Below are 72,089 nucleotides of genomic sequence, written 5' to 3' on the forward strand. Positions count from 1 at the left end.
TATAATATAGGGGAAAGGACCAAGTAGTCGTGCACCCTAACTTCACGCTTCTCAAAATCCTACTTGAAAATTTCGAATCACTCTGATTTTTTTACAGCAGCTTACTTGGCAAGTCCCCTGCTTATAACTAAGGTTTCAGGGCCACATCATCAAATATGATGCCACATCAGCATGCTTTTTGCCAAGGTGTCCAAAACAGCCCCCCAAAAAAGTGAGACCAATAGGCGTGCAAAAGAGACCCCAATAGTTGTGCAGCCGATGTGGCATCACCTGATTGGTTACTTTTTACAATATTAGTACATTTCTTAACAACTATTGGTACATTTCCTAACAACTGTTGGTACATTTCCTAACAAAAATTGATATTTTTTGTTTCAAACAATAGGTTTTATTTGTTCAATTTTTGGAACAAAAGGTATCAACAACCCTCACAACAATTGGAACATGCTCAACTACTGGGTCCTTTCCCCTATATACTGTATTTCCCAAACTGCTTGTGTGTAAAATAATACAACTGAACTTCTCAACACAATATCTTCAAATCCCACACAAAGACTAGGGTAACACAACATCAAAGGGCTTGAAAAAACATGAGACAAGTACACATAACCCTCTTGAAATAAAATATAACGTGTGAAAAATTCAAAAAAACCCTTAACTAGGGTAGAGGAAATCTTTTAAAACACGACACCCTAGGGTTTGAAAAAATTTGCCACCTTTTTCTCAACATGAATCAAGCATAACAGGACTTTGAATCCAGCGACCTGGGTTCGACTCCCGGTAGGACCTTAGTTTATTTTGCTCCGTGCTTGGACATTCACAGTCATGACTTGCCGATTGCGTTTGAAAAGATTACAAAATATTTATTTCTTTCTGTGATATGAGTTTGCATCTCATTAGTTTTGAAAGAAAATAAAAAAAATCTTCCATATGTTGATGGAACAATGTTTGAACAAACATGATATTCTATTTGTCAGGAACAATCATCAAGACAAAATAAGAAAATAAGAAATGGCGCCGCCCAGACTTGAACTGGAGACCTTCAGTGTGTTAGACTGACGTGATAACCAACTACACCACGACACCTACTGAATTTAGCTTCCTTTTAAATAATTGTCAAATAATTTTAATATACATTTTCTTCAAAAGACTTCGATGGTGTTCAAAAATATCATGTAATTTCATTTTCTGGTTTCTTTTTTCAAAATATTTAATAAATAATGTTTAAAACAAATTTGGATATTTTTTGTCCTTTTTTTATTATCTATATCTCTCAACGATGCAAAATACGGGCATGTTCATGTGCTTTAAAAAATAATAGATGTATGTTTCTAGATTTTTTAAAGGCTAACCAATGATCTATTTGATTTCATGCTTTGATATCATATAAGATTGGGCTATGAGGCCACCTATGAATGCAAATGAGTGAAAGAAAAACATAAATAGAAAGTAAAAATTGATAGAATTTAAACTAAAAATTTTATTCATTAGGAATGCAAAACATATAAGTATGAGCAATAACAATGAAATTAATGAGTGGGTATTTATAAGATATACTACCCAAGAAACTAAAAACATAACCAATGTGTAATAAAGTAAAAAGGTCCCTAAGTAAACTTACCTAAATGCAAAGAAAACAAGTATGAGTGATTACAATGTAATACATGGGTGCGTATATATAGGATATACCATCCAGGAGGTTTAAACCACAACTAATGGGAGATAAAGTGAAAAAGTCCCTAAGTAAACTCAACTAAGTGTGAAAAGACCTAAGTGGAGAACTAGCTAGGAAATATAACCTATTTGCATTAACACTTTGTTAACCAAACTTCACCTTGGAAGTGATGGAAATCCTAATGCCTCAACATGGTGATGTGTGTTTTCTTTAGTGGGCCTTAGCCTATTTGTGCAAACAATGGTTCTTTTCCTAATGCTCATGGAATGGCCTTTTCTTAAGGCAATATATTCTAATGTTATTAGGTCATTACTTCAACACTTTTGGTTGATTTTTATTTTTCTTGTGCATGACTTCACCAACATTATTGATGTATTGTGTGACGCTCTAGTATAGCTCTATTCATGGGTCTTACCTTGATTTCAAAATAATTTAAACCTTTTGCTTGCCATTTGTAGTTATAGGACATTCAACACATTGTGTTGAGTGGTTTATATGCTTGAAAACTTATGCTATAGCTCCCAAGATGGTGCATGTAGATAGTTGAGTATATTTTAGCATGATGACAACCTAAAAAATATCTTCATGTTTTTGGTGGCTTCAATGGTTGTGGTTGAGCTACCTGCAAATATTTTAGGCTATGTCATATGCACCTTATATCTAATTTCTTCTTCTTCTTATGCTATGTCATATCATAATAACTTGGTTACCTCTTGTTTGGGTTTGAAGAAGTTGAGAAAATACAACTTCAGAGATCCCAAGAGCATCTGCAAGAAAAATACATGTCACAAGAGAAGAATTGAGGCAAAAACACAATAATGGCTCTGAAAAAAAGATTATCATTCAGAGAGGGAATAGAATAAAAAAGTACAATACAATCCTTATAAAAGGAGAATATGCAACCCTGAAGATGTGCAACCCTAAAGAAACCCTAAAGGGATAAAGTGTATTTAATAGCAAAAAAATGCATGAACCAAAAAATGCAAATATATGATGAAAGCAAATTTGGGTCCTGCCAACAAAGCCTGATTAGGTACCCAATCACAACCAAATCTCTATGAACCTGAGAAATAGAGAAAACCACGTGGGAAAAAACTCTACTCCAAAAAGAGATGGAAAATCATGCTAAAACAAACATGAAGGAAGGAAGGCCTCAATGAGACCCCCCGAGGACAACTTTGTTCACCCCAAGCATATAGCGCAACTGAAGGTAGCATGAAGATGCGAAAGGTTTAGTGAAGATGTCAGCAACCTGATCCTCTATAGGAATGTACTCGAAGATGAGTCCTGAATCAACTGTATGATGAAGTGCATGTGAAGCTAAATGTGTTTAGTCCTCTGGTGCTCCACTGGGTTGCGGGAAATGTGAATGGCACTCTTATTGTCACACCAAAGAATAGTGGGACTATCAGGAGGGAACCCAAACTTAGTCATCAACTGTCAAAGCCATAAAACCTCCTGACTAGCTAACACCGCTGCTCGATACTCAGCCTCTGTAGATGATAAAGCAAAAGCAAACTACTTCTTGCAAGACCATGTGATAGGGCCAGAACCAAGGCAAAAAAACAAAGCCAGAAGTAGACTTCTGATCATGAGCATCGCCAACCCAATCTGAGTCAGTGAAGCCAACAATGTGAGGGGATCCTGAAGTATAGTGAATGCCAAACTATATAGTGCACCGAATGTACCTCAAAATATGTTTGCCAACTTGCCAATGGCTCTCATGAAGATCATGGGAGAACCTAGAGACAAGACCAACCACAAAAGGAAATATTTAGAAGAGTATGTGTCAGGTACAACAAATTGCCAACCATTTTCTTGTATAAGGTAGGATCAACGGAAGGTGTAGAACAAGTGGCATACAAACAACACCCAACTGAAATGGTTTGGGTGCAGGCTTGCAAGCAAGCATGTCAAATCTGTAAAACATATCAAGAGCATACTTCTGCTGAAGTATGGAAATCCCACCGGAAGATTGAACAACCCGTAGGCCCAAAAAATAGTGCAGAAGGCCAAGATTTGTCATCTCCAACTGCTCCATCAAGGCTCTCTAAATATCCTGAATCAAGGAGGATGAGCTACCGATAATGATAAGATCATCAACATATAGTACAAGGATAACTATATCATCCCCCTGATGTTGAATATATACTGTGGGATCAAAATGACAACGTGTGAAGAGTGTGGAGAGAAAGAAAGAGTCCATCTTATCATACCAGGCCTGAGGAGCCTATTTGAGACCATATAATGAACGCTGAAGTTTGCAAACCAAAGAGAAATCTTGCACAAATCCTGGAGGCTGCTCCATATAGATCTCTTCATGAAGGTCTCCATGCAAGAAGGCACTCTTCACATCCATCTGAAAAACTATCCATCCCTATGAAGCGGCAAGCGAAAGTACAAAACAAATAGAATTCATCTTGGCGACATGAGCAAAGGTCTTGGAGTAATCAATACCCTCCACCTAAGAAAACCCCTTCACAACAAGATGTGCCTTATACTTATTAATAAAACCATTTGCAACATACTTGGTACGGTACACCCACTTGCATCGAACCACTTTTCGTCCTTTCGGAAGAGTACAAAGATCCCAAGTATGATTCTTCATCAAAGAAGAATACTCCTCATCCATGGCCCTATCCCACACTGGGTGACCCGTCGCCTCTGAAAATTTCTAAGGATCATCCGAAATGACATGACTCAGAAGAATAGAACCAGATGTCTATGTATGAGTACGACGAGAATCTAAAGGATCACCTGCCATAGAACCAACAACATCAACTGTAAATTGGGCCCACTTGGGCAAAGGATGAGTTGTGGGTGGTGGTGGTGGTGGTGGTGGAGATGGCAGACCATCATCGGCGTCATCCTCAAAGAATAAGGAATCCTCAAAAGATGAAGAGGGAGAAGGAAGTGAGGAAGAAGCTGGTGATGGAGAATCCATCTGAGGAAGGCACTCATCAAACTAGACATCCTACCTAAACAGGACCTCTTGGGAATCAGGATCAAACAACCTGTATGCCTTAACATCCTCATAGTAGCCAACATATATGAGTGGTCGGCTCTTCCTTTGAGCATTTGGAATAAATGCCCAAGCCTCACTACCAAAATACTCAGAATGATGAAATATCAGGCTTGACATGGGACCAAGCCTCCTCAAGAGTCATCTGGCACAATGCCCTATGAGGCATCCGATTCTGAATATAAGTGGTACAATTAACTGCCTCAGCCCAAAAAGAAGGCTTCATAGAACATGACTGAAGCATACAATTGGCCATCTCTCGTAGTGTTTTGTTCTTTCTCTTAGCAACACCATTCTGCTGAGGAGTGTGAGGAACTGATAACTAATGCTGCAAACCATGCTCTGTGTAGAAATATGTAAAAGCCTAATTCACATATTCTCTCCCATTATCTATGTGTATCCTCCAGATAGAAAGACCAGACTCTTTCTCTACAAATGTCTTAAAGACTTGAAATGAATCAAAGACATCAGACTTGTACTTAAGAAAGTACACCCATGTACGTCTGGAGAAGTCATCAATGAATGTGAGCACATACTTGGACCCTAAAAAAGATGGAGTCGAAAATGACATAAGATCACTGTGTATCAAATCCAAGGGTGCCTTAGCACATGTGGTTCTACCTGTAGGAAAATGATCCCGATGATGTTTTCCAAGTGCACAACCTTGACATACACCATCAGTATAGCATATCTGTGGAAGCCCAATCACAAGTGCCTGTGTGCTCATATACTATAAGTATCTGTAATTGACATGGCCAAACGCTCATGCCAAAGTCTGCTCACTGAATCTGCATGTGCTACAAGAGAAACACCTGAACCATCTAGACTCTCAAAACCATCAAACCTGTATAACCGAGAATCAGGATCAACACTGCCAGTAGCCACAACCAAATTAGGATCATGGAGATCTCTAATAACCACGCCATGTGGTGAGAACTCAACTATTTTACCATAGCTAGAATGACAAATCTGATAAATAGAGAGGAGGTTTGTCGAAATGTCAAGGAACGAGAATAACATCCTGAATACAACCACTTGTCAATGGAACAATACCTGATCTTGAACTTGAAAGTTGTGCTAAGTCACCAACTGCAATCTGTAAAGTATCATTGTGAGCAAGTGAGGTAACAAGTTGTTGTGACTGTGTCATGTGGTGAGAAGCCCCTGAATCAATAATCTAATTGAATACAAAAGTAATAGATCATGCATAAAGAGCATGTCCTTTTCCTGTAGAAGAGGAAGAAGGAGGTTGAGGAGAAGAAATATGATGTTGTTGCATGGCTTCCTCCAAAGCCTCTAAATGTTTCCAACATCGAGAAAGTGGATGTCCTTCCTTGCCACATAAACTGCAAAGTTCATCTGATTTCTTCTTAGTCTTGGAGGAAGACTCACCAGACTTAGAAGATTTCTCCTGTTTGGGATAGGACTTCGGTTTAATCAGACTTAGGTGGTGGCTTGGAGGAACTCTCACTGCCAGTTGAATCCTTCTTAGGCTTCAGTTTCTGCTTCTTGTTCTCTTTAGATGTTTGAGAAACCATTGCTTTGTTCTTTGATCCTATGAGAGTGTCCAACTAAGATAGGTGAGCCTGCTCACGAGTCAAGCGATCACAGAACACATCAACTTCACCATTTCATTCAAAAAGTGGATTGCCATAAGTTTCATTCATTTCAACTTAAAACAATAGTTTATGAATAAGTTGAAGATTATCCTTTCTTCTAGGATCAAAACTATCCTCTTCCAATATTTCTTTATTTGATTTCTTTGAGAAATATTTCAAGTTACAGAATTCATTTATGTTGATTGATCCCTTAATTTCATCATTCCCTCTTTTGCACTCTTGTCCTTTGAAGTGCCTACTTGTCACATCTTTATTTTCTGTTTGTGAGATATTATGTACATCTATTAGCTTATCCTCTTCTTTATATTGTTTTAGGGTTTCATAAACTCTAGATGTTCTTCTATCCTTTTTACTATCTTTTGTATTTCATCTCTCCATACCTTCAATGTTACATTTCCTTGTCTAACTACATCAAAGTGATTGGATTGGATACAATAAGTGACTTTTGGTTTACTTGTATTGGATATTTTTTGTTTCTCAACCCTTGACTTGGTAGTCGATGCCATGTACTCAATAGGCTGTAAAAGAGAATCAAGGATGCCATTTTTTTGTTTCTAAAATCACTGGAGAAGTTATCTTCAACACATGATCTAAGTTTAACCTCATTATTTATACTTGTCAAATTCCCTATACTTTCTTCCTTTGGAGTAACTACCTTCAAGGCTTTTAATGACACTTGTTGCAAAAATCTTGATCCTATATTGCATTCATGCTTTTCAACTTGTCTCATTAGGTCAAGGTGATGACATTTACGTTATTTAGGTGAGTGCTTCACCCTTATCTCTATGTAGTCTTCTAGAGACATATCACAATGGAATCCCAACTTAATCCAATCTTGTCGAATTTGATTTCGTAGATAGATTGTGGGCTCATTGATTTCTTGGTGTCCTTCCTTAGATGGAAGTGTTGGTGGTACTAACTTTGAATCTGTTGTAGGCATGTGTTTAGTTGGAGTTTAATTGAATTGAATTTTATTGTTGTCTCTTTTGTTGCCATTATTGTATACTAGTATTAGCCTTCTCAACAATTGATTTAATTTTTCTCGAGTGTTGTTGCATTGCAACATAGTTTGTATCAATCTTCAAATGATCTTCATCTTTTGCTCATCTGGAATGTTCTTCTCATAGGCTGGCAAGATTATAATCTTTGATACCACTTGTAATGTCCTAGGTTATGTTATTATTTATGAAGTAGGAACATTCAAATTATAAGAACCAAATGCAATAGACTTCTTTCCTTAATTTCACTATTAATACTTATAAATAATAATAATCAATACAAGATTGAATTGATACACAATGATTTCCACTTGATATGAAGTCAATCTCTCTGCAATTTCTGAATTAAAAATTAGTTGTATGCAAATGATCTTGATCAATGTATGTGTGCACTAAGTATAGTATTCCTTATGCTATTTATAGAGAGATTATCTTCGCTTTTCTTGATATGTTCAATAATGTGTATGCAATGATCCTCCTTATGAAGATAGCTATAAAGCTAAGTAAACTGCTATCTCAAATATCCCAATGAAAATATGCAGATGTAAGTATTGGCATCACCTTGCCATGATACTATGTTGTTCTTGGTGTTTAACTATATGCTTGCAACAATAGAAATAGTATTCACTGCAACAAAATATGATATGCTATTGTGAATTTTGGCAATGAATACTTGCAATTACAATGGGTTTGTTTCAGATATTAATCTGATTGGTGTAAGCACCTGATTATGGGCCTTTAGCCTTTCTCACTTCGAGCTCTTCCAAACTAGAATAATAAATAATATAAAATATAATTAATAATGTTGGGAATGATTGTGAAGGCCTTCTTATATCTTATTTTTTGGAATGATAAATTTTGTTGCCAAAAGATATGCATGTCTTATGTTCATTCATTTACTAATCATACCACTTCATTACCATTTTGGTTATCAATTAGACTTGCACTCTTAACCAATCTTATCTTATGATAATCGCATATGTTATCTTGTCTTATTCAATTTGTCTTGGTTATAATCACTATTGTTGCTTGTGATTACAATCACTATCTTTGTTTGACTCCATTAACACTTCTAGGTGTGACAATGTATCCATTATGTTGTCTTGTTCACATTAATTTCTTAATCGCTGATTAAGGGAATCGTGGTTCCCAAAAGACTTATTTGAATTGTTCCTTCATCAGATTAATCTGAAACGATTGAATTCTTACTATTATTACGTTGATGTTTGTGATCATCTTATGAGAATACTTAATTGTTTAGTGCTTGACTATCGATCAAATCTTCTTATTGCTCAAGTCAATAGCATGTATTCAAGTAGGATTGGTATCAGATGCATGTTGATCTTTTTTAAAATTGTTTTATTATCTTTTTATCTCTCATTGACACCAAGGAAAATCGTCTTATTTATAAGACTTCACGATTTTCCTTACTTCTAGAAAACTACCTTCTAATTATCTGATGGTGCAAAAGGTTTGCGATTCCTTGACTACATAAGGGTTTATTGCTATTATATTGTAATTGCAAATATGGGGACGTCACAATAGACCAAGTAGATCCTGAGAGGGATTGGAAATGATTGATGATAAACTCAAAAGGGATCGAAAGAAGTTGCAAGAAAAAATAAATCACGTAGATCAATTGACTCAGTTCATAAGAGGGTTTATCCAACTAGGGCAGACACCAGAGGAGTTACCACCACACCCAATATTGATGTCCAAAGAAGAGGTGGATATCATAGCTCAACAATAAAACACAAAGATATAGTGTTAGATGAATGGGTGCAAAGTGTTCCAAATGAAGTAAATAAAACTCTTTAGAAGGTAGTGTCAAGATATCTATCATCAATGCAAATGTTAAATAAGGTGGGCCAACTGCAAAAAAAAAAAAATGTAGAGATTCATTGGAACAAATTGAAATATAATTGTGGAGAATATTAGAAATGGAGCAAATGCCATTGAGTGTTCTAATAAGTAATGGCATATTATCAAAAGATCAACTCTCCAAGGTCATTGTGTGGAAAATATGAGAAGAATGATATATAGGTTGCTTGGATGAGTGGATGAAGACAATAAAGAGAATATTACATACCTTGAAAGATGCAAAGGAATAGGATAAGATAATTATCCAAGAACTTAAGGAGGGTCTTATTGAAGATGCCATTTAGGATAATGATGAAGGGGTAGTGAAAGGGTTTGAAATATGTCGAAACAATCAAATGGTTGATCCATTGTTAGGGATAAGTCCTCAATTCCTAAAAGGTTTGATGCAAATGAAACATGTAGCTCAAGGGTATGAACATGTCACAGAGAAAAGAGACAAAGAGAGTATAGATATGGAATACTTATACAAGGCTCAAATGGTCAGCTAGTCTTTGGAGGAGCAAGTTGAAAAGGAAGAAATATTGAAAGTTGTATTTTTCTTCGATAAGTTTGCTATATAGTAACAAGTGTGCAATATCAACAGATTCATAGTAGCATCACAACAATCAAATAGTTAAATTATCAACAAATTATAAATGACCACACTCGAGAATAGTAAAAGACTAGCGAAAGATCCTGAAGATTAAGACACGTGAAAGTTTCATTGACCGAGTCAATTTCATCTTTTCTATTGTATCTAGAAAGTTTCTATTGCTAGCTATCAAATTTGTCATTTATGATTTTATTAAACCTAATGTCTATAAAAGGCGATCAAGGTGTCATTTTAAAACAAATAAGAAATTGTAGAACTTTTGTTGAGCTAAGAAAAGCTTGTTGTTTTCTAAAGTCAATTATCTTGATTTCTTTTTAGTAGAAGAATTCAGTTTGTATTTTCTTTGCAAAATACAAAGCTTTGAAAGGTTTAAAGGTCATCAATAGCAAGACAACTTGATAATGTACTTTTGCTAATTTTGTGAATGCATAGCTTCGCGCATACAATTATTGGTGTGTTATGTTATTTCACTTGTTTATTGAATCTTTACTTGAAAAGGTAGCAAAAATCTGCATGAAATTGTGAGTTATCTCTGGTGAAGTGTGGATTCATTACCTTTCTATTTTGCATTTTCAGAAATTACATGCTTTAGAATTTGCAAAAGTTAGAAATAGATTTCTCTTGTCCCTTTATCTTTTGTAATTTCTTTAACAATTCATCCAAGCTCATTACATTTGAGATGTATAAGTGAAATAGTCTAAACTCACAAGTCAGTTTATTTGCATTATTCACTAGGAAGAAATACATCAGTGTCCTTTGTGAAACAGTAACAAACAATGGACCTAGAGTGAAACTAGTAGGTTAAGACCCAACCATCTTGAGCCTTGGAATTATATTTTTGATTTTCCAAGAAAGATAGGTTCCATTGTTAAGAATTCTATCTAGTTTGAAGTGTAACTACAATCTACATCAATAGAATTGTCAAACATCTTCAATTGTCTGACTTCCATTATGCTAAAATGAGACCAAACATCAAAGATTTGTGTTTTGTTTCATTATTGATGCAACTAAATTGAAAGTGGAAAGATTCTTGAGTATCTTCTTCCCTTTGGGAGAAACATGAGAAAAATACTTTCTCCTAAACCATTGGTGCATCTAAAACCATTAAAATGTAAATTCTAGAGTTGTGAACATTTATAGGTGCTAACAACTAATACTTTACATATATTTCTCTAAAGATAGGTATGCTAGTTTTAGAATATAACAATATACTTAAATTATATAAAATTTAAATAAATGACCTCCGCATTCTAATAATTTACACTCTCTCTCTCTCTCTCTCTCTCTCTCTCTCTCTCTCTCTCTCTCTCATGTGTGTGTGCAAGAGTTCTAGTTTAAATAGTTTGTTAGGCTTGGCCAATGTTTTAGCTTGAGTATTCTTATCGATCTAGAAAGAGTTGTTGAAGATGACATGAGTGTTTTTTTATTATCACTTGGTAGAGGGGTTGTTTCATATAACAAAGGTGACAATGTGTTGGGTATGTTTACAACCACAGAGATTTGGAGATTTCCATCCCTTTCTCTATGGGTAATATTAGTTTGAATTCTATCTATTTGACCAATGTTGCCCCTTGGATCACCACTATCAATGACAACACACTAAACATGGAATGATTGTAATGTCTTTTTGGTCATGGTAGACAAACATAGGTTCACGACCCTTTAAAAATTCATTTCGGACTAAATATGACTTCTCTTTTTACTCCTTAAAACCAACATTTGATAGGCGGCCAAAATAAAAACAAACATAAAAAACTAATGCATGTGCAATGAATATGACTTCTATGGTTTTGTATTCTTCTTATCAATTCTCAACCATTAATTTAATAAATTAGCTCAATTTCTCTACTTAAAAAATACCTTCTATAATAATAAATAAATAAAAAATGACAAAACTATATTATACAATTTAAGTTATAAAAATGTGAAAATTAAATGACCATCTCCCATAACTTATAATGTCATAAAGAAGATGTGTTTCGTTTGGTATCATGAAGAAAGCAAAATACAACCAATGATTCCATTAAATATTTGATCTTATAAACACAATCAAAATAAAATTCTCAATCATTAATTTATCCAATTGTTTCGATTTATACTAGAAAGAATACCTTGTAACAATTATAAAATTATCCAATTGTTTCAATTTATACTAGAAAGAATACCTTGTAACAATTATTAAAATAAAAAATAATAGAATTGTATTATAAATTTAACTAAGAAAAATGTGAAAACTAAATAACTATTCTCCCTTATATGAAGAGGATGTATCTTTTCATAGAAAACAACCGATGCAACCAATGAATCCATAAAATATTTGAACTCGTAAATATTATTAAAATCAATTTATGAACTCGTATACAGCATTAAAAAATCAAATTATTTCATTTGCAAGCCTAAAATACAAATGGCGCCGCCCAGACTTGAACTGGAGACCTTCAGTGTGTTAGACTGACGTGATAACCAACTACACCACGGCACCTGATGGATACATAAAACAATTTCCATGATTCCTTTTCTTTTCTTTAACATTTCCAATTTATTTGTTTCCCTTTCCGTTGCCGACGTTGGTACCGGAATTTCAGTTTGACATATAAATCAGAAAATATTTGACATTCCAGAAAAGTCAGAGTCAAATTTCTGTCAAAACGGTTTGATGATGGTCAAGAATCCAGTTTGGTGTGCACTCTAAAATTTATAACTTGATATTCCATATCTATCATATTTTCATTTGAAAATAATATTGTTGATTTAAAATGCAATAAACATTGAAATGGACCAAAAATTTCTATTGTCTAATGTCTAAATAAATATTGTGATTTGTAAGAAAATAAACATTGTTTGTGTTGATTAGTTATTTGTTTATGGCATTTGTTGATTTTAATAGATCTATATTCAATTATATTTGATTCTACATACATACAATATTTCGTTATCAAATAAATCAATAAATATTTTTTCTTTAACCTACATAATTAGTGGATGAGCTAGAAATCATTATTCATGTTCATATTTTTGCTTTCTTTTTCAATACCGTCAAATGATATTATAGCTCAGGTTGAAAGGTCTTATAGAAGATTGAAGATCATATTGAAATCCATTTTATCATTCCACTTGTTATAGACAATAGAAAATCTTGTGTGTTTGTGAACAAAAGAAATCCAATTGCATGATCATTTCTAGCAAATTAAAATTTATTAGTTAAAAATAGACAATGCATTCAATGTTTGTAGGTCTGTCCAATCACTCCAAATTTTGAATTGGATGTGAGGTTTGTAAGGAAATCTTGCTACAATTTATACAACATATTAATGTGATAGAATTATTTAAATTATTTTCCTACCTTAATAAATCTTAAAATAAAAATATAATTAAAACTATGTGATATTTAGGATTAGATGACTCTTGTACCAGTTTTATTTTCCACCACATGAAATGATGAACAATTTATACAAAGTATTTATGTGAAGAAAACCTTTCACGCCAATACCATCTTAAGTGCAACTTAGGGAGAATGCACATGAATGCAAACAATGGAAGATGTGAAATAGGCCCTAGCTACTAAGCCATATTAGGTACCCATGTGCAAATGCAATGCAATCTCTCACAAATAAAGAAAAGGAGACAACCCAGTGGGATAAAACTCCTCCCCAAAGGAGAGGTGAAAACAAAATTCTCCAGACACTCCTCCCTCAATATATAGTATCTTGTAATTACGGTTGGTGCTCGACAATAAATGTTGAAGATGATTCGATCTCACAAACAATGTTCCTCCCCTTAGGCAAAAACAAAACCAAGATGGTATGTAGGATGTCTTCCCATTTTCGAAAGGACTATGAGAATAGATATATGAAGTGTGATTTCTCTGAACTACTCAAATGTCACCATGATGATATCGAAAGATGTCAAAATCAAATCATGAATTCTAGGTCACACTGATGAAGATGAGAATCTAGAATATCCTAGAAACAAATGTAGAGCACAATCCAAAGACAAGGAAATATCTTGTAAAGATAAAGAGACCTCCCCAAAATACTAGTCAAACGTATCCATGCTCATGTTAAACTAGGAAGAATGATCATATAGAGAATGAATAAGAGCATTTAGAGTGTTCTCGCAAAACTCTGAAACAAGATCATCTCCATTAAAAAGAAGATGAATGTGATTAATGACATCTCCCAATTATAAAAATATAGGACTTAAAAAAAAAATCTAAAATTTCTATGAAGTGATCATCCCATGTAGCCATATCTAGAAGACAACGTGAGTCCTATTTCAATAAATCACAACAAGCCAAAATTATGGCAACATAAGTGTCATTAAAAGAGATAGTAGATGAAGGAGATGAAATATAAACACATGTATTTAGAACCTTAAAAGATGAAAGAAATACAAGATTGAAATGATCATACTAATTTTCTCAAAGGTGTCCATACTAGATACATGATAGTGTGTACATTAGCCAAAGGAATAATAGGAGAAAAATAATAGAAGGTGCAGATTCAATATTTGGTGATCAAACTCCCTAAATGCAACAATATCCATGGTATGTAAATTCTGGGTTATGATAAAATCTGATCTAAACTCAACACTCTTTCCTGCTCCACCATGTATGATTTTATAGATAGAAAAGGTTATTGGTTGACAAAGAAGGAACACAAGGAACATTACTGAAGGCTTTATCTTCCATGTCATTAGATTGTTTCCCACAAACATGCATATATGTGTTGTTAGCCATCAACATATGTGGTGATGAATACAACTCAAATAAATAGAGTATAATCTATGATGAAGCCATATGATGGGAGACTCCAAAATCAAGTATCCACCTCTTCGAATCAAAATCTCTAAACCACAACAAGCGCTTGTTTCTTATGTCCCTCTAGCTTTGATGAAGAAGTATAACATGAAAACTTTGAGATATTTGAAGACAAATTGATTTGATTCTTCTTAAGAAGATGCTTCAACTCATCAATTTTTGTTTTGAATAAGATTGGTGATCATTATGGTCCGAGATTTCCTACAATTAAAAAGAAGATGAATGTGATTAATGGCATCTCCCAATTATAAAAATATAGAACTGAAAAAAAAAATCAAAAATTTCTATGAAGTGATCATCCCATGTAGCCATATCTAGAAGACAACGTGAGTCCTATTTCAATAAATCACAAGAAGCCAAAATTATGGCAACATAAGTGTCATTAGAAGAGATAGTAGATGAAGGAGATGAAATATAAACACATGTATTTAGAACCTTAAAAGATGAAAGAAATACAAGATTGAAATGATCATACTAATTTTCTCAAAGGTGTCCATACTAGATACATGATAGTGTGTACATTAGCCAAAGGAATAACAGGAGAAAAATAATAGAAGGTGCAGATTCAATATTTGGTGATCAAACTCCCTAAATGCAACAATATCCATGGTATGTAAATTCTGGATTATGATAAAATCTGATCTAAACTCAACACTCTTTCCTGCTCCACCATGTGTGATTTTATAGATAGAAAAGGTTATTGGTTGACAATGAAGGAACACAAGGAACATTACTGAAGGCTTTATCATCCATGTCATTAGATTGTTTCCCACAAACATGCATATATGTGTTGTTAGCCATCAACATATGTGGTGATGAATACAACTCAAATAAATAGAGTATAATCTATGATGAAGCCATATGATGGGAGACTCCAAAATCAAGTATCCACCTCTTCGAATCAAAATCTCTAAACCACAACAAGCGCTTGTTTCTTATGTCCCTCTAGCTTTGATGAAGAAGTATAACATGAAACCTTTGAGATATTTGAAGACAAATTGATTTGATTCTTCTTAAGAAGATGCTTCAACTCATCAATTTTTGTTTTGAATAAGATTGGTGATCATCATGGTCCGAGATTTCTTACAAGTAAAAAGAAGATGAATGTGATTAATGACATCTCCCAATTATAAAAATATAGGACTTAAAAAAAAAATCAAAAATTTCTATGAAGTGGTCATCGCATGTAGCCATATCTAGAAGACAACGTGAGTCCTATTTCAGTAAATCACAAGAAGCCAAAATTATGGCAGCATAAGTGTCATTAAAAGAGATAGTAGATGAAGGAGATGAAATATAAACACGTGTATTTAGAACCTTAAAAGATGAAAGAAATACAAGATTGAAATGATCATACTAATTTTCTCAAAGGTGTCCATACTAGATACATGATAGTGTGTACATTAGACAAAGGAATAATAGGAGAAAAATAATAGAAGGTGCAGATTCAATATTTGGTGATCAAACTCCCTAAATGCAACAATATCCATGGTATGTAAATTCTGGATTATGATAAAATCTGATCTAATTTCAACACTCTTTCCTGCTCCACCATGTGTGATTTTATAGATAGAAAAGGTTATTGGTTGACAATGAAGGAACACAAGGAACATTACTGAAGGCTTTATCTTCCATGTCATTAGATTGTTTCCCACAAACATGCATATATGTGTTGTTAGCCATCAACATATGTGGTGATGAATACAACTCAAATAAATAGAGTATAATCTATGATGAAGCCATATGATGGGAGACTCCAAAATCAAGTATCCACCTCTTCGAATCAAAATCTCTAAACCACAACAAGCGCTTGTTTCTTATGTCCCTCTAGCTTTGATGAAGAAGTATAACATGAAACATTTGAGATATTTGAAGACAAATTGATTTGATTCTTCTTAAGAAGATGCTTCAACTCATCAATTTTTGTTTTGAATAAGATTGGTGATCATCATGGTCCCAGATTTCTTACAACTAAAAAGAAGATGAATGTGATTAATGACATCTCCAAATTATAAAAATATAGGACTTAAAAAAAAAATCTAAAATTTCTATGAAGTGGTCATCCCATGTAGCCATATCTAGAAGACAACATGAGTCCTATTTCAATAAATCACAAGAAGCCAAAATTATGGCAGCATAAGTGTCATTAAAAGAGATAGTAGATGAAGGAGATGAAATATAAACACGTGTATTTAGAACCTTAAAAGATGAAAGAAATACAAGATTGAAATGATCATACTAATTTTCTCAAAGGTGTCCATACTAGATACATGATAGTGTGTACATTAGCCAAAGGAATAATAGGAGAAAAATAATAGAAGGTGCAGATTCAATATTTGGTGATCAAACTCCCTAAATGCAACAATATCCATGGTATGTAAATTTTGGATTATGATAAAATCTGATCTAAACTCAACACTCTTTCCTGCTCCACCATGTGTGATTTTATAGATAGAAAAGGTTATTGGTTGACAATGAAGGAACACAAGGAACATTACTGAAGGCTTTATCATCCATGTCATTAGATTGTTTCCCACAAACATGCATATATGTGTTGTTAGCCATCAACATATGTGGTGATGAATACAACTCAAATAAACAGAGTATAATCTATGATGAAGCCATATGATGGGAGACTCCAAAATCAAGTATCCACCTCTTCGAATCAAAATCTCTAAACCACAACAAGCGCTTGTTTCTTATGTCCCTCTAGCTTTGATGAAGAAGTATAACATGAAACCTTTGAGATATTTGAAGACAAATTGATTTGATTCTTCTTAAGAAGATGCTTCAACTCATCAATTTTTGTTTTGAATAAGATTGGTGATCATCATGGTCCGAGATTTCTTACAACTAAAAAGAAAATGAATGTGATTAATGACATCTCCCAATTATAAAAATATAGGACTTAAAAAAAAAATCTAAAATTTCTATGAAGTGATCATCCCATGTAGCCATATCTAGAAGACAACGTGAGTCCTATTTCAATAAATCACAACAAGCCAAAATTATGGCAACATAAGTGTCATTAAAAGAGATAGTAGATGAAGGAGATGAAATATAAACACATGTATTTAGAACCTTAAAAGATGAAAGAAATACAAGATTGAAATGATCATACTAATTTTCTCAAAGGTGTCCATACTAGATACATGATAGTGTGTACATTAGCCAAAGGAATAATAGGAGAAAAATAATAGAAGGTGCAGATTCAATATTTGGTGATCAAACTCCCTAAATGCAACAATATCCATGGTATGTAAATTCTGGATTATGATAAAATCTGATCTAAACTCAACACTCTTTCCTGCTCCACCATGTGTGATTTTATAGATAGAAAAGGTTATTGGTTGACAATGAAGGAACACAAGGAACATTACTGAAGGCTTTATCATCCATGTCATTAGATTGTTTCCCACAAACATGCATATATGTGTTGTTAGCCATCAACATATGTGGTGATGAATACAACTCAAATAAATAGAGTATAATCTATGATGAAGCCATATGATGGGAGACTCCAAAATCAAGTATCCACCTCTTCGAATAAAATCTCTAAACCACAACAAGTGCTTGTTTCTTATGTCCCTCTAGCTTTGATGAAGAAGTATAACATGAAACCTTTGAGATATTTGAAGACAAATTGATTTGATTCTTCTTAAGAAGATGCTTCAACTCATCAATTTTTGTTTTGAATAAGATTGGTGATCATTATGGTCCGAGATTTCTTACAATTTACGTGGATTTAGGCTTCTCCTTCTTATATGATTTCTCTTGAGAGGGAAAGGATTTAGATTCTTTATGTATATGGGAGACTCCAAAATCAAGTATTCACCTCTTCGAATCAAAATCTCTAAACCACAACAAGCGCTTGTTTCTTATGTCCCTCTAGCTTTGATGAAGAAGTATAACATGAAACCTTTGAGATATTTGAAGACAAATTGATTTGATTCTTCTTAAGAAGATGCTTCAACTCATCAATTTTTGTTTTGAATAAGATTGGTGATCATTATGGTCCGAGATTTCTTACAATTTACGTGGATTTAGGCTTCTCCTTCTTATATGATTTCTCTTGAGAGGGAAAGGATTTAGATTCTTTATGTAGTTTAATATTTTTCTTCTTTTATTTCTATCAGGTGTAGTAGAATAAATATTATCCCACGACTTATATGAAGAGAAAACTCCTTTCATTAAGAGGGTGTGTTTTTTCTAATACAATAAAGAAAGTCGAATACAACTGATGCAACCAATAACTTGAATTAAAATATTTGAACTCATAAACATAGGAAAAAGCTAATAAATTTGAATAGTTATCAAATACAAGTTTCAATCCAAAATGATATCTGTCGTCACTTAGACTTGAACTATATGCAATCCAAAATCTAACTACAAGTGAGGAAAGAGCTAATAAATTTGAACTATTTAATAAAATAAGCTAATAATAAAATTAATAATCTTGACCTTTGGGTCAATGCCTCTAGTTAAGAGAAAAATTCAAGATTTGATAATGAATAAATAATTATGAAGGATTCCTAGAACCAAATAGTGGTAAGAATAGATTTAATCGATAAAATAGTAAATAAATGACAATAGACTATTATAGTAAAGAAAATACAAAATAATAATAGTGCATAGGTTGTGATAATGTTGATAAAAGAAAATTGTTATATAGAATATGTTTGTTTGTAGAGAGATGGTTACAAAATGAGAATACAAATGAAAGTATTTTCAAGGAATATACTACAATTGCAGAAAACAAAGAACTGATTACACCCTCACACTAGATATTGATTGGAGGATGAACCCATAAATGAAATAAATACATGAATTCAATAACAATAAATATTTATCTAAATTGACACTAACAAGATCATCATGCTGAAGTTATAGTAGGATGAATGTTGAAATCATAGTGACAATTGTAAAATCATCATGATGGCTTTACAACCATTATGTGTTGTCAACCAACAATTTTGACTTGGTTGGAAAACCAAAGCAACAAGCATAGAAAAATCACACAACCTTCGGCCTTCGATCAATATTAATGCACATGGAAGAGTCAAGGCTAGATAGAAGACATAATAAGAAAGATCGTAAGACTCTAGTGACAAGATATGCCATAAGAATCAATGTTAGCCAACAAGTTTTATGTCATAGTTGTTTAGGATGAGCATTTAACTATCATAAAACACAAAATTGTTGGTCCATATATTTTTGGGTACTCATGTGTCTTGGTTTCTAAATTGAACATTGAGATAAACATTCAATAAATATTTATTTTGCATGTGATTGGTATGTCTTTTTATAGGATTTACTATTATCATTGATATCATATATGCTTTATAGATGTTACATGTTGACATGAAGTATTTCTCTAAATATACCCTTCATACATATATATAGTTATGATGATAATTTTTGGTAAATAGTTGCTCCTTTTGATATATATTATCTATATAAATTTATGTTATTGTCTAAATACATTCATAATGTAATCACATTAGTTAAGTTTTTTTATATCTATCTACTATTTAAGACTGCCTTTTTTAAAATGATCATTCTTCCAATTAAAATTTATCATAAATAATAATCAATATTAATAAATTTAATGATCTTAATAATTTTACCATCAAATTACTAATTTAAGTATTATTAAATAACCAATAAACATAAATATACAAAATTAACAATTTAAAATATTATTTCTTTGTTACAGATGAGCGGAGGCCATGATCTCAGCATCATATGATATTCTGTCTGTGAAATATTACTTTGAATAATAAATAAGAAATGTAGTTTCCATCAATCCGTTGTCGTCTAGTCCGGTTAGGATATCTGGCTTTCACCCAGACGACCCGGGTTCAAATCCCGGCAACGGAAATTTTACAGTTTTGCTAAATTCGAGTCTTCCTTTGCTAAATTGATCGGCGGAGTATGTCTGAGCACTCATCCTTTGCAACAAAAATCACAAGTTTTGCTTGAAGTTAATGCATTTTATCTATTATTAATGTCGTTTGTAGTTAACTTTTAGTATCAGAAATGCAAGAAGCAGTGTACTAGAAATTCAATAAATGTAACCCTACTACAAAATCATTCATTAACCAATCACCTATTTGATAAAATGTTAAATTGACAACAATTTCAATATTCCATAACAGGATCCGTGGCGCAATGGTAGCGCGTCTGACTCCAGATCAGAAGGTTGCGTGTTCGATTCACGTCGGGTTCAATCCCTCCGTCCATACAAATTTTGAAAGTTTTTCATTGTTGGAGATGACATTCATCGTTTGTTGATTATTTGCATGTTCGTGTGTAACAGCGAATCCACCATCCTCTGTTTGATAGAAAAATGAATTCGTAAGAACTTCAAGTGATCATAACAAAGATTAAATTTAATTCAACTAATTTTGATTATTTGCAAGTTCGTGTGTGTAACAGCCAATTCATCTTCACCTGTTTGACAAAAAGACAGTAGGTCGACCGATTTCAATTGCAGGTGAAATTGAAAAGTTTAGAGAAGCAAAAAATGCAATGGAGATGCGGGGTATCGATCCCCGTACCTCTCGCATGCTAAGCGAGCGCTCTACCATCTGAGCTACATCCCCTTGGTTTCCATTTGGTGCTCTATTTCTGTTATTTTATAAACAAATACGAAGTTTTGCTGAACACTTAAATCGTGAAGTTGTGTTGAGCTGCGCTCTTTTGTGAATTTTGTTTTTTGTGTATCATATTAATAATAACAAAGATATAATTAACCTCATCTCGCTGGAATAGCTCAGTTGGTTAGAGCGTGTGGCTGTTAACCACAAGGTCGGAGGTTCAAGCCCTCCTTCTAGCGTCTGTTAGCTTAACTTTTTCAACATTTAGCTCACTTTACTCACAAAATCATGATCTAACCTTTCTAATCAATCTCAATGTTTATTAGTAATATTGATTTCACTTTTAATTTTCTAGTTTTATAACTACTTATGATCATTGTTTTTTTAATATTAATTGACTCTTTCAGCTAATTCAAGTTCAGCTAAGGGGTTAAGGGCTAGGAATTCAAGGATTTCTCTTACACCAAAGTTGTTTGTTGTTTTTTTAATATTAATTGACTCTTTCAGCTAATTCAAGTTCAGCTAAGGGGTTAAGGGCTAGGAATTCAAGGATTTCTCTTACACCAAAGTTGTTAAGGGCAAACCTTGGGGTCATCCTCTTTAGCTGTCACAAGCTTTGTACTTGGCAAAACCTGATTTTTAATAGACTTTTTGTAAATCATTTAACTTCCCTTGTAGACTAAGGGCTGCTTGACATTAGATAATGTTTAACATTTATATTAACAATCAAATTGTAAACAAACATAAAAATATGCATAAAAAGTCATTATTCTCATTACTAATTAAGATGTTAGCTAACATCTCCATCTAAAATATGTAGAATTTTTATGTCGAATCTTAAAGTTACAAGTGCGGAGTTTCTAAAATCTATAATCTTATATTTCCGTGTTTTGGGTTCCCAAAAATCTATATAACCTTATGTTTTCAGGGAGAGTGAATTTTTTAAATAGTATCTATTGATATAAATGATTTTTCATTATTATTTAAAAAGATTGATGGAAATAAGCCTGTGGAGGAGAATCTCTATAAGGAGCTCTGCAACCATGTGTTGAGGAAGTGAGGCATGGTGTTTGCTTAAACTCCAAGCATTCTAAAATGAACAATTCTAGCCAAAAAAGAAATTGCTGAGGAGATAAAAGGCCGGTGTACAACAAATAATGATTTGCAAATGTCTCAGGAGCTAAGTTCAATCTTTCTACATTGCTTCCGTATCACATGCAGGGTGCAACTGTTCTAAGTAGAGCTGACCATAAAAATGAATTTTCATTCAGTCTCTTGAAAGAGCTACTTTGTTTGTATTAAATATTGATAATGTTTCACACTAAAATATAAAGAAAACAACTCATGCAACCTATATATCACTCAAATAAAAGTAAATAAAAACCTTAAAACCTGAATTCTTAACAAAGATCATAATTGTTGTTCATTTTACAAACTTGAGAAAGGTCTTGACTAAGCAACCAAAAAGTCTCATATTTCAAACCATAGTACATCTTCAAAAGCTACACTTACTATTTGCAAACAATATTATGTAAATGGAAATGAAATCAGACAGCTATACTGCTTAACTAGTCACTCAGGAGTTGTACATTAGTGTTAATATATTATAGATCAGTTTTTCACTCTTGCAACGCATGAAAACAAGAAATTGGATTGAACTCATCAACATCTAATTATTGTTGGTGTTGGAAATAAGCCACATCCGGACCGACGATGGACTGGTTCAAGAGGGGCCAGTAGCTCAGTGGTAGAGCACTCCAACAGCGAATGGAAAGTCCTAGGTTTGAGTCCTAGCTGGTCCATGTCTCAACATGGCATCCAGACCAACGATGTCCATGTCTCAACAATTATTGCTGCTATTGTACTACAAGAATATAAAAAAATTGAGCTTATGTGTTGAATTTAGAAGTGTGGTTGTAGAGAAAGATACTTTCAAGCTCCCAAATGGGAACAAAATTAGTCATGACAGAGAAAATCACATAAGCCTGCTTTCTTATGATTTTGCAGATAGAATCCTTTTAACTCCTAGGATTTTGATGCTTTCTACTTAGTAGCTTGAGTCTCATAGAAGCACATCCATGCAAGAAAAGAGTTCCAAGATTCTTCTTGAGTCTAGACTATCTTAATTTTATTCACAGTCCTAACTATCCATGTTTCTTTTCTCTACACCAGCCATTTCCGATGTCATAATAGAATCACACATAGAAGAGTCACACAAGAACTCGCTATACATAAATCAGTTTTAATGGTGATTCTGCTCTCAGATGAAAATGATTCATAGTTCATAGATATACAAAAATGCCACTAATCCAAAACACTCCATGTCAAGAAAAGTATGTGAACATTTCAAGTTGTTAGTCAACATGCAGATAAGTGGTTATTCAATCTACAAAAAAGATGCTAAGATCCCATTTGCAATGGCAAGAAGAAAAAATGCTCTCTGCATTCACATGCTGTTTTAGTTGGTAATTACTGATATATTTGATCTATGCAAGTTAAAGAACAATTACTAGCAATTTATTTTACTTAAATTACAACAGAGCAGTTTCATTGATGTTAGATGTGGGAAGCTAACATTTTAAGGCCCATTAGTAGTAATGTGTCATGCTATAAACATTGGAGATTAGTAGCAATTGTGTATAAGAGATTAAAGCTTGTTTTCATCACACCATTTGACTGCAAAATATTTTACATTTATATCAGTTGGTTTCATTATTTCTTATCTTTAATTTCTCTTCTAACATTCAACTTTTTCATACTCAATAACTTTTTTATGCCTTTTATTCAACAAGCTTGTCAAAATCATATCTAATAAATCTTTCATCCTGAATGTCTACTAATAGACTCAAATTTATCAGAATTTTCTTCACATCAACTTGCTATTTTTCACAAATTGTTTCAAACTTTCATAACTAGACGACCGGGGTTCAAATCCCAGCAACGGAAGCGTAGCACTTTCCAAAGTTTTTACAGAGTCGATAGCAAAATCTTATATTTTTAATTGAAATCCTGGCATAAACAGTCATCTGTCTCCGTTGTCGTCTAGTCCGGTTAGGATATCTGGCTTTCACCCAGACGACCCGGGTTCAAATCCCGGCAACGGAAGCTCAAATTTTGCTAGATTGAAATCTCTGTATAACATAATTTTCTTTTTTTGGTTGGAGAACTAAATCATCGAACTTTTTTCTTTTATAACATATTTTGTTAACACTAGGTCAACTGTGACAATTAAAGATGTTAAACTACTAATATATCAGAAAATTCATTCAAAAGTGATGTTTATTTTTCAATTAATAGAGCATCTTTTCTATATACATAGAATGATCACCATAAAATTGACCTTAATTATTATTGTGCCAATATTATATGATTAAAACAATAAGAAACCAAGCAAAAGGGCTTCAACTTCTACTTCATTTGAAGATCAATTCCCTCAAATTATCATAGAGACAATTTTTTTTTAGGATTTTCATGAGTAACCTCCGATTACTCCATCTTATGATTTGCTAATATTATGCTTGATTATATCATGCTTTTTTATTTGTATTGGAAATTGAGTGATTTCTTTAATTTATAGTGTTGATACCTTCAATGATGAATATTTCAAAGATTAAGCTAGTTTGTTCTTGGGAGATTAGAAAAGGGAGTGTGTATTTTTATATGGCCCTTCATTGACTTTTATAGGACTTTATACATAGTGTTACAAAAGGAGATTTTTCAAAAATCTATAAAAGATTCAAGGGAAGCATTCTTGGGGATTAATGTAATAAATATACAATTGAGTTCTTTCAGTCTCTTTTGAATATTTGTGCTTCACAACAAACCACCATGACTTATTTTTTAATGATATACCAACATCTCTAAAAGGAAACATGAAATCCATTAGACCTTTGGGCTTTGTTTGAGTTCACTTCGAATGAATCCAAATTCATCTCCTCCTTAACGAAAGGAGTCATTAATATTTGAATATCTTCACTTCGATTAGTAAAGGGAATGAAATATAAGAAGTCTATTTGCTCCTACAACCTTGAATCCCCCTCACTTGCAAGAGTTTCACTGAAAAAGAAGATTGATTCAACTCCGATGGGTTTAGGATCAATGAGAGATTCTCCACTATGAAATTTTATAAAAGTATTTTTTGTAGCTCCTCCTTTCCCAAGTTAAGTTGTTAAAAAAATAATGCTCTTTTCACCCTTAGCTAGCTAAATTTCTCCAAAAATTTTACCTCTAGATTTTATTTTCCTTTGCTTGGACATTTATTAATTTTGATATAAGAGATCTTTCTTCATGAATTGACCCTAGTCCATTCCTCTAACTATGATTAATCTATTGAGAGTGTTTAGTTCCGTTTCTATCCATTCTTTTTCAACAAAGTATTCTTGAAAATTAGTTTATTATTTCAATCTTAATGGATTTTTTAAGACAATGAGTTTTTTAGTAGAGCATATATATTGGTGATTCTTATTTTTAGAAGCTCACTTCATCAATGTTTGACAAGATCTATGAAAAGATGATCTTAAAACTACATATTTTTAAAGTTGAAGGTACATTTGGGCTTTAGATGATCTTCAATGACTTTTAAAGTCAACAAAAGGTGATCTAAAACCAAGCATATAATTATTTAACATTTTATAAAATCGTTATGCTCAATCCATTTAGGAAATATAAAAAATAATATCCAATCTCTTTACTATTTTAGTTAAACTAGGCCTTTTGTTTGTCCAATGTTCCGTTCCTAGGTGTTAAATCTAAGAGTGTATTCATTTATATAAAGGGACTAAAATCATGACTTTGAATACTTCCCTATTTTTCATTAATATTGTAGTAAAGTATAATTCACATATCATGTATAATTAATTTATGAGTTTTATAATGTATCAGATAATCTCCCATAGTTATCTCCTAATGGCGGGCCACTTACACGGGGCTTCACTAGCTAGGAAATATTCTATGACGTGCATTCATATTGAGGGGTTTAATATACCAAAAATAAGGGTACAATATATTGCCTATCAGTGAAAATAGGGGGATTTTTAATTTGGGTTATGAAAAAATGCAATATCTGGTGAAAATAGGGAGGCTTTTAATTCGCGTTATGTATTGGGAGGGGGTGAAAAAAGAAGAAGTTTAGGGCAATATTTTTTGAAAATAGGGGGATTCTTTAGTATGCCATGAATGCGTGTGCTATAACCCAATTTCACTAAGTGAAGCCCTCATGGGCACTTAGGTCAATTTATGATGAAAATATAAAATTATATTTTAGAGATCATTTTAGTTGCCTAAAAGAGTTTCCAGTTAATTATTTGGTTGACCATACCTACTTCGATAAAAAATTGAAACCATGAGAAAAACCTTTTGGTTTGATAGTTGAGGTATACATTCATGCTAAAGAGTTTCTACCAATTTAAGGGAGCGAGCCATCTTGAAGAAAATGAATTGACCAATTTTGATAAGGTATTTGTAATCTCCTCATTTCAATTATAATACTTTAAGTTGTGTATAATTCTAATTTGAGGATTCCTCAAGCTCAACTAATGCTTTTTTAACCCATTTCACAATAAATTATGGGATATTTTATCTATTTTTTTCTAATAGATTTTTAATTTATAATGCCTACATAAGATTGGATTTACCTCAATTCCTATAAGCAAGGAATCTACAAGAGCTAGAATAGTGATGAAGAACATACCACAATCCACCATAAAAAGTTGCAAAGCTCCTAAATTTGAGTAGACACCCTTGGAGAAAATAATAGAATGTAAGGAACATGTCCCATTATGTGGATACATGTATAAGATAAAATATTATGTAGCAATGTAGAGAAGTATAAGAAGGAATAATAGGGAAAGATATGAAAAGCCATAACTTTTATAAAGGATCATTATAATAGAAATAAGACTTGTAAAATATATATTGAGTAGATATCAATAGTCATATAAATATGTGAAGTTGTTTATTGTGTGCACCATAATATGAAGGTTATTTAATTTGTGTTTACAAGTTACACTAACCTGTCTATTATGCATTACGTGTTAACCTCATTTCCCTCTCTTATTACTGAGTTTGGGGTATACATGTAATAAATAGAGAATACTTAGGACTCAGAAGTTTGGTGTGTTTTCCACCCACTTTTCTTGCTAACAATTCCTATCAACAAATTTTAGTTCCCCATATTAGATTCTAGTAGAATTACATTTGATAAGGGTTTGAATAAATATCTCCTTATACATACCCTAGTGTAAACCCTAAAATATTCATACATAAGTTCATCTAAGATTTCAAATTTTTGAAGTGAGTTGTTAATCTACTCCAAGATTTTTGTGGTGCCAATATTTTTTAAGAAGACTATAAATTCTAAATAGATTAACATTTCTTGAATTGTTTTGATGAATTGATGTTAGCATTATCATTTATAAAAATAGTAATACATATATTCACAAAAAGATGGGTGAAATTTAAAATTACACATTGATAGTCCACATGAAGCTACTACCTAAATAAAAAGAATAACACTTTGAAAACTAAGGGTATTATCCCTTTCTATTTCATTGGAGAATTCTAGTATAAATAATCCTCTTTAGAGGAATTTCAACGTAAATTAGAATCCCCTCATTGATTTTTAATGTAGCTTTCCGTTTTCCCTTTCATGGGATATGAGTAATTAAAATTTCTAATTTGGGTAATCTAGTTGAGAGATTAATTTCATCCTCTAGGCACTAATTGTTGGATCTAGATTGCTAGAATAAAATTATTATAATTTCTCAATGTTGGTTTCCTTTCTTGAATGGTTAGATATTCCTTAGTCTAGATCAAGAACCATTTTACATTTGGATATTATTAAAAAATATAATGTGTGATTATTTAGAGATGTGATTGTTAAAAAAATATGGACATTCATTTATTTCTTAGTTTCCATTAATGATATTCATGATATTTTATAAATATTATGGTTATTAGGTGTGTCATGAGTGCACCCATAATCAATCATATATGAGAAATATATATGGGCTATCCCACATTAATGGTTCCCACTTTTGCCAACGAAGAAAATTGGTAGAGGCAAGGAATTTTTTTTGGTGGGGGGGTTCGAACGAACTAGGGGTGTTCGAGCGAACCCCTCCACAGGGACCGATCAAACCCGCCATTGGACATGGGTTCGATCGAACCCCAGGTGGGTTTCGGGCTTCAATCAAACCCATTAAAAATAAATATTTTAATGGGTTCGATCGAACTATGTTTTAAATTATATTTTTTTAAACTTCTATAAAAACCGAAAATAATAGCTTAACTGTCATTTTCAAGTTTGGAGTTTTCTATGTCCAAAGGGCGTTAGAGTGAACCCGACGTCAGCACCACGTCACCGTGCCCTGTCAACAGCAACCAGTGCTTCTGACCTTTCAGGTTTCGACCTACATTATTTCAGGTGCACAAAATAACCCTTTTTTTTTGTTTAATAATGTTTTTTTTTAAAATTTATTTAAAAATTAATAAATAATTTGTTTGTTAATTTATTTTTTGAATTAAACAATTGTATATTTATTGTTTTTCAACATTTTAGAAAAAACGTTTGAAAATTTAATGTTTTGATTTAACGTCAATTTGTTTTTTAAATTAAATAACTGTATATGTTTTTTTTTTAACTTTTTAAAGAAATGTTATGAAAAACTTAGAAAACTAAGGTAGTAAATTAAAACTTAGAAAAACATTAACAAAATAGAAAATTAGAAAAATGTTACAAATCTAAATATAATAAACTAAAACGTTAGAAAAATTAATAAATTTAAATTTAAAAAATATTATAAAACTTAGATAACAAATTTAAACAAATTAGGCAAAATAAATCCTCTACATGACCCCTTTTCACATCCTATTACACACACAACATGACCCCTTAGGACCCCTTAAGACCACATATGCCCTTGATGATAGTATATGTCCCCTTAGGACCATAGAGGATCACATAGTGGACCCCAAGGGGTCATATGTGGTCCTAAGGGGTCATGCATGTGTTCTAACACATGCGTGACCCCTTAGGACCGCATGTGACCCCTTATAAAATCTTAGTGTGTACGGCATACCCCTTGGTCCATCACATAGTATCCTAAGGGGTCATATGTGGTCCTAAGGGGTCACACATGTGTTAAAAAATGCGTGAACTCTTAGGACCACATATGACCCTTTATAACATCCTAGTGTCTATGACATACCCCTTAGGATCACATAGTGTCCTAAGGGGTCATATGTGGTCTTAAGGGGTCATGCATGTGTTCTGACCCCTTATAAAATCTTAGTGTAAATGACTTACCCCTTAGTCCATCACATAGTGTCCTAAGGGGTCATATGTCGTCCTAAGGGGTCACGCATGTGCTAACACATGTTTGATCTGTTAGGACCACATATGACCCCTTATAACATCCTATTGTATACAACATGTACTCCTTATGATCACATAGTGTCCTAGAAGGGGTGATATGTGGTCATAAGGGGTCATGCATGTGTGTTCTAACACTGTACATGTGTGATCCCTTAGGACCACATATGCCCCCTTATAACATCCTAGTTTTTATGACATATGATCCCTTAAGATCACATGTACAATGTCCTAAGGGGTTGAATATGTGGTCCTAAGGGGTCACACATGTGTTCTAACACATGCGTGACCCCTTATGACCACATATGACCCCTTATAACATCCTAGTGTACATACGACATTTCCCTTCGGATCGCATAGTGTCCTAAGGGGTCATATATGGTCCTAAGAGGTCACGCGTGTGTTCTAACACATGCGTGACCCCTTAGAACCACATATGACCCCTTATAAAATTGTAGTGTGTACAACATATCGATCTCTTAAGATCACATACATTTGTGTCCTAAGGGGTCAATAATATGTGGTCCTAAGGGGTCATGCATGTGTTCTAACACATGCGTGACCCCTTAGAACCGCCCTTATAAAATCTCTCTTCCCTTAATTTTTTCGACTGGCATGTGTTTTAATTTTTCAAAAATATGTTTTAATTTAGTACATGATGTATATATCTTTAATGATCTCTCTCTCTCTCCGAAATTAATGTTATCTCTCTCTGTCATGAAAATGATCTCCCTCTCTCTCTTGAATTAATGTTTTAATAATTTAAAATGTATGTATGCGATCTATATAGATAAATTTATATATGTTTTAATTTAGTAACTGTATGCATATATCTTTAATGATATATCTCTCTCTCTCTGAAATTAATGTTAGCTCTCTCTCTAGATGTCATGATTTAAATGATCTCCCTCTCTCTCTCATTAATGTTTTAATAATTTAAAATATATGTATGCGATCTATATAGATAAATTTATATATGTTTTAATTTAGTAACTGTATGCATATATCTTTAATGATATCTCTCTCTCTCTCTCTGAAATTAATGTTAGCTCTCTCTCTAGATGTCATGATTTAAATGATCTCCCTCTCTCTCTCATTAATGTTTTAATAATTTAAAATATATGTATGCGATCTATATAGATAAATTTATATATGTTTTAATTTAGAACATGATGTATATATATCTTTAATGATCTCTCTCTCTCTCTCTCATGAAAATGATCTCCCTCTCTCTCTCATTAATGTTTTAATAATTTAAAATGTACATGTATGCGATCTCTATATATAGATAAAATTATATATTTTTAAATAATGATCTCCCTCTCACTCAAGCTTTAAAATTATTTATTTAAAAATTTGAATTATGCGAGAACTTCATGTATATATATGTCTATTAATTATGCAAGAACTTCACATGTGTACATTTTAATTTTTAATGAGCTCAAGATTAACGATCTCTCTCTCTCTCTAGAATTTAACTGATTTTAATTTTTAATGTTTTAAATTGAATGCACTTCATGTGTGTGTGCTTACGTATGTATTTTATCTTTATGACCTACCTAGATAAATGGCATCCCGAGATCTAGTCCATGATCAGGATCCACCTGCACGGGCTCCTGATCAAGAGCCACATGATGATATAGATCCTCCACACCAGGAAACCCCGTTGCCCAATATTGCTATCATTTTCCAATACAATGACCATGAGCTATGGAGGTTGAGGGTTGTATTAGATGACCCACAAACTGATGGTGTGTACAAGAGTACATGTGAATCCATTTTTGATAGTTTACGGACATTGAGGCACCGCTTAGTTAGTCACACCTCATTTTCACCTAAGGTTATAGATGATATTTATAGACAATCGAGGAGTGAGGTGAGGGGTCATGATTCTTTTGCTGATGTGGTGAGGGTGGTCTCGAAGGAGACCATCAAGGAGAGATGTTTTCTACAGTATCAGGAGGCAAGTAAGGTGAGAGGATATCAGGTCACAAGATGTATCGATCCACAGGTTGCATCGTTAATTTAACCACGCTTCTTAGCTGCCCATGGTCGTTATCCTATTAACGACTAGATACCGTTATAATTTACACAACGGGTATTTGTCGAGGGTCATTGTCAGATGAAACCAAACTACCTTGATATTCCATCATATTATGGACAGGAGAGGGGAAAGATTGCTAACATAGATGCATATCGTAGGCGTGATAGAGCTTTGCCTAGACGCAGGGACCTTATTGGCGAGAGATTTTTGGCAGTAGTCCCAACCCTTGCCCCCATAGTGGATCACATTGTGATTTCTTCTCAGAGAGAAGTAATTGATAGGATTGGAGAGATCGCATCAACAATAACCACCATATCATCTGACAGGCTAGGTAGATATATGATGAGCCGACCACGTTCAACATCATCCACAGATCATGCATCTTCTAGTCACAGGGTGGCTTCAAATTCAGATGATTAGTATATTGCTGCTGGCATCCCCTTCCTAGATGAGGTAGCAGCTATAGTAGGAGGTGGTAGACATGTACAAATGTCACAGTATTTAGCTGAGGACCTGCTACATTCTTACCGTTTTATTTCATCTCGATTTGGGATACCATTGGCTGTTGTTAGAGAGGAGATTCTCAGAGACGAGCATGCTACCCTTGCATCGACACATACCCTGAGGCAGTCACAACATTCTCATCACCCTACACATGTTCCAGGCACTGACCCACCTATAGATCACTCTGTTACTGCAGAGGAGGAGATACGAGTTGATCAGATCCATATCACAAATGAGGGCTCAGAGTCATTTGAGGAGCAACTGTGAGGTTTGAGCCATACTGGTTTTATGGATATGGTACTACAATCAGACACTTCATCCACGATGCCTAGTCATCTAGTTAGCCCCTTACACTCCTCAGTCATACGTACAGCCAGAGAGAGGTATACATGCACGAGTGATATGGTTGATATGATCACATGACATGATTAGACTATACAACCTACTCCTGATACATAGGTATGTACATGTGCGTTTAAATTTTTACAAGATGTATATGTTGTAATGTACTATATATATATATCATTTAATAAATAATAGAAGTTGACTTGTATCATTTAAATTGATCTTGGACTAATCTTTAAATACATGTATATATAAATATGTATAACAGTTAGCTCATGTCACTCTTGGCTTGAGCTTTGAGTATGTGCGTAGGAGAGATTCTTTTGATGCTACACAGGTTGTTAGTGGACATGTTAGTTATGGTTTTTTGTATATATGTACATGTATGTATGTGCATTACAATTTATATTTTAATTTAAATTTAACTAGTCGGATTTGATTATATTTAAAAATATGCACATATGTATATATGTGTCTAGAGATCTATATTTAATATTTAAATACATTTTACTTTTGTAGGGGTCTATTGGACATCCAGACTCTCACTGGGACTCTCCCTCAGATGGTCGCTCTGTTCGTGGCTGACATGATGCATGTTGATTTGCTGGACTTTATAGCTCATTTGTTTATCTTTTTATATATGTACATTTTAAACTTTCATATTATATAGTCATGCATGTATGAAGTTTATAGATTATACTTTATACAATTTTTGTTTGATCAGATTATATATTTCATGCATGTATGTTAGATTATGTACTTTATACAGTTTGTGTTTGATCCTGGATTATATATATCATGTGCATGTATGGTTTGTTGGTATTTTGGATATGTTGATATAGTTTTGTCATTGATGTCAACACTTGTCAACACTTATTAGCACTTATCAGCACTTGGAGATCTTTTTTTTGTTCACCGGCAAGTTAGAGACTTATGCACAATCACTGATATTTGGTTCACCAGCAGATTATATTGTTCACTGGCACTTAGAATGACTTGGAGACTACCTGGTTATGTTGAAGACATTATTTGATCACTTGGTTTTGATGATTTGATTATTGGTCTATTCGGGTTTGCATATTTGTTGTTACCGGCAAATTAATAGGTCTAGGTTATGCACCGACAAGCATATCTATTCTAGATCAACATGACACGTGATGAAGATGATTTATTATTATTGTAAATGCATTGAGCCGACTTGATGTATCGCTTATTGATTTATTTGTAATTATTATAATATCTTTTAGTGAGCCGACCTATTCATTTGGTCTTAGCTTTCGGTATAAATGTAAGATCTCATTTGTGAGATTGATATGCGATTGGAAAAAGGATTGTAATAGGATATATGCGAAAATAAGCAGAGCTATACACATACATCATTTGAAGGTTTAAGGAAGGTTTTGAAGAAGATAATAAAAACTAAACCGATACTGAATCCAACATATGAAGATGCTATTTTAAGCAATACATTATCATTGGATTTAACCATCCAATTGTAGTCAGTGTGACTCCCATTTTGTGATTGAGCAGTAAGCTCTAGGCAACTGGCCTTTCTACATGTGTAGACTCCATATTGTACACACATACTATCTACAGTAGTATCATTTGATTGTGGGTAAGGCTTCCCACCATGGTTTTTCCCCTTACAGGGTTTCCACGTACAAATATTTGTGTTATGTGTTGTTGATGTTATTGTCTTTTTGTTTCATGCATTAATCTTTACCGGTACTGTAATTAACTGATAAAACTGTCTACCGACATAAAGTTTGGTTTACCAGCATTAAGCATTAAATTTTGGTTAAGTTAATTTTGGTTGAATTTATTGGACAACTGATTCACCCCCCCTCTCAGTTGTCTTCGGGACCTAACATGGTTAGATTATACTTTATATGTATAGTTTGTACATTTGATCATGGATTATATATCACATCATTTGTATTCAAATTATATATGATCATGCACATGTTAGATTACTTACACACTTTATATATGTGTGTGTGTGTGTGTACAGTTCAAGTGTTTGATCATATTTGCACATTTGATATATATATACTTTAAATATTTATTTAAGTTAAATGATGTGTTTGATTATATGTAACTTATTAGATCACATGTGTATATGTATGTGCATGTTGGATTATTCTTTTAAATTATATTATATAAGACCATCTAGATTGAATTGGTGTAAATGTTCAATTCAAAAAATGTTTTTAAGAGTTCTCTAAAACTTTCAAATTTATATATATTTGTGATTGAATTTGTGTACATGTAGATAGATTAAAAAAAGATTGATATGTTTATAATTTAAATTTTAAATTTTAAATTTTACTACATGTAACATGTATATGTAGATATCTATTGAATTTAAATGAATTTGTGAATAATATATCCACTCCATTGTGCAAGCCATGAACAATATAAAAAATCACACTTGTTCATATCAAATGAACAAAGTCAAGTTAATGAACATATTCAATAATTTAAATTCTAGGTGTACTAAATAGTTCACACCATGTACTTCTAGGTACATACTAAATAGTTCACAACACATCAAGTGGTTCAGACCGCTCTTCAATTATTACACACATGTCCCAATTTAATATCAAATTTACACATACATCCTAATTTAATATGCATTTTTAATTAAATTTACACGTGCATTTTTAATTAAATAGATACATGTCCTAAATTACTTTACATACATGCTAAATTATTTTAACAACTTACAAATTACATATGCATACATGTATTTATAATTAGATAGACTATACATCCTAATCAAGTGCATGCATCGGGCCTTAACACAATTTCAACTCATCCACATGTCCTAATTTACTTTACATACGTGCACACAAGTATTATTTTACATGTACATTAACTTCATACATCCTAATTTAATATAATTGAAAATTTCATATTTAACTAAACAATATATGGTCCACACAAGCCATTTATATATATATATATATCAAATATTAAATTCAAACACTTTAATGTATTTAATAATTTATCCAATATTTTTGGATTAGATATCATATAATCATTACATAGCATCAGGAAAATCTGAGTTCAGTAGTATCAAGGCACCAAGGGAAGGTGCATGCACAAAAATATACAGTTAATGGGCACCTCCACTATAAGAAGGATGATTACAGTAGATATACATATTTGCAACCAAAAAACATTAGAAAACTAGGTAAATAAGATTTCAGAACCCGGTGAAGAGTTGTCTCCCAGTGGGGGGAATCCAAGCCACCCACCCCAAGTTTCCATCCTGCCACACTTCCACCCGACCATCAAGTATGGCATGTTTGTGGGGGTGAGAGGTGCGCTCATCAATTAGGTTAGCTTCCTCCCGAGTGATCTCCATGTGTATCTGTCTACGCTCCAGGTGCCTCATAAAGGCCATTAGTGCTTGCTCAAATGCAGCCTTGCTCGGTTCATCCCTCTCCCAAGTGAATCCGTGAGATAACTCTCAGATGTAAACAATAGTAGTCCCTTCCTTGATCTATCTATCAAATTTGTCCGAGTCCAATTTAAGTACAACAGTGACCTGCATAGAGATAGAGAGACTCAGTGAGGTGCCTAGTACTGTTATTAAAGATGTCATCATTATGATACTTCCATATGAGCCAAAGAACCTCCAAAGAAAAATAAGACCAAAAGATATTTGCAATTTTCCTATAGCCCTTGATATAGCCTATAATAACATTTATGTATTCAACAAAGTTAGATTCCAAATTAAAGCCAAACAATCTCCATATTTCTTTTGCAAAATGGCATTCAAAAAATACATGTTTCACAGTTTCAAGTGCTTTGCATATGTTACAGTTTAGGAAATTACCCTCCTTATCTTTTATGGGGAGTTTATTTAACAGTAGGTGATTTATCCAAGTTTCAAAACAAGTTAAGTTCTAATTTATCAAGTATTAATTTAATTCATGGGTTGAAATGCATGTACTTTGGTTTACTAAATAGTTCATACCACATCAAGTGGTTCATACCGCTCTTCAATAACACTTAATATTTTCTCATGATCTTCATTATCTAGTGTCCACTTTAGAGACCGCCTGCGACGTGGAACTGTATGAAGAATTAGGCCAACAACAATGACCAAGTGGCTATACTAATATACCTTGTTGTCAATTTGGTATTCAGTGAAATGAATCCCATGTTGAACAATTTTAACTTGTTTGAAATATGTCCCTTGCACTACAACTGAGCCTGCATGTACATACATGTATATAAGAAACGATAAATTAAAAATTTGCACGTAAGCGAGTTGTGTACATATAAAAATTAAAACATGTGTAGATGTGTGCATGTTTAAAATAAATTTATTTAAAATAATTTAAACGTTCAAATTAGTTCAAACCCGTGGGAAAAGACATTTCATCGCTCATTTCAAATTTTGTTAACTTCTAAAGAGGGGAAAACAGATTTGAAAGGTAAACTGATCAAAACATAACGAAATAAACATGCAGAATGCTAAAATATCATTAAAAGACCATTTCACCTTGCTATTTTACCTTCTCCTTCGGATTGAGCTTGATGAAGTGAAGGCGCCCCTTGATAATGCTCCACTTGATGTGCTCCTTTGATTGCTGGATGTGGATGGCTCTCCAATATTGTGCACAAATGACAAGGATGAATGATAAGGATGAGATGATCAAGTTGCCAAGATGATTTCCTGGGCTCAAAAGGGCAGCATAAGCTTACTGGATTTCAAGATGTTTTGAATGAAGGGATGGAGCCCTATTTTATAGAAAGAGGAGAGGAAAACGGATGGCTAGGATGAATTCGAGATGAAGGGCTAAGATTTACTTGTGATCTCACACAAGGTCCAAGAGAGGGTGTGGAGACCAAGAAATATGCCTTAAAGGCATTTCGTATCTCCACACTCCACAAGATGCATTGGAGGAATTAAAAATTTTCCAAAAAAGGATATTATGGGGATTAGAAGAATAAAAAGGAATTAAAAATTCCTTGGGAGAGGGAAATGCCTAGAGGAATGTGAGATTTCGAAAATCTTACATTCATCTAGAAAAAGAGCATTTAAAGCTAGTGGCTGGATGAAAGGACAAAGGGTTGACTTTGTGGCTAATCATGATGATTAGCCATTAACGACTCATTAGGAGGGGGATTAGAGGAAATGTTAGGTGGGATTTATATTTGTAGGAGAATTTGACTAGGAGAGAGAATGAGTGGAGGGAATAAAAAATTAGAAGAATAATGTTAAGTGAGTTTAGGGAGTTTCTAGAAGAATTTATTAGGTTAATGATGAATTAAGAAGATGATTTGTAGGAATCATGTAGGTTAACTAATTAATTGAAATTAATTAGCTAAGAGGAAGATTTGTGAGGATTTGATTTTTTAGAAGAATAAAGAAAGGGATTGATTTATTAAATAAATCAATCATATGCTATAGTGACAATATTAATTATATTTAATTAATATTGAGAAAATTTTAATTAACATAATTAATTAATTAATTATGTGAGGAATTAAAAATAATTAAAATAATTATTATTAAGTTCTACAACTTCTTTCTCTCTTCTGTGCAATAGAATAAAAAATAACTAACACCTTCTATATTTCCATCTTCTGCTATGACTGCAAAAATATCTCCTGCAATTTGAAACAAGTTAAATAAATTTAAAATGTATGTACTCGATTTAAAACTTATATAATTTATTTACATGTACGCAATATTTTTAAAGGAATTATATATATATAATTTAAATATATGTGTACGTCATATACCTTTTTTAATCAATCCTGAAATATGGTCATAATCACCAGAAATCAAAGAAATGTCTTCAAAGATTTCGTCCTCATTTGAATCCTCGTATGTGTCAGAAACATCTAGTGGCACCAATTTCCATTCACTAACATATCCAAGCTCTTGGTTCTTGCAATCAACATAGTTTTCCAAAATGCAATTAGAACAAAAAAATGAATAATCCCTAGTGTACAATGTCCATGGGTGATTATTTTTGTACTCATGACACAATGCAAAGATCTTGTCCTCTCCATGCTCTTGCATCCATGCCTTGATCTTCTATCCACATCTGCAAAATGTACATGTGTACACAAACATACATGTAGATCAAGTTGTTAAATTAAAACATTTGAACTAGGAACATTTTAAAAAATTAAAAAACCATTTAAATAAAACACTAAAAGAGAACACGTACCGGTTATCTCGCAAAACACTCTATATGGAATGGGTCTGTATGTTCTCGATGATGATTCACCAAGATAATTAGGTTGCACAAAGTATTTCTTACACCATTCAACAACATCATGTGCCTCGTCTATATGATCTCCTGTATAATTTATTTGATTATTTCTTAGAGCACGTTTGATACAAGCTCTTGCACCATCATGTTCACCCTTTCCATGACCACTCTCAAAAAAACTCCAAACATGTGGTATTTTGTCATTTCGATGATATCTACATAGTGCATAAAATGGCCTCGAATATTTGAATTGTGTTGCACATCCATCAAACCAAACAAAATGTTTAACTATTGTTATGCCTCTCTCTTTTAAATACTCAAAAAACTTCTTAAAGCAATGTTGTACAAAAAGTGTGTCATGCTCCTTATCATCACTGATATAGAAGTGGCACTCTTTCTTAATGACACTATTTTCAAATATACTATCAACACCATCCAAATCCATTTGTGCATGTCGATAACACACATGCACCATAATAGTGACTTGCTTTGAAAAGTAATACTCTGATTGAATCTCTTTTTGATGTGCAAAAGAGTAATTTTCTGCGAAGTCCACTACAGATAGAATAGTTCCAAGTGGGAAAGTGTCTCTTAATGTTTTAAATTATTTTGCTTGCCACTTGGAAAAAAAACCATGGCATATGTATGGTTTTATCAACTTACAAAATTTTTTCCATAAATGTTCCAATAGGTATTTCCTCTTCTACATAATCTAACCTTGTAGATTCCTTTCCAAATTTTGTTTCAAATTTTTTGTACTTGTAACTCTTGCAATTTACCATCTTCCTCATGTCAGTATCTTCATCTCTCAAAGGCAATTTAGCCAACTCCCCACATGCTCCACAAATTCCTTTTATGCAATTTATTTGATTGGTTGCATTATCATCTGATTTATCACATAAGATGGATGCTATGAATTGACTTGTTCGTTTAGGAGGAGCTTTTTCATAAACATCACTATCTTCTCTAATATTTTGAAACACCTAATAGTACAGATCAAATTCGATGTGATAACGACAAAAATAAGTTTCGAAGACTTTGTTTACCTTCACATATTATGGCCTTAACCATTCAAACATGGTATGTCCAATCTTTATATGAGGGTTTGTTTTAGTAAACAACACATACAATTCATGTTTTGTTGTGTCTAACAAATGTTTTACATGGAGATCATAACAATCAGGGCCAATCCTTTGCTTGATAACATCTCTACTGTTTGATGAAGGATGAGTATTATCATTCCAAAAGCTTGTCATGAAGTTCCTAACAACATCTTCAATTCTATTAGAAGGAGGAGCTCTACACATAATTCCCCAATTCCCTTCTGAGGTAGTATCATACAAACTCTTTCTCCTTTTCACATATTTTGATATTATCCTTATACTAAAACCAAACTCAGATGATAGTGAAGAGATTTGCCTTTTTTGAGGCAATCTTTCAATTACTAAAGATGTCAACATCACTCTTCTTGAAATGGTCTTATCTACTGTTCGAGATTTTTTACCAATGTTCACCAAACCTTTCTTACAATTATCAACAATAGATTTTTGTAGCTGATAAGTTTTCCTCTTTTGACTTGTATCTATACCCAACAATTTCAGTGGATCTATTAAGTCTTTAGGAGTAAGTACAATTGATAACAATTGAGATTTATCTAGTGTAGTATCAAGATTGTAGAAATGAGACATTATTTCTTTTTTCACTTTTATTCATTGACCTCCTTTTAGTATGTCTAGGTTTTTCACTGGGATGTTTCAACTCATCCACATCCATTTCAAGTAAATGATCTAAATTTTTATAAGAAATATTCTCTTCACCTATTTAGCTAGATCCACAATATGCTCATCCATACCAGTGGTAGGAGGTAAGGAGCCCGACCCCTCTCCTTCAACCTCCATTGGTTCAACTTGGGCAAGCTCCTCCCTATGTTCATCAATTATATTGTATTCTTCAACGAGTTCATTTTCCTCAACTCCCGCTTGAGAACTCCCTTTTTCTCGAGCCCGTTCTGCACACAATTTAAGATGACAGAGAATATTTTTAATGCAATGAAATTCCAAGTTTAATTTGAAACCAATTTTTTGAGATATTTAGTAATATCTAAAAATTATGTCATAATAGGTGGACTATTATGTCATATTTAAGACCTATTATTGCATAATAGACCTCTTAATATCACATGTAATAGGTCCTAATATCTGCATAATATAGGTCTCAAGAGGACTCTTCAGTATAATATGAAATGTTTTTGCATACATCCAGTCATATAAATAGAACCTATTATGACATAATAGGTTTTAAATTTATGTCATATTTAAGACCTATAATCACATAATAAGTCCTAATATCACATAATAGGCCTTATTATTACTTAATATGACCACGTATGCAAAAACATATCACATTAATATACTTGACTCCCCTTAAGACAAATATATTATGTGATATTAAAGGACCTATCACATGAAATTAAGTAGGTCTTAAATATGATATAAGTTAGAACCTATTATGACATAATAGGTCTTATTAATTATGACCAAATACATGACCACATATACAAAAACATTTCATATTATACTTGACTCCCCTTAAGACCTATATTATGCAAATATTAGAACCTATTATGTAGGTGATATTAGGACCTAAATTATGCAATAACAGGTCATTAATGTAACACATGTACATAATAGGCCCTAATATATCATAAATGTAGGTCTTAAGGCCCAGACTCAAGTATATAATGTGAAATGTTTTTGCATACATGGTCATGTTATTAAGTCACAATAAGACCTATTATGTCATAATAGGTTCTATTATGTCATATTTAAGATAGGTATTATCACATATAATATGTCTTAATATCACATAATAGGTCGTAGTATCACATAATATAGGTTTTAAGGGCACTTAAGTATAATGTGAATATTTTTGCATACGCTTAAAAACAAAGAAGACATAATGTTTGTTTGTTTGAAAGTGTTTGGTTGTTTTGATCATGCAAGCACAAATCCTAGGGCTAGATGAGACAATAGTTGTTGAATCTCACTTGGGGGGTTACCTCGAGCTACACAATTCAAAGCAGATACTTAGGTGCTTGACCCCATTGGCTCCCCTCCACGACACTCACTTCTCCGGGGCAGCCAAGCACCAGTCCCCATGAAAAATCCTTGTGGCGAACTTTGTATCTCTACCAAGAACTGTAAGAATGTGAGCCACTTCAGAGGTCCAACCTCCTGCGCTAACAACAAGAAGGTTTGTGGCTTCTAACACAAAATGTGTCTAGTAAGGGCATCCACTCAGGTGGCTATAATCAACAACGTGTTACACTTCGTTAAATGGAAGGCCTCCCAACCTATAGAGGTTGCACTCTATAGGGTTTATGGGGAGTCATAACGCCGTTATAGCAGCATGTAACACTTGTTGCTTGCAACTTTCATCATAAAAAAATTTATTTATAGTGGCTTGGAAGAGCTTGGCTTTAGCTTGTTACCACTTTGGGTCATTCCCTCTCACTGAGCCTTAAGGGCTACTTGGGAGGTAGACTCCTTTCTAAGGATAAAACAAAAAGAACCTATTGTTGAAGACACAAAAGACAAGTTTGTTAATTTTAGAGCACCAATTGAAGTGTTTGCTAAACTATAAAGACATGTGGTTTCAAAATCTAAATTAAATTATATATTTATGGACTTTCTAAATTCAATTATAAATTATAAACAATAAATGGGAAAGAGAGGGGTCCTAAAGATCTAAATTTTAAATTAAAACCATGATCTATTATAAATGGACTTAAGGGGAGAGAGAAAATGTCAATTACACAACAAGCAAGTTAATGGAATTTGAAATTTGCAAATGCATGTATTATTTCAAATTAAAGCATAATTATTTTTAATTAAACCGAGATTATTTTTAATCCTACTATTTCCAATTAATTTAATAAAAATAATATCATTTAGAATTAATTAAGATAGAATTATTATATAAATTAAATTAATTTAATTAATATTATTTAAAATAATTTTCATAAAAATATTAGATAAAAAATATTTAACTAATATTAACAAATAAACACAATTTTTGGTACGTAATACACATACAATTAAATACAAATAAAAATAAAAATACATGATTGCATCATGATATCTTTGTCTTCTTTGTTCTCGATATCTTTGTTCCGTTTCGGGAGAATAATTCCTTGAAGTCTTATTTTGCCTTCTCTTCTTGTTCCCCATGCTTTTAAAATAACCTTTAAATATCTTCAAATTATTGCCCTCAAAATAACTTTCAAATGTCTTCTTTCATCCAAAAATGCGAATTGTTTTAATCATTTGTGTGTAAAAAAATGAAAATATTTATGTATATTTATATGACTGTACAAAAAATGTAAAAATAAAATAAAATTGGGTCAGCCTGGGTTTGGAATGAATGCTGACAGTTACAAAAGGCCGGGTTCGTTCGAACCCGACTGTTACATGAAAGTATGCATCATAATTTTACCCAGGGGGTTCGAGCAAAGGGGGGCCCAGGGTTCGATCGGATCCCCCTTCGCTCGAACCACTGTTCATTCGAACCTGCTTTTTAGAGATCTCTCCCCAAATTTTTCAGAGTTCTAAGAAATTTTTGCCTCCGGACCTCTAGTTCAAGGCACAAATGAAATAATCTTGATAACCCAAAAATATAAGATGATAGTGCTTGGAGCAAGCTTTCCAACGAGTATAATTTTATTACATTGTGAATTTATTATGTTCTTGTCTTTTTAATTTTATGGAATATTGGTTTTTCATCGAACATGAACTTCTCTATTCAATGTATTGGAAAAAATAGGAAACTAATTCAAAAAAATTCTGAAAAGTGTCTATGCCCTAGGTATTGATGTCTTCTTTCTAACAAAAAAATAAAATTGAATTTCGATATATATAGAACAAGTTATGTGTTCAAACTTAAACCTATGTATGAATTATAACTAGTTGGACTTAAAAACTTAATAAAATGAAAAATATTCAACATATCATGATCAAACCAATAACAAGCCCTAGATATTGATGTTATAAACCAAAATTTGAAAGAATTGAGTTTTTATCATTACTAAAAAAAGTTATGCATTTCGGGAGGCACATCACTCTTAAAAAATGTAGTTTGCTGTAAAAACTACTTTTCGAAGGAGATGGAAAAATTTAAAAAAAAATCTTCAAAAAAAATTGAAAAAGAAATATTTAGAATCTAAAGACAAAATGTTGCAAATCACTAATTTGCATCATCTTCAAATTATTAATAGTTTAAAAGTTATAGTTGTCTGAAGATTATTTTAAAAATATTCATCTCATTGTCAAAAGTGGCAAAAAAGTGGGAACCATTATTGTGAGTTCACCCATATCCTTTAACAAGTCTGAATAGCTAGAGAGAAAATTAGAGATGATACCAAAGTAGAAAAGTATATTGGTGCCACAAGGCCATTTTTAACATGGGGCTAGTCAATAGAAAAAATGTGTACTAGTAATGTGGTGTCAACTAGCACTAGAATGAGTGATCACCATTTTCTTAGAAGCATGTAAATACTTCTATATATAATTTATTTGTGTTTGACCCTTTCTAATAGGATGTAGAGAAGAAGAGGATTAGGATGACAATTTAAATAGTATAAGATTATAAATAGGAATGTGTCAATGATCAATTAGACGAGGTGAGTAAAAAGACAAATATCATTCACATTTACTACTAAATTTAGAGGTAGGTTGTGGTGGTACTAAGGAGTTAATGAGATACTAAATAGAACAACTTTAGTTGAAAAGTACATTTAAAAACTACTTATCTTAATTGTTTACCATGTGGAGTTGTAGGGTGAGTAAATGAGTCATTGTTGGCATTTGCATGAAGATTGCATTAATGATATGTTATGTTGTCATTGATGTCAATTAACCGGTAATGATATTGTTGTAATGATGTTTTGTAACCAGTAGGAAGAGCTAGTGAAGGAAACTATAACCGGTAGGAAAAATTTGTGGAGTGAACCAATATTGCTATGTATTGGAGAGTTGAACTGGTAAACCCCACCTGTTGATTTGATAAACCCTAACCGATTAAGTTTGGTGAATTGATTATATTGGTTTATGATCTGATGATGAGTGGTAATGATTATGACATGTATGATTATTGTATGAAGAGAGTTTCAGAGTGATTTTGGCATGTTGATGAAATGGTTTTTGTCTAGGGAATGAGCAAGTATATTGCATATAATGCAAAGCGTGTGATGAGTTACTGAGTTCGATGAAGCGGTGATCAAGGAGCGATCAAGGTTTTCTTGATTGATGCGCAAAGATTGCTATGTAATCCAACGGTCATACTTGAACTGACTTGTTTGTAATCTCTATGAGAGAATTAGGTTTTTTTCGTGTTATTGACCTATTTGATTTGTTTTTAAGGTCAATGAGTTGTTTAGTTTCAGAGTTGGCAAAGTTTTAGTTGAGTGTGTGGTTGCCGAATCAGATGATGTATTTGTAGTTTGAGTAAAGGCAGATAGGAGCATGAAAAGGATCTGAACAAGCAAGTGTAGTGCTATTCAAACAGATCATCAAACTCTTGTTGTTTTCTAACAATTACAATAGAATTGAAATCCCCTAACCGAGTAAGCTCTAACAAGCTTGGTGCTATTCAAATCCTCTAATCAGGTGGTCCATTAGCTTGGATTTCAAATCCTCTACCGAGGTTACTCCTTACAGGGTATTGCTTCTAACAAGGCATTATATTCAATCCCTTAACCAGGTGGTCCTTAATAGGACTTTTGTAAAGCTTTAACAAGCTAGGCTCCTAATAGAGCGAACTTCAGAAGAGTTCAGATAGTTATCTTGTGAGTCTCATCTCACCGTGGTTTTTCCCATTTGGGTTTCCACGTCAAAAATATTTTGTCAAGCAGTGAATGTTTTTGTGGTTATGATCCTATGGTTGATTTTCTTAACTACTTAATCCACTTTGATTAGTCATGATAACCGGAAGCATTGTGAAATGAATTTTTACTTAGGTCAGTAAAACATTTGGATGTTTATGAGTTTGAAGTTGTTTATTGTTAGTTTGTTGTAACAGTAAACCGATTTATCTTGAGGGTTTTTATCTTGACAGTGATATTGCATTGATAGTTCTAAGTTTACTTTGAGAGATTGATTTTGAGATTGCTGAAGTTAGTATCAATTTTTCTATCTACTGATTCATCCCCCCTCTGAGTAGTCAACCGAGTTCTTATTCTTTCATCATACCATCAATTGGTATCAGAGCGTATCAGGTCCTCTAAGGTCTAAGCCTAACAACCTGAGGTAAAGATCTTGCAGATCATGATGAAGAAGGAAGGTCTGAAGTTTAATAGAGAGAACTATAGGATATGGAGTGATAGAATGAAAATTTATATCAAGAGTCTAGGAAATCAATACCGGGAACATGTTATTACTCAATATGTTGCACCGAGTGGGACTATGATTGATGATTAGAAGAAAGAGAAACAAGAAAACAATCAAGCATTAGAGGCTATTATCAGTTCTTTATCTGATGTAGAGTATGTAGATGTTCATGGTCTAGAGACTGCATATGATGTATGGAAAAAAAATGAAGAGATTTATAACGGTGATGAACATGTTAAGATTGCTAAAGAAGAGAGTCTAAGAGGAAAGTTTGATGATATGCAGATGGGTGAAGGTGAGAATATCCAGCAGTATGGTCAAAGGATAAAAGAGATAGTCGGTGAAATTAAGAGTGCAAGAGGTAAAGTGGAAGATGCCACAGTGATCAGTAAGGTACTGAGAACCCTACTACCGGTCTACGCTATCCGAGTTGCATCCATTCAGGAGCTAAAATCTATTGAAAAAACTAAGGTAACCCTTGACTCCATCATTGACAAGCTTACTACTTTTGAATTAAATGGTTATGATGGTAGTGTACAAAAATTCAAGTCTGCATTTAAAGCTTCTGTTTCTAACCCATCTATGAGGAAAAGTAGAGATGTCAGTCACAGTTATGAATCTAGATCCAACAGAGAAGTTGATGATGAAGACATTTTAGTTGAGCTTGAAGCATTGTTGGCTAGGCGTTTTCCTAGAGGTATTGGTAAATATAGAGGTAAATTACCTTTGAAATGTTTTGCATGCAACAAGATTGGACACATAGCTGCTAATTGTCCTAATGGTGATAATGAGCACAAACGAGAGAAATTCAAGAAGTATAAGGGTAAAGGCAAAATAGATTATCTTATTATTGTTGATGGTGGTATCACTGATGAGGAATCTGATGGTGATGCTAACGAAGATATTATGTTTGTAGCCATTAAAGAGGAGATATCTGATAAGAAGGTGTTAGTATCTTGAATGGATAACTCTGATGATTGGATCATTGATAGTGGTTTTTCACATCACATGAGCGGCGACCAAAATGAATTTCTTTCTTTGAAGGAATTTGATGGCGGAGTTGTAAAATTTGGTAATGACTCACCCTGCATGGTTAAAGGTAAGGGAACTATTTCTCTTAATGGAAAGAGCAGTGCAGATGATGTCTACTGGGTTGAAGGTTTAAAGCACAATCTTTTGAGTGTGGCACAACTCAATGACAAAGGATACCCATTGGAGTTTAAGAATGGTATGTGTAAAATATATGGGAACAAAGGTGAACTGATTGAAAATGGGAAGAAAACTAAAGGTAACCTATTTCACCTTAATCCTAAAGTCAGCAACTGTTTAATTGCAAAGATAGATGATAGTTGGCTTTGATATAAGAGAATTTGTCATATAAACTTTGATAACATTGTTAAAATGAGTAAGTCGAAGATAGTGAGAGGTTTGCCTCAGTTGGACAAACTAGTTAATTCTCTCTGTAAGGAATGTCAGTTGGGAAAGATGACATCCTCAACTTTCAAGAGAAAATCTTTTTCAATGGAACATCTATTAGATTTGGTTCATATAGATCTTTGTGGACCAATAAGGACAAAAAGTGGTGTAGGGCACCTAACACTCCAAGTATGATATATTTGTTTCTTTTAAGTTTGTGTGTTATCTTTGTGATGTAATAATGGACCAACCATTGAGGAATCAGTAGAGCCATGGTTGAGTTTTCCAAGGTTTGGTTTGAGTCAATTGTGTTCAGGATGTTGACAACCTCAAAAGTGAGATGCTTAGGTAGTTCACAGTTAAAATACTCTAGATGAATGCATTCATGTATTAGGGGTCAATTGAGTTGTGTTTAGGTATTATAGGGTGTTTGAGGACCTTCAGGAGTCTTAAAATGCATTAGAATGCAAACTTGCATCCTGGAGCAAAAAGTTGTATTAGTTGTTGAGCAACATTTTGCAACTTTTTGCAAAAGTTGCATTTTTGGTTATAGGTGTTAAAAGTTGGTTGAACCGACTGAAACAAGAGCATATAAGCCAAAATTTACTTCATTGTACAAGTTGGAGGATTGGAAATGCAAGAGAAAATTTTTGGTTTGTGAAGCAACCTTTTTTCCACTGGTTTTAGATAGTTTTACTCTTATTTTCATTGTTTGTACGGTCCAGTACGGACTAGATGGTGTAAATTAATTTCAATTCTGAGTATTCATTGTATTTTTATTCTTTAAGGTTGACTTGCAGGTTTGATTGTCCTAAGTTGTAGAGATTTCTTCCATTCTTTGCAACTAAGAGCAAAACCCTTGCAAGTAGGGTTTAAGAGCAAGAAAATGGCTCTAACCTAGGCATTCTTTGATGGAACCTATTGAAATCACTAATAATGCTAGGTTAGGGTTCGTAAATAGCTTTAGAATAGGGTGCGTGGTGTTGCAGGTCCAGGAGGAGGAGAAACAATGAAGCCCTAGGCTCACCGCTGGGAGTAGGCGAGTTAGGACAACGAGAAAGGTGTGATTTATGAGCACATGGGGATTGGTGCAAGACCAAGTGACACATGAATGGAAATCACTCCAAGTGCCCTTCAAGATTCCCAAATTTTTTGGAGTAGGAGATTTGAGTAGCGAAAGTTTTTAAACCCATCTTGCTAAGTCACCGATGAGGCATAAACCCTTCAAAATAGTGCAACATTGGAAACCCCACTTGTACAGATAACCCAGATGCAGTTTTCCAGTATTGTCTGTAACTTCCAAAAGGGAACTCAAATCCATGATTTATTTTTAGGCTTGTTTGGGAATTTTGCAAATTAAGACCTTGAAACTGCCTAGGGAGGGCTAATGTAATTAGGCCTAATTTGGTGCCGGTAGAGACCTAGAAGGGTTAGGAAGCCAAGGTGATGGATTTGGTGAACCTTAAACCTCAAAATACATTGAAGAAACCTTTTAGATGCATTGGTAAACCATAGGAATTGCTTTTGTGTTAAGATCCTTGCAGGAGTGGTTGGAGCATAGGAGAAGAGTGTGTGAGTAACTGAGGTGGCAACCTCAAGTGGTGGAGTTGATTGTCCAGAAACCATTGACTATACCTAGGAGGCAAGTCAAGAAGGTTCAGACCTTGGAGGACTCATTATCATAACCCCTACCAAGTGCCATAGGAAGGACTTGAGTAGTTGAAGGGTTGAGTAGGACAAATCACTCAAGAGGGTGTATCAAACCAAGCTCCAAGACTCTCTACACCAGAGTGGTATCAGAGCCATTCTTTGAAATATTTGGTGTATGTCAGATTGTGAAAAATCAAAAGCAATTTCAATGCCTCCAAAGGCAATGACTCCAGAAGCCATCTGGCTTTTGGTGGTAGAGATGATAGAAGGATTGAAGGATGCAGAAGGAAGCAGAGGAACTAGATAGGTTAAGAAGGAGAAGGGGAAGGTTAAGACAAAATGGGGTGATGAGACTGATGAAGAAGTGGAAGATGGAGAGGAACTAGCAGTAGTAGCCATGCCTCAAGACCAAATACTATTCTTGGATGCAGTCAAATCCATTTGTAAAGACAACTTGGATGGATTACCCATCGATGGAGGAAACCTCAATGGAGAAGAGTTGCTAGATTGGATAGAGGCTCTCAATAATCAATTTGATTACAAATAGGTAGTAGAAGAGAAAAGAGTCAATGTAGCCAAATCAAGAATGAGAGGATCCGCATTAGTTTGGTGGAATATGATGCAAGAAGAAAGGATACAAGAAGGCAAGAAGAAGATAACTTCATGGGAGCGTATGAAGATCAGACTTAAGGCACATTTCCTTCCAGGAGATTATGAAGTTCAAATCCATAAGAGACTGCAAAATTCAAAACAAAGGGAGTTAGACGTCAATGCATACACTGAGGAATTCCATAAACTCAGTTTGAGGGCTAGGAAGCATGAGAATGAAGTGGAGAAGTTGGCCAGGTACATGAATGGCCTTAGACAAAATATTCAAGATGAGACAAGTATCCTTACACTAGACACTGTCCCTAAATGTTTTCAATTGGCCCTAAGGGCAGAAGAGAAGATAAAAAGGAGGAGTGAACAAAATCAGAAACATAGGGGAGGTAAGAATTTCAGAGGTAGAGGAAACTTTGGTAGAGGGAAGAAATAAAAAAGAAATGAAGAGTAGCAAGGCCAAGAAGGCAGTGGGGACTCTCGAAGAGGAGCATTTAGAGGATCCTATAGAGGAAGGAGCAATTTTAGGGGCAGGTTTGGAAACTTAGGAAGAGGAAATATAGTCTTCACCGGTAGGTGTTATCATTGCAATCAAGTTGGGTATACCATGAGTAAGTGCCCAGGGAAAGACTCAAGCTCTACAAGCTCATACATGGGGGAAAGAAGAACTCAATTGTTGCAGAGGAGGACACTCAAAGTGTAACTTCTTCAATCAGCAAGGCAGGGCCAGTGATAGATGGAGAAAAGTTGATGATGAGGAGAAAAATGCTCAATATACCCCAAGCTCAAGAGCCACCATAAAGGAAAAGCTTGTTTAGGACCACTTGTAGGTCACATGGGAAGATTTGTAAAGTGATTGTAGATTTAGGTTCCATGGAGAATATTGTTTCAGTTGAAATGGTGGACAAACTCAAACTGAAAATATTGCCTCAGCTCACTCCTTACAAGGTATCATGGCTCAACCAGGGTCAACATGTATTGGTTGATGAACAAGCATGGGTGGATTTTGAAATTGGTGAGTACAAGGACATATTTCTATGTGGCATATTGCCTATGGGTGCTTGTCATTTGCTGTTGGGCTATCCATGGCAATATGATGTGAGAGCTACTCATGATGGGGAGAAGAACAACTATCTTATCACCAAGAATGGGAAGATGTATCAAATGGATGCACTACCTGAACCAAAGGAAAAAAATAAAATATGCTCAACTATGATGTTGATGAGAGGAAAAGAGTTTTTCAAAGTGTTGAAACAAGAAGGTCATCAAGGCCATGCTATAGTGTTGAAGCTTAGAGATGAAGCTAAGGCAGATCCAATGAGTGAAGTGCCTCAAAAGGTGCAAGGTCTACTCAAACAATATGCAGAAGTGATTGGGGATGGCATACTTGATTCTTTGCCTCCAATGAGAGATGCGAATCATCAAATAGACTTAATGCGAGGGGCCAATCAGCCAAACAAAGCTGCCTACAAAATGACACCTAGTCAAAATGAAGAGATCCCCAAACAAGTGCAAGAACTCTTGGACAAAGGGTTTATCAAGAAGAGTTTGATTCCATGTGTTGTTCCTACTGTGTTAGTGCCTAAAAAGGGAGGCAAATGGAGAATGTGCATGGACTCCAGAGCAATCAACAAGATTACTAATAGGTACCGGTTTCCCATGCCAAGGATTGAGGACCTATTAGATAATCTAGGAGTTGCAAGCTACTTCACAAAGGTGGACTTGAAATTTGTTTATCATTAGATCAGAATCAGACCTAGAGATGAATGGAAGACAACCTTTAGAACCAATGCAGTCCTATATGAGTGGTTGGTGATGTCATTTGGCCTCATCAATGTACCTAGTACCTTCCAAAGGCTCATGAATGAAGTCTTAGTTGAATTTATTGGTAGATTTTTTATTGTGTATCTTGATGAAATTTTGATCTACAACAGGTTCAAGGAGGAACACCTCAAGTATATGGAGATGGTTTTGAAGAAGTTGAAGGAGGACCAACTCAAGATTAACCTTGAAAAATGTGAGATTTTGAAAACAGAGCCAGTATACCTTGGTTTTGTTATTTCGCATGGATGTTTAAAAGTGGATCCAAGTAAGGTAGAAGAAATACTTAATTGGCCTATCCCTAGGGGCATAAGTGAAGTTAGAAGCTTTCATGGAATGGCATCTTTTTATAGGAAATTTGTGAGAAACTTTAGCCATGTTTGTGCTCCTATTCTCAATACCATTAAAGGAGGGATTAAATGTCACTTTAAGTGGACAGAGGAAGCCAATAAAGGGTTTGAAATGTTGAAAAAAAAGATAGCAGAGTTGCCAACCCTTAGATTGCTTGACTTCAATCAGTTTTTTACAATAGAATGTGATGCAAGCCAAAGGGCAATAGGGGCAGTTTTAAGCCAAGAGGGGCATCTTATAGATTTCTTCTCAGAAAAGTTAAATGAAGCTAAGAAAAGGTACTCTACATATGACTCAGAGTTGTATGCAATGGTTCAAGCACTAAAAAAGTGGCGTCATTACTTGCTGCCCAAAGAATTTGCAGTCTTCACTAACAGCCATGCCCTTAGTTTCCTCAATGGGCAAGAGAAGTTGAACCAAAGACACTTAAAGTGGGTTGAGTATCTACAATCCTATACATTCACTATCAAACACAAGAAAGGGACAGCCAAAAAAGTAGCTGATGCACTAAGTAAGAGAATCATGACCATGTAGGAGATACAATTGCAAAGTGTGGGTTTGAGTGAGTTAAAATACCTCTACAAGGATGATAAGGATTTTGGAGAGATATATAATGTTTTTACTAATTTTTCTAACACCTCACATATCTCTTATTCAGAATACATAATACAAGAGGGTTTTCTGTTCAAAGAACATCTTCTTTGCATACATCAATGTTCTATGAGGCAAAATATTATTCAAGAGAAGCATCAAGAAGGTCTTGGAGGTCATTTTGGCATTGATAAGACCTTGGAGTAGGTTGGTAGGTTTTATTATTGGCCCAAGTTGCAATTAGAAGTGAGAAGGTTTTTAGAGAAATGTATCATCTGCCAAAGAGAAAAAGGAACCTCAAGTAAAGCAGGTCTATATCAACCCTTGGCATTACCTCAGAGGACTTGGGAGTGTTTGAGCATGGATTTTGTGTTAGGCTTGCCTAGGACACCAAGAGGATTTAATAGTGTGTATGTGGTGGTAGATAGGTTCAGAAAAATGACACATTTCATACCTTGCAAGAGCACCAATGATGCCACCTATATTGCAGGCATCTTCATCAAGGAGATAGTCAGAATTCATGGTCTTCTAATCAACATTGTTAGTGATAGAGATGTGAAGTTTTTGAGCCACTTTTGGAGGACACTTTGGATGAATTTGGGCACCAAGTTATTTTTCTTATCTGCCTATCATCCTCAATCAGATGGTCAGACAAAGGTAGTCAACCGACCATTGGGTAACTTGCTAAGATGTCTTACCAAACAACATGGGCAGACTTGAGATCTAGTACTTGGACATGCAGAATATGCATATAATGACTCAATGAACCGTAGCACAGGTAAAAGTCCTTTTGAGATAGTGTATGGATTCCATCCTAGGGGCATATTAGAGCTCAGAGATCTCATTTCAATGGCACCCAAGAGTGCACAAGGGGAGAACTTTGCAGAAGGTATTAAACAGGTGCATGATAAGGTAATGCAGTCCTTACAACAAAAATCTGAGCAATATAAGGTTCAAGCAGATAAAACAAGGATGAAGGTAAAATTTAAAGTAGGAGAATTAGTGTTGGCATACTTTAGGAAGGAGCAACTTCCAAAAGAGTAGCCTATCAAGCTCATGATGAAGAAAATTGGACCTCTCAAGGTGGTGCACAAGTATGGACAAAATGCATATGAGGTTGAAATTACTCCTACCTTGGGGATATCTCCTATTTTTAATGTATGTGATCTCTATCCATACAAGGGAGGGTCACCAGCAAATCAAATAGAAATGCCATCATTGGTTCATGAAGATTGGATAAAGGATTTTCCACCTAGTCAACAGTTGAGTGAGAGAGTATCTTGGATACCAAGATAGTAAAAAAGACAAGGAAATGAGTCTACAAGAACTATCTTATTAAATGGAAAGGGTTACCTGATTTAGATGCCATGTGGATGTTAGAGGAAGATATACTTCAGCATGGAGTGGAGATTTCAGACCTTATAACTCAAGGGACTTGAGTTCTTTGTCCCAGGGGAGTATGGTGCAGGGTACCTAACACTCCAAGTATGAAATATTTGTTTCTTTTAAGTTTGTGTGTTATCTTTGTGATGTAATAATGGACCAACCATTAAGAACTCAGTAGACCCATGGTTGAGTTGTCCAAGGTTTGGTTTGAGTCAATTGTGTTCAAGATGCTGACAGCCTAAGAAGTGAGATGCTTAGGTAGTTCACCGATAAAATGCTCCAGATGAATGTATTCATGTATTTAGGGTTAAATTAAGTTGTGTTTAGGTCTTATAGGGTGTTTGAGGACCTTCAGGAGTCTTAAAATGCATTAGAATGCAAAATTGCATCCTGGAGCAAAATGTTGTAAAAAGTTGAGCAACATTTTGCAACATTTTGCAAAAGTTGCATTTTTAGTTATAGGCGTTAAAATTTGGTTGAACCAACTGAAACAAGAGAATATAAGCCAAAATTAACTTCATTGTATGGTTTGGAGGATTGGAAATGCAAGAACAAGTTTTTGGTTTGTGAAGCAACCTTGTTTCCACCGATTTTAGACAATTTTACTCTTATTTTCATTGTTTGTACGGTCTAGTATGGACTAGATGGTGTAAATTCATTACAATAATGAGCATTCATTTTATTTGTCTTCTTTAAGGTTGATTTTCAGATTTGATTGTCCTAAGTTGTAGAGATTTCTTCCATCCTTTGCAACTAGGAGCAAAACCCTTGCAAGTAGGGTTTAAGAGCAAGAAAATGGCTCTAACCTAGGCATTCTTTGATGGCACCTATTTAAATCACTAAGAATACTAGGTTAGGGTCTCTAAATAGATTTAGAATAGGGTTTGTGGTGTTGCAGTTCTAGAAGGAGGAGAAACAATGAAGCCCTAGGCTCACCGCTGGGAGTAGGTGAGTTAGGACAACAAGAAAGGTGTGATTTATGAACACATGGGGATTGGTACAGGACCAAGTGAAACATGAATGGAAATCCCTATAAGTTCCCTTGAATATTAACAAATTTTTTGGAGCAAGAGATTTGACTAGTGAAGAGTTTTAGACCCATTTTTCCAAGTCACTGATGAGGCCTAAACCCTTCAAAATAGTGCAACATTGGAAATCCCACTTGTATGGATAACCCATATGCACTTTTCCAATATTGTCTGTAACTTCCAAAAGGGTACTCAAATCCATGATTTCTATTTAGTATTTTTTGGGACTTTTGAAAATTAAACCCTAAAACCGCCTAGGGAGGGCTAATGCAATTAGGCCTAATTTGGTGCCGGTAGAGACCTAGAAGGGTTAGGAAGCCAAGGTGATGGATTTGGTGAACCTTAAACCTCAAAATACATTGAAGACACATTTTAGATGCATTGGGAAACCATAGGAAGTGGTTGTGTGTTAAGATCCTCGCAGGAGTGGTTGGAGCTTAGGAGAAGACTGTGTGAGTAAATGAGGTGGCAACCTCAAGTGGTGGAGTTGATTGTCCAAAAACCATTGGCTATACCTAGGAGGCAAGTCAGGAAGGTTCAAACCTTGGAGGACTCATTATAATAATCCCTGCCAAGTGCCATAAGAAGGACTTGAGTAGTTGAAGGGTTGAGTAGGACAAATCACTCAAGAAGGTGTATCAAACCAAGCTCCAAGACTCTTTGGACAAAAAAGTATTCAAGGTGATAGATATTTTATGATCTTCATTGATGATTGTTCAAGGATGATGTGGGTAAAATTATTGAAAGATAAGAGTGAAGCTTCAAGGTATTCAGGGCCTTAGCTGAGAAGGAGAGCGGTAAGAAGATAAAGTGTCCGAGGATAGATCAAGGCGGTGAATTTACTTTTGAGTAATTCACTAGATATTGTGAAGAAAATGGTATCAAATGGAAGCTTTCTGTACCGAGGACACCATAGAAGAATGGTATCACAGAGAGAAATAATTGGTCAGTTGTTGAAGTTGCTAGGACGATGTTGATACAATGAGGTGTAGCAAAAACTTTTTGGATGAAAGCTGTCAGCACAACTATCTACACTGTGAACCGGATTCTGGTAAAGAGAGGTAAGAACAAGACTCCTTATGAATACTAGTATGGAAGATCATCTAATGTTAGTTATTTCAATATATTTGGAAGCAAATGTTTTATTAAGAGAGGTGATTATGTTAGCAAATTTGAGGCTAAAAGTGATGAAGGTATATTTCTTGGTTATTCCACCAAGAGTAAGGCCCACAAGTGTTTTAACAACCAGACACAGAGAATTATTGAGAGTGTTGATGTTTGAGTGGATGAATATCCTAAACTCTCAGAGGAAACCAGTTTGGAGAAAAGGTATGAAGATCCTTTCATTTTGTTTTTGGAACTAGAAACTGTGAAACCTGAAACCGGTAAAGCAAATACTGATGTACTAGTTCAACTGGAATAGATAAATTCAGAAGAAGATGATGATAATGAAGAAGATGAACCTGAAGATAATGATCATGTTATTCCAAGATATGTGAGACTCAATCACAATCTTAAGTAGATTATTGGAGATAAGGATGTTGGAGTACTAACCAGAAGAAGAATCAGAGAGAATTCTTGCATGATCTCCACTATTGAACCAAGAATTGCTAAGGAAGCATTTGGTGATGATCATTGGGTTAAAGCTATGGAGGAGGAACTATATCAAACTGAGAAGAACAACACATGGACCCTAGTACCCAGACCGATAAATAAAAAAGTGATAGTTACTAAGTGGGTATTTAGGAACAAGTTGAATGAAGATGGTGTTGTAGTTTGCAACAAAGCTAGGTTGGTTTGCAAAGGTTATGCAAATGAGGAAGGAGAAGATTGTGGTGAGAATTTTGCACCACTAGCAAGATTGGAAGGTTTCAGAACTTTACTTGCATTTGCAGCACATAAGAAATTCAAGGTATACCAGATGGATGTTAAGTCAACATTTTTGAATGGGATACTGGAAGAAGAAGTATACATTGAGCAACCAGATGGTTATGCTTTGACTGATGAGAAAGACATGGCATGCAGATTGCATAAGGCTTTGTATGGATTAAAGCAAGCACCAAGAGCATGGTATGAAAGGCTTCACACACATAAAATGAAGATAGGTTTTCTAAGAACCAGTGAAGATAGCAACATATATCTCAAATCTGAAGGAGATAAAATATTGGTCAGTGAAGTATTTATAGATGATATCATATTTGGAGGTAATGATGACTTGAGCAATGATTTTGCTGATAAAATTAAAAATGAGTTTGAAATGTCTCTAGTGGGTGAAATAAATTTTTTCATAGGCTTGCAAATACAACAAATGAAGAATGGTATTTTCATCACACAATCTAAGTATGTGAAGAAGGTCTTGAAGACATTTGGTATGAGTGACTGTAAACCAGTTGGGACACCAATGGTTATAGGTTGTAAGTTGTCTAAGGAAGACGAATCCACATCTATTGATGAGAAGGAATATAGGTCAAAGATTGGAAAATTACACTATGTTGTTCACAACAGACCGGATATAGCTCATGCAGTTGGGCTAGTTGCTAGATTCTAGAAGAATCCTAAGGAAACACATTTGATAGAAACCAAGAGGGTTTTTAGATATTTGAAAGGTACAGTTCACTATGGATTATGGTATCCATATGGAGGAAACTTTGACTTGAAGGTGTACACAGATGCAGATTGGGAAGGAAATGTTGATGACAAGAAAAGCACAACCGGTGGAGCATTTTTTCATGCCAAAAAAATTGATTTTGCACTTAACATACACCTTGACCCTAGCCTAAAATAGGGCAGGACTAGGGTGTGGCACCATGGTGCTCCCTAAAATGGGGCCCATCAAAACCCTTTTTCCCATTTCAAATTTGAGCGGGATTTCCCTCTCTGTGTTGGCTCATGTCAAAAAATTAGTTAATTTTCTCAATGAGATAGTATATAAAGAGGACTTCCCATCTCATTTGAAGGTCCGTCAATAAGAAAGAGCACACATACAACATCAAGCAATCAATCATTCAAGAGAAATTGAGCACCTCACTAATACATTTGGACTAGATTTCCGACTGAGGTTTCTGACGAAGAAGGTATATTGTGACCAAATTTGAATTTTTTTTGAAAAAATGCCTGAATTCATCGTAATTCTGATGGCAATTTACCATTTGGTTTCGACGAATAAGGCATTAGCAATGAAAATTTTCTTTTTTTAAAAAAAGTGCTCGAGTTCATCGTAATTTCAATGACAACGACCATTACTTAAAAAAAAGAAGAGGGCAATTCATTTGTGCATTGCAATCCCGCGTAGGCATCCGTGGCGACTTCAACCCCCAGCAACATCAAACCCGCGTCGAAGGCATTTGTACATTGCTTGCAATCCTGCGTAGGAGGTAGATTCTTCACCTTAATTTCATGTTGCAAAAAATATAACATTCAAGAGATTCTACAACTTTTGCTTCCTTTTATACATGCTAGCTATGCCTGCATTCTTGTGGGATATTGACCGATTGTTGAAGAAACTCTTGGAGTATGAGAGATTCCCTTTTTATGCAAAAGATGTTAGGAAATGAGACATGAGAAATGAGACATGTGGAGGTTAATTGCCCTAGTTTAGGGTATTGGCAGTTTTTACTAAATCTTCTCTATTTTAGGGTATTGGCAACTATCTCTCCTTTTGCATAGTTTTAGGTGGCATACAAAGTCATTGCCTTCTTTGGCTTCCTTGCGGCCTCAACCTCAACGATCATCTTTTGCAAACTTACTTTCTTCAATACTCTCTTCTTTGTCCTTTCAAAGTTGAATTGTAGCCACTTAGGAACATCTAGATTCTCATCACTTTGGATGGATGGGTTCATGGTAGTTACAACCTACTTTGGCCTTTGTTCTTCATCTTGTTGCTTGTGCACCTAAGTTTAAATTTTTTGGAGGAGTCATCTTGGGGGTGGGGGCCTAGATAGATCCTCTTTTTCTTGTTCTCCATGCTTCTTTGACTCCATATTCTAAGTTCCTTCTGACTTATGTTTCATTTTCATGAGTCGACTTATAGTTCTTAATTCAGTTACAGGCTAGTATCTTGTGTGTTGATTGTACCTCTCAGTTTGATAAGGTTTTGGGTAGAATTTAATCTCTAATTTTGAGGAAAATTTTTCCCTATAAATGTAATTTTAAAATTCATTTTGAGGGTCTAATAATTGATTATTTAAGGTCCAAGTTTAGTAACACTCATTAGTGTGTTTTCTTTCAAAAGACATTTAACAATAGGTTGTAGATTGAATACTTGTGCTTTGCTAGTATATTTTGAAGAATTAATGGAAATGAAGTTCATAGTTTGCAACGGTATTGGTAGTCTTTTTTGATTGCTTGGTATTCTTTTATTTATTTCATTTTCCTTAGTCTTGAATTAATATTTACATTTATGAAACATCTTCTTTGTTATAATCAATTTGTGCATCTTTTGTGGTGATTGAGGTTAAGAAGGAACATGTGAATGAATAGTAGTAGTTGTTCTAGAGCTTTCCTTGGTCTCATTTTCATGTTAGAATTGGCAATTTTGGCATGATAAATTATTTACATACAAGGTTATTTCTAGATTTTGTTGATAATGTGGATTTAGGTAATACTGATGATTCATTTTCTCGTAGCCTTGTTCTATCTTTTGCAATTTATTTTAACCTTTTACCTTAGGCAGATTGAGAAATTGACATTTCAACTTGATTAGTGACATTTTCCCCTTGAACAACTTGATTAGGAAATGATAAATTCTAAAGGTAAGCTAACTTAACTCAAGGGAATGAGATGGTATCCTACCATGAAAGATGATAGTTCTAAGCAAAAGACTACCTAGTGATATGAAAGTTGATGCAAGATAGTAAGGACAACATGGAAATTTATTTTGAACTTTGACAAGATTGAATCTTTGGGTGGAAGTTTGAATGGATTGATAGCGAAAAGGCATGTTGATGCAGAGAATCCAATAAACTCAACAAACAAGGGATATATTTCTCCCAACTCACCTATTCAATTAGGTGTCAACCCTTCACTTAGAAGGCCACAAGTTACTCAAAAGGATTCAATACCCCAAAACACACCCATACTCACCAACCCTCACCCAACCATTTAATCAAACTCAAATAGGACAAATAAACATGTCTAAGTCACAATCCAACTCTCCAACATTCAATCACCACCAACACCCTCAACCCTTATTCACACAAATCCTCCTTCAACTGGGTCTTCTAATCCCCCTTGGTACTCAACTCACAAAATGTACTAGATATCCAAAAACTAATGTACTTTTGGATACTCTTACAAGAACCACTAAACATATACCACCATGGGTCTTTACCCTCCCAACCACCCAAAGGTCAAAGGAAGTTCACTGCTGCAACACTCAATTTTTGTGACAGTATCAAGCACTTAGGATAGTCAATCCTTTTATGAAAGTATCAAGATCAGATTGATACTAGACTGGGTAATAACGGAACCACCAACAATGTATTTCTCATCTCAAATAATAAAGAGAATATAGGGTTGCATCTATGAAGAAAAAAAATGTTGGAAAAGACTATTTCCACCTACTTGGCCACCGGAGTGGTTTTTGAGGTGTATTCAAAGCTTTTACTTCTTTTGTTGCATTTTCACTTGAAATATGGTTGAATTGGCTTTGTAAGCTCCTAGATACTTGGTACATGTTCTAATCGAGTTAAAATAGTCTCAAGACTACCCTATAGTCATGCTCGACCTTATCCAACTACTCAATTAGCTTCTCAAACTTATAGGACATATGGTTTTATTCCTTACTTTGAGTTGAAATTGTCTTGGGTTAGATATAACTAAAATAAGCCATTCCTTCAACTACTTCAAAAATCATCAAAAAGACTTCATAATACTATCTACATGTGTTTCTATCCTTAAGAAGTCTAATTTATGCAAGTGAAAAAACACCTAAGAGGTCATAGCTACTCCTTTTGACTTGGTAATATTCATGGTTTTTCTTTGTCTATTTAACTTCATTCCTTGCATCTTACCCACTATCTTGTAGCATACTTTGTTTTCTTTTTTAGTGAATTGCATTTAGTGGACTGTTGTGCATCTTTAAAATCATTTGACAACTTCAAGAAATGGTTTTCCTTCTTTATTACTTGACTATATCATTTAATATGCATGGATGGTAATATCATTTAATTTTCAAGATGTACCTTATATGGATGGTCCTTGCACCTTTTCAAATTGAACTTTTGCAAAAGTCCAAATTTGGAGAGGAAATTCCTACTATTTGTGAATCCACCATTCATCTTTCAAATTTTAGGTCCAATTTCCATGAATAAGGGTTCCCAAGACCCTAGTCCTATAAAAATGAGCCATGAGGAACATCATGAATAAGGGAATGAACCAAATTTATGGAAACATTGTCAAACCTAAGTACAATTAGGCATAAATAAGGCACAACCACTTAAATTGAGTCCAAACTTAGTGTAAATTTTAAAGAGATACAACTTATGATGCAATATTTAGCCCCCTCTTAGCAAGAGTATGAAATTATGCTCATTTACTCTTTGGAAAATATGGAGAAACCAAATATTCTTTCACCAAGATATTGAAAAGTCAAGATGTCTACAAGTTTGGAAAGGTAGTAGCTCCCAAGACTTATGATATTGTCAATCTACAATATTGAGATAAAAGGGAAGTACAAAGTGAGTAATATGAGTAACATTGGTAACACACATGGAGCATGCAAAACACAAAGTTATGACATTTAGAACTAGTATGATTCATATATTCTCACTAGGAACCATATCAAAAAGACAAGGCATAGATCGAGGACTAGTAAGATCCTTATATAGTTACTAGGAGTCATGTCAGAGACACATAAAAAACATGATACCCAAGTTAGTAAGATCCTCTAATACTTAGTCATAGATCACATTTTAACAACAAATAGAGACCTAATTGTGAAAGTTTGAGGTCCATTGGGAAAAAATTGTCATATTGCCATGACAACTTTTGCATTTCTTGTAGAAACTTCTTAAAAATATGGTTGGAAAGTTAGTTTATGGTGGTTTGAGGTTGTAACACACTTGGATGGGAATAAATATGCCTTTGGCATGCCATCCAAGAGTTTTTCTTAATGAAATTGGGGTTTTATGTGCATTTTTTCATGCTATGTATCATATCATGCTTGATGATAGACCTTTTTTCATGCTATGTATCATATCAGGGAAGAATTTAGTGGGAAGACCAAGCGATTGGTATTTTGAAGTGGTTGATGATAGAGAGAGGAGTGAGGGGACCCTATGCAACCTTCAAAAGGGATTTTCGATCAAAACTAAATGAAATAGATTAAAACAAGTATAGATGACTTTGTAAAATATAAGGGAAATACAAGGTAGGAAATGATAGATCCCCTTAAGCCAAATGGTTCAAATGGGCCAATTATGAAAAAAAGACCTTCCCAAATGAAAATTATGGTTTATAAGGTGTAATTAGGTCTATTATGAAAGGTTCAAACTATTTTTGGCCTTCTGTTCAATACCCAGATTCCCAAACCCCAATTTCCTCCTACTAGCCCTAGAGCCCCTATTAGCCCTACAACGAGAGAAATTTAATGATAAATATACAAAATTCCAAGACAAAAGACAAATAAAATATATTTTTGGATACCCTTTTGGCTTTTATATAAAATACTTAGAGCATTTAGCAAGTTGGTTTGGAAAGTATCTGTTGTTTTTAGACTGTCCTTCGTTTTCAAGCAACTAGAATGGTAGATTAACAAAGAAACTACAAGAAATATTAATTTTGGGTACTTATAAACTTAAAAAAGTCTTTATAAATATCAAATTATTAAGGAATCCACAATCAATTTCAGTTTGTAAGGCCTTTAACCCCAAAAGCCCCAAATTTTCATCAAAAAGCCTTAAAATGTAGGGTTTCTCCAATCTCCCACGTCCACTCACTCTTGGATCAAATTGGTTGTTGATTCACCTTTAGATAGGTGTTTTACCAATTTAAAAATCATAAAAACTACCCCTCATGTAGGTATATCTCTCCAACCTTCACCCTACCGAGCCTCTTCACTAGGCTTCTCACTCCTTCAAATGGTGATCACCTGCACTAAACCCCTCAATTGCACATTTTAGTTGTTAGAATGTGTTATACATGTTATAAAATAGTCATCCCGTAAGAAACCAGGTTCAAAATTCATGGAATGACCCCATGATTGAATTTTGTCAAAGCTACCAAAGGAAAATACTCAAAAAGTTATGACAGTCAGCCCTATAACAGAATGAATAATGAATAATGAACTCAAATCATCCATAAAGGTGTGGAATGTTGATAAAAGTGATTTAAAATGTTAGGTAATGAACAAATTTAAAGTAAACCTTCACAAAGAATAGAAAATATGAGAAATTACTCCAAAATTCTGAATTTTCATTGAGTTTCTACAACAATCCGTACTCCTTGGCATTCAATCTACCTTACAAAGCATGTCTATGGCTTTAAATAGCCTCTCCAAGTTTTTTCAACCACCATATGGTTGGTTACAAATTTTATTTAACACTAAAACAATTAAAATTTGCTTTTCCCTCCTAATTCTTCCTAACCGTTGGAACTTGAAAATTTGAATTTTACATTTTTTGCAAATGCTTGACAACTTTTTGAATAAAACCTACAATTATTGGATTTTCATCCTTATTGGCATATTTGATGAATCTAAACCCTCCTAAATCCATTTTGGGTGTTTTGACCCAATATCTAACATTTGACAACATTTTACAACTTTCAGGATAATTTGACAACTTTTGCATTTTTTTAGTTTCAAAAGCCATTATTGGCTTTAGGATCTCATAATTGATTTTATTGAATTTGTTTGATGTTGGACACTCCTCCTTGGTATCAAAGGTCTTCAAATTTGAATTTGTTTTCCTTGGTGCACCTGCACCACAAATACCTTGTTGTAGTTTCAAAGGGTGGAAAAAGAATAAGCATTTTATTTACCGTCCTAATAGACCATCCATCATAACAATTATTAGCAATATTGATGTGTGTGTTGCAAAAAAAGTTCCCGAGGAGGGATCTTTCTATTTTAATACCAAGTGAGTGTTCATAGACCTTCTGTAGGGTCCTTGTAGCCTAGAGTTAGGAGTTCGAAGCCTACATACATTGATTTGGCATGCTCACCCAATAGGAAAAGTCTTGAGACTGACAATTTTGGAAGTGTGGCATTGTTAAGAGCCAACACTTATGTGTGAACCCCGTCTCGACGTATTATGATTAGTTTCCATGATACTTGACCCTATCCTCATGGTGTTGGCTCAATTCATATTAGTGTGTTTTGTTGAAGAAACATGATGTGAGAAGTTTGTTGCAGAGGCAAGGGTAGAACTCAGTATTTCATATTAGGACAACAACCACATTGATTAGGCAAGTTAGATAAGGTCTCTCCAATGTTTAGGATACTGAATTCACATTAGACACTCATGGATTACCCCAATTAGACATCAGTCAACTTAATATCTTATACAAGGATTGCATACCACAAAGCCATTAGATATGTTTTGAGATGAAAAAGAAGAGAAATGGTTTTGGTTCAACGATGATAATTTCTATTTTCAAGTAATTTGATTCAGTATATTATATTGAAACGTGATTTCATAACTAACATTTCAACTTCTATATAACTAGTTCTATAGCCCGATTTTCTTGCCTGTGAAGAAAGACCATGTCAGACAATATAAACGAACAACAAAATAAGGAGACAATTGCTAGATTGTGGTCTAACTTGAAAAGAAAAGGTGATGGAAAATGTTATTGTCCGTACAAAATTTGTAAGGGGTTAAAGACTAGAAGACTTCTAATTAAAACAATGAAGAAACATTGTAGGCTGCATGGTCACATTGAAGGTGGACATGATTATCATCCATTGGTAAGTTTTTCATTATATCGTTTTAACAATTTATATACATAATAAATCACGTGATGATGAGATCATGATCATGGTTTATTTATGTTTATCATTTTTATATAGGTCGAGCACCCCAGAGCACATGGTATGGATCAACACAACCCAGAGAATATGGTTTTTGAAGTGGATGAACATGGAGGTGTGAATATCGAAGGTGAAGATAATGATCCCATGGAAGATGCCGATCATGAGCCAGAAAACACAATTGAAGATGATGGTACAAATATATTGATCCATGACTCATTTAGTACTCGCACAGTTGATCATGATGATGAAGATGACCTTGATGTTGTTCATGATGTTCCTCTACTTGAGAAGGCATATGAGGCCCTTTACGAAGGCTCGCAGACAACTCTTCTCTTCGCTGTATTGTTGTTGGTGAACTTGAAGATTATGAAAGGTTTATCCAACATAACAAGGTCACATATGTTAAGGTATGTCATATATGTCATAATAAACTGTGAATCATGTTGTACCATTAATATTCTTTATATTAACAAATTATATTTTTTTGCTGTAGATTGATAGGTGAGTTTTTATTACCACCATCAAATATTCTACCTCGCTCATACCGAGAATTATCTGCCGTTATGAAAGATATTGGAATGGAGTATCAAGCAATAGATGCTTGTCCCAATGATCATATTATATATCACAAACAACATGAATTTCAAACTGAATGCCTTGAATGTCATATCAGTAGATATCGAACAGATCAAATAACAAAAAGGGTTCCTCACAAGGTTCTTCACTATATTCCCATTATTCCACGTATGCAACGATTATTCAAGTGCACTAGCTTGGCACAATTTATGGATTGCCATGCAAACAATAGAAGTCGAGATGACATTATTCGAATGCCTACGGATGGTTCAAAATTTATGGACATAGAGGAAAAGTGGCCACACTTTAAAGAAGAACCTCGTAATCTCAGGCTTTCATTGGCAGCAGACGGTGTCAATCCATTTGGAGAGATAAGATCTGTTTACTCAGTGTGGCCTCTTTTTGTTATCAACAATAACATTCCTCCATGGATGTCAATAAAGAGGGAGCACATAATGTTGGCAATGATTGTTCCAGGTATTTTATCATTTAAATATAGTCGTCTAAATTTAATTATAAATATTGCAGTAAAATGGTCATAATAATTATGTAATGTTTTTGTTCATTCGATTAGGTAAGTACCAAGTTAAAGATATGAATGTATATATCGAGCCTCTTATCACCGAGTTGCTGGAGTTATGGAATGGTGTCACTATGTATGACGTCTCTAGACCAATAGGACAAAGATAATTTCAATTCCATGCGATGCTTCTATGGACAATACACGATGCCCTGGGGCTAACACATTTTTGTGGTATGTTATAGTGTTTAACTTGTGCATGAACATTATAATTCAAAAAATTATCATATTTAATCCAATTATACATTATCTTGTAGGTCTTCAAACAAAGGGAAAATTTGCGTGTCTTGTTTGTGGTCCAAAGATGAAATCTCGTCATTCAAAAAGTTTAGGAAAGTAGGTGTTTGATGAGTATAGGCACTTTCTCCACAAAAATCATAAGTATCGAAATACTGAAAAACATCTTTTCAATGGGAAAGAAGATAATACATCAAAGCCATGAAGAATGACACCTCACCTGTGGAAGTTGGAATATAATAGAATTAATCATCAAGGTAATGCCATTCCATCTATTGGTTTGTCATAAAACATCTTTTCTATTTATTTTTGTTTACTGATGATGTGATTGATGATCATGAAGGTCATGAAGGCATAAATGACCACCTTCCTAAGGGACTAAAAAGTTATCCCCGACAATTTAGTAGGTTGCCCTACTACGAGTAGTTACAAATTGTTCATTTGTTTGATATTATGCATATTGGAAAGAATATAACAGAGACAATATGGAAAATATTGGATGGAAGGCGTGACAAAGAAAAAATTGTCAAAATATGTAGTGACATTCAGGATTCCAATCATACAATGATAAATGTAATTCAATCAAATAGCCATGGAGACTGGATTAATATAAGTGAGTTTCCTTGGTTATTAATGGACCGACAAATCAATGCTATAAAAGAAGTCATATGAAAAATTCAATTTCCCACAGGATTTGCTGTGAACATAAACAATCTCATATCAAAGAAAAGTGAAATTGGGTCAGGGATGAAAATGCATAATTGGCATACCTTCATTAAGGTAATTCATGTTCTTTTGTTTTTAGTATGTATTTAAGTACTGCACGTACGTGTACTTTTCATTGTATTATGTTACAAAAAAATGAAAAGGTAATTTTATAATTGTTGCAGTACATTCTACCTCTATCTCACCCAGACGACTTCGACAATAATGTCAAGAAAGTCATATATGATCTTGGAAAATACATGAGGTAAGTAGTTATATTTATTCAGTTCGTTGTATAGATATTATATTTGCTATTTGTTTTACTTGTTATGCAATACATTTTTTTGCATCTTGAATATCTTGTAGGTGGTTGTCATGTAAAGAAATCCATAAAGACGATATAAAATATTGGAAGAGAAAAATTCCTCATTTAATGTGTGAAATACAAAAGTGTCTACCTCCAGCTTTTTTCAATGCACAAGAACACTACCTCATACACCAAGTTGAGGAGATTGAATTGTGTGGACCTATACACACTAAGTCAATGTGGATGGTTGAGAGGCACATGAAATTTTTGAAGGCTTTGGTTCGACAAAGAGCACATCTTGAGGGTTCTATGGTGGAGGGATATATGGTATACCAGACTATGGTGTACATTTCTGAATATCTTCCTGAGTTTGCAGCAAAGATCCATGTGGATCACATTTGGGATCCCAACACCATTAACAAATTTGAAGGGGAGTACTTGACGGGGAAAGGTAGATTGAAGAAAGTGAGAGGTAATTATAAGATTTTATTGTAGTTAATTAATTCTTAATCTTCAAAATAAATCGATTGTAAGACGTCTATTTATTTTTTGTACAGTTGGTCGAGAGTGGGATGCACTACCTTTGTATATTGCAAACAATCTTGATTGGATGACAGTATGGATTGAACGTTGTCAACATTCTGGATGCACGTTAACATGGGAAGGTGTGGCTTCATTGGTTAAAGAAGCTCATCGAAATGGAGATTCCAAAGTTACGCAAAGGGAAATTGATTTAGCATATGGTTTAAGAGACAAACATGTACGTATAAATTTATTAATCACCCATATGTTTATCAACTCACAATGCAGTAAATTTTACATGTTTGACATATCACAGGTCAAACACCACAACGCTATGTGCTGCAATGGTCATAAATTTCACATAAAAAAGTTGGATGACATGAAGAAAACTTGTGATTCTGGCATCACTATAGTATTTGAGGTGACAAATATTTCATCGAGAAATGACATACATCCTCAATAATCTCAAAATCTATATTATGGCATTTTGGATGATATACTTGAGTGTGACTTTAATTCCTTCAAATTAGTTTTGTTCGTTGTCAAATGGTATAGGATATGATTGAATAAAAATGATCATGATAGAATTGTTATTGAACATGATAATAGTTTTATAATGGTAAATACAAGGTCATTTGAACTGGTTGGGGATGAGCCCTATGTTCTTCCAAGCCAATTTGAGAAAGTATTTTACTCAGAGGTTCCACATAAACCAGGTTGGTCATTTGTTGTTAGACATGATCCAAGAGGAAGGTGGATAAAGTATAATGTGATGGAAGAAGAAGATACCAAAGAAGTAGAAGATGAAGTGGATGATGATCATGATCGACAATTTCTCAATGATGATGAAGAAGAAGAAGAAGAAGAAGAAGAAGAAGATGATGATGGTGATAGTGATGGTGATGGTGATGGTGATGATGGTGATGGTGATGGTGATGATGGTGATGATGGTGATAATGATGATGATGTTGGCGAAGATGATGATGATGATGATGATGATGATGATGATGATGATGATGATGATGATGATGATGATGATGATGATGATGACCTTGATGTTCATGATGATGAAAAATGAAATGTATGAGGTATGCGATTAGTATATTATCTATTTAATATTGACTTCTTGATATAATTTTTTTTACATAATTAATTCATTATGTTTTGAATTCTAATGCCATTACATAATTAATTCATGATGCACCTTTTAATATGGAGATGGAGATAGGGAGAGTGACTATTTATGTGACATTTTTTAAACTGTGTTTATTTATGGAAATTGGATTGTTTATTAGCTATGTGATGGATGTTGATTTAAAATACATATGTGATGGATCACATGTTTATGATGATGCATGTGACATTTTTTGAACTTTGTGTTTATTTATAGAATGTGGATTGTTTATTACCTATGTGATGGATGGTGATTTATGATACATATGTGATGGATTACATGTTTATGATGACACATATGTGATACTCAATTACATATATGATGACACATCATGTGATGCTTCTGATGCTTATGATACGTATGTATTTATTGTTTATCAACTTACAAATGTAGTAATGCTTATGATGCTCAATTGATGGTGTTGATTTCAGGTATAGTCCCTGTGTGATGCTGTCACCCTTGGTGGGAACAAGTCGTTGACTACAGACATTGTCAACCATTTAGTTGAGGATCCTGCATAGTCTACATAAAGTAAAGGTAAGGAATTAAAAAATTTATGATGATTTTGATGACAACATCTTTTTATTATTTAATACTCTTTTTGTCTACAAAGTTCATGTTGTGTACTGTGTAATTTTTAGCTAACATAAGATAATTGAATTACATTGTACAAGACCCTGAACCCCTTTGACGAGGATATTGCACAGTCTCATGGATGGATAGGTATAACTAGTCAATACACCCTATAGAAACAGTTTATTTTTTTAAAATTACTTGGAAAACAAACTTCCTCAGTTTTTCAAACCTCGACATTAGCAGCAAATCTAATACAGTTATCAACACTTGAGGCCCTAGTTGGACTTATTCCAATTTTAATCCCAAAATCAACTTTAGGGCTGACTTCTTCATCAACATTACCCTCATTTGCAAAATTTCTCTCTCGTTACCAATTAACTCTCTCATTTCATGGAGTGCAGGTACCCCCAAATAGGTATTTGTCAGATCTGTCTTTGTCGAGTGAGGAAAATGCAGGAATAGAAAATGAAAGTGACACATGTAGTAGTTCTACAATAGGAAGATCGACAATAGGTCAAAAGATTGAAAATTCAATAAACGCATGAAATTTTTCCTTGCTCAAGGGGGGTCATGTTCTTATGATGATGAGACCAAAGGCGACATTGAGGTGCCACTGAGGTACAAACATCTATAGAAACAATGGGTGCCCAAGGAACTTCCTCCAATAAACACTGATTTTTGTGTTAACGATAGGATATATCGCATAGTACCTTCGTCGTTACATGGTTTAGGCTTATTTTCCATGGATGACATAAAGGTTTGTTACAATAGAGTTGCTGAATTGATGGAGTTTGTTGGACCTTGTTACAATTACAATAATTGGATGCAGATTGTTAAATATAAAAAAAGTATGCGTAGGTATGCACTATCAACAAATTATATACAACAGAAAGATAATGATCAAAGTAAATGAGTGGCTATATACATTGATGGTTGGCCAAAAGCAACAGGGAATATTGTAGGTTTTATAAATAGTACATGACTTGGGTCAACTAATAAACAACCCAATTGCATATTTGAGGCGTGCGAGGGAAATCGTGTATTTATATGTGCGATAAAATCAGTGCAAGCGAAGAGCTTCTAATTGATTACAGTTTGGATCATATAGATACAAACAAAGTTAATATCATGTGGGTGGTATGTACTATATACCATTTAAATTAACCAACCTCCAATTAATGAATCCAATATACCATTTTATTATGAAGTTTTTTTGCTAAGTCTATTGGTTTAATTTCGCTAACGTTTTTTATATTTTTTCTTTGTCACAGGGCGACATGGATCCATCACATATCGTGGATAGGGATGTAGCTTGTAACACTTCTACCGAGCAGGTAAACCTCATTGTAATTGTACAAATTAGATAGAAGCACACTGTTACATTATTATGTTCTTTTTTTTAGTGATTTATACTAATTTTCTAATTGTTAATGATATTCTTGACACAAATGGATGTTCGGGGAAAGGGAAAGGGAGTTGCAGTACCTGAGCACCTTTCTATGGATGTGGAATCATTAGGGTTAAGCGATGATGACCCTGAAGATTCCACACACCTTATGAAATTCTTTAAAATGCCTCTTAGAAAAAATAGAAAAGAGATTGTTGCTTTGGCAGCGTGCATCCTATTACTGATGAGATACGAGAGAGGGTGGAATTATTGCTTCGAACAACAGAAAACTTGCAAGTAAGCTGTAATGAAAGCTTTAATTATAACAAAAGTTCAATAATGGTTTATATTTTATTCTCTTTTATGTCATTAACTAAAATATGTACGTATTTTTTTTACAACAATTTATCCACCCTCATGAAAGTCGTTCCCACGATCAGGGTGTTCCAGGATCTTTGGGTGATGACGATTTTCTTGTATTATCGCTTGCTCGGCTTATCACTCTGAGTACCCAAAACACATCATACTTGATACTGTCAATTTTCAAAATAAAGGTTCATCCTTGTTTACAATTCTTGCACTTTTCATATATTTAATGTTTCATATATTTAATGTATTATTCTTTAGGTGTTGTCAATGTTACTATGCAAATGTCGCTGCCACCTCATCAGAGGTTACCCTCGTATTTCCAACTGCAATGTCGGCAACACGTAGCATGCAGACATCCTCTACTGCACGTCATATTGGCCCGCCCACTATTGGTAGATCCCTCTTTTGCTCTATCTTTTGCCATGTGTTTATTTTCCTTCAAGCATTCTTTCTTGAATTCTAATGCCATTTGATAGTGGATTCATTTTTTGCAGGAGGAGATGCACATGAGGATGTGCTAGAGGTGACTACTGCTAATAACATACCATCATTTCTTGGATCTTCTCGTATTGCTAGTACGGGAACGTTGCAGGCCACATTGGTGGTGAGCGACAAAGAAACGATTCCCTTAAAGATACAAAAGGTTCCAGGTACTTTAAAATTATTATTACATATACTCTAACTATAATTTACTTTATGATCACTCATTTTGGACTAATGATCCCATGAATTTTTTGCAGGCAATGA

At 34.0% G+C, this 72,089-nt stretch overlaps 7 non-coding genes across 7 annotated transcripts; 4 read left to right on the forward strand and 3 right to left on the reverse strand.

Annotated features, from left to right (window-relative positions):
• Positions 1 to 1,012: 1,012 nt before the first annotated feature.
• On the reverse strand, positions 1,013 to 1,086 carry TRNAV-AAC (transfer RNA valine (anticodon AAC)). The gene has a single exon. It is a non-coding gene; the product is annotated as a tRNA-Val (tRNA).
• An 11,109-nt stretch (positions 1,087 to 12,195) lies between these two features.
• On the reverse strand, positions 12,196 to 12,269 carry TRNAV-AAC (transfer RNA valine (anticodon AAC)). Its single transcript has one exon. It is a non-coding gene; the product is annotated as a tRNA-Val (tRNA).
• Positions 12,270 to 20,412: 8,143 nt separating this feature from the next.
• On the forward strand, positions 20,413 to 20,486 carry TRNAE-UUC (transfer RNA glutamic acid (anticodon UUC)). Its single transcript has one exon. It is a non-coding gene; the product is annotated as a tRNA-Glu (tRNA).
• A 277-nt stretch (positions 20,487 to 20,763) lies between these two features.
• On the forward strand, positions 20,764 to 20,835 carry TRNAW-CCA (transfer RNA tryptophan (anticodon CCA)). Its single transcript has one exon. It is a non-coding gene; the product is annotated as a tRNA-Trp (tRNA).
• Positions 20,836 to 21,138: 303 nt separating this feature from the next.
• Positions 21,139 to 21,211, reverse strand: TRNAA-AGC (transfer RNA alanine (anticodon AGC)). The gene has a single exon. It is a non-coding gene; the product is annotated as a tRNA-Ala (tRNA).
• A 159-nt stretch (positions 21,212 to 21,370) lies between these two features.
• Positions 21,371 to 21,444, forward strand: TRNAN-GUU (transfer RNA asparagine (anticodon GUU)). Its single transcript has one exon. It is a non-coding gene; the product is annotated as a tRNA-Asn (tRNA).
• Positions 21,445 to 24,236: 2,792 nt separating this feature from the next.
• On the forward strand, positions 24,237 to 24,310 carry TRNAE-UUC (transfer RNA glutamic acid (anticodon UUC)). Its single transcript has one exon. It is a non-coding gene; the product is annotated as a tRNA-Glu (tRNA).
• Positions 24,311 to 72,089: the final 47,779 nt, after the last annotated feature.

The sequence above is a fragment of the Cryptomeria japonica genome, chromosome 6 (assembly GCF_030272615.1).
Source record: "Cryptomeria japonica chromosome 6, Sugi_1.0, whole genome shotgun sequence".
NCBI lineage: Eukaryota > Viridiplantae > Streptophyta > Pinopsida > Cupressales > Cupressaceae > Cryptomeria > Cryptomeria japonica.